Source organism: Leucoraja erinacea, unplaced genomic scaffold (assembly GCF_028641065.1).
Source record: "Leucoraja erinacea ecotype New England unplaced genomic scaffold, Leri_hhj_1 Leri_639S, whole genome shotgun sequence".
Classification (NCBI taxonomy): domain Eukaryota; kingdom Metazoa; phylum Chordata; class Chondrichthyes; order Rajiformes; family Rajidae; genus Leucoraja; species Leucoraja erinaceus.
Genome location: NW_026576552.1, coordinates 1 through 65,000, shown reverse-complemented (window position 1 = coordinate 65,000; position 65,000 = coordinate 1). Strand labels below are relative to the sequence as shown.

Here is a 65,000-nt window from a genome sequence, read left to right as displayed (position 1 = left end):
CAGCGCTGGAGCGCTATCGTGGAGCGGGCGATGCCTTGCCCAGGTCGCCGCGCTGGAGCTCCGGTGAGCTGAAGACCGCCGAGATAAATATCGCAAAGTTGCGGGTCTTTGGAGCGGCCAGCTGCGGGAGGCGGCGCTGACATTAACAATGGGAGCCTGGGATCTCTTGATGGGATCTCTCGATCTCTCAATGGGAGCCTGGGATCTCTCAGTGGTGGAGCTCTCACTGGCGCGGCCTTGTTGTCTCCGGAAGCCTCGGTCTCCTGTGAGGGAAGCGGCTGTTCCAGGTGTCCCATGCCGCCGAGAGGAATCTCCCGACGCTGGAGTACATCATCCAGCGAGAACAGCCTGGAACATTGGGCCCGACTATGGGTGGACATGGGATGGGGACTGGACACTGTGCCTTCCCTCATAATGGTAACCATTGTGAGGGGATGTTTTTATGTTTAAATTTCTTTATTATTGTTATGCCTGTATTCTTTCTTTATGTGCTGCATGGCAAGAAGCATTTCACTACACCTAGGTGTATGTGACCAATAAAATATCTATCTATCTATCTATCTATCTATCTATCTATCTATCTATCTATCTATCTATCTATCTATCTATCTATCTATCTATCTATCTATCTATCTATCTATCTATCTATCTATCTATCAATATTCTTACTTGCAGCAGCACAACAGAATATCATAGTCACTACTCCCACCCTGCCTGCGCCTGGTCCATATCCCTCCGAACTTATCCTATCCATATATTGTCCAACTGCTTCTTAAACATTGGGATAGTCCCAGACGCAACTACCTCCTCCGGCAGCTTGTTCCATACACCCACCACCTTTTGTGTGAAAAAGTTACCCCTCTGATTCCTACTAAACCTTTTCCCAATCTATGACTCTACCTGATCTATTCCTCTCATGATTTTCTACACCTCTATAAGATCTCACCTCATCCTCCTGTGCTCCAAGGAATAGTACCAGCATATGTAAACATAATACACTGTGCACAATATATTAAACAAGAAAAAAAGTTCAGCGTGCATATATACACGTACTCACACATAGTACACTGTAAACTATATATTGAACAAGAAAAAAGTTTGGTGTGTGTATATATACACGTACTCACACATTCATATACAAACACACACGTACACATATACATACACACCTACTGTATATGTGAGACCACATGAAAAGTTTTGGAACAGTACTTTATATTCTGCTTAGGTAGATTAAAACCAGCATTGAATTCTCCAATTTTAGGTAACAAACCGACAAACAATCCCCTCCCAGTCCCGCTGTGTTACTCGAGCGTTTTACATAGAAACATAGAAACATAGAAAATAGTTGCAGGAATAGGCCATTCGGCCCTTTGAACCTGCACCGCCATTCAATATGATCATGGCTGATCATCCAACTCAGTATCCTATTTTGTGTCTATCTTTGGTGTAAACCAGCATCTGTAGTTCCTTCCGACACAATCCCCTCCCCACCTTGTTTTTTTTACTTTCTTACCCATTCTGAAGTGGATTTGCACCCATTTCCCATCTCCCCCCTCCCCCCTCCCCCTCTTCCCTTCCACCTACATTCATTCTTTCCTCTGGCTTCACAATTTGTGCCTCTTTTATCCTTATCTCATACTTCAAGATTATTCAAGAAGTAATTCAAGAGAGTCAGGGGTTGGAAGTTAGTGGAGTGGCTATTACTAGGTAGAAGGTGCTGGGGAAGCTGAAAGGGCTGAAGGTGGATTAGTCACATGGACCGGATGGACTGCACCCTAGGGTTCTGAAAGAGGTGGCTTTAGAGAGTGTGGAGGCATTGAAGTGATATTTCAAGAATCACCAGAGATTGGGGATGTCCCAGATGGTTGGAAAGTTGCCAATATTACCCCGCTGCACAAGAAGGGAGCAAAGCAGAATAGTGGGAACTATCGTCTGACTTTGGTGGTTGATAAAATTTTAGATTACACCAACCACTCTCTCAGTGAAAAGATTACCCCTCAGGATTCTATTAATTCTTACCCTCACCCGAAACCTATGTCCTCTGGTTCTTATTTCTCCTACTCTGGGCAAGATATTCTACTCAATCACCCTATCTATTCCCTTCATGATTTTATACACCCCAATAAATCAAGTCTCCTGATAGGACAGTGGAGACAGCGACTCTTGTGAGCATAGTATGTAATTTTTAGTTTAGTTTCATTTAGTTTATTGTCACGTGTACTGAGGTACAGTGAAAAGCTTTTGCAGCATGCGAACTAGTCAACGGGAAGACAGTGCATGATTACAATCGAGCCATTCACTGTGTTATGTACACAGGAGCCCTGCTCCTGGTCTTAATGTTGGAGCCCCGGCGGGCGATGGCAAGTCCCGCGGCCGTTAAAGCCACGCCGGGCGTTTTCAGGCCCCGCTCCGGGTCGTTTTCAACCTCCCAACTCGGGCGGGAGATGCCGCCGCGGGAGCTCATAAAAGCGGTCTCCCACCAGGGACTCGCGAGCCAGAGGACTGAGGGATAGCTGGAAAGGGGAAACGACAGCAAGGGCTACCGGAAATTGGAGGTCAATGTTCAATATTATAAATAGTATAAATATTATAAAGCTTATAAAGCTCAGCAGGTGTGAATCAAAATATAGAATAGACCATTGTTAGCTGCTGGAAAGAGAGAAAGAGATTTGCCTGTGGTTTGGCTCATTTCCCTATCGATGGAATAGGTGGTAATATTGAATAAATGTGGAGAGATTAGATTATTTTGTTTTTCCATTCTTTTCAGGCAACTGAAGCATCCTATCACCAACAAGAGAGAACTCCTGACCTACCATCTACCTCATTGGAGAACCTGAAACTATCTTTAATTGAACTTGAATGGACTTTTATGTTGCACAAAACAATATTCCCTTCATCCTGTATTAGTAGACTGTGGACATAAGGGCCTAATTCATTCCATTGGGACTGGCATAGATGGGGAATATAGGTCAGCATGGATGGGTCGGGCCAAAAGGCCTCTTTCCATGCTGTATAACTTTATTATTTTAACATCATCATTTGCAGCACGGGTATTCTGAGCTGAAAGGCCTCTCCCTATGCTGTGCATTTCCATGTTTATGATCATGGCTGTAGCTTTTTCCTGATGGGAGAGGGGAGGAGGGAGTGGCCAGAAACACCTTGTTTTCAGTTTTCCTTTTGATTTCATAAGGTGCAGAATTCAACCAAGCTTCGTGAAGAGGAGGGAGCCAACATCACCTCAACCTTGCCGTTCTACATTCCTTACATTTGTCTGTTTAAAACCACTTAATTTCCAGCTACACCTTTATCCCAGCAAATAAATCAATTAAATCATCTCTGACATCTTCAAGTTGCCAATACATATCTCCATCCAGGGCTGAACAGTGGAGCAGCGGAAGAGTTGCTGCGTCACAGTACAGTGACTCGGGTTCCATCCTCACTATGGGTGCTGTCTATACATAGTTTGTACATTCTCCCCATGGCCTGCGTGGGTTTTCTCCGGAGAAAACGGCGTACAAACAGAATCCCTGGTCGGGATTGAACCCTGGTCTCTGGCGCTGTGAAAATTGTGAGCGCTGTGAGGTAGCAGCTCTACTGATGCTCCACCGTGCTGTGTGAAGGTAAATAGAACATAATAGTCAGGGTTTAAATTGGACAATGACACACCTCTTACAGCTAGATTTGGATCTGCAGGTCATGAGGTTTGGAGCAAACTGAAAATGCTCTGCTCTTACATTATGGGAATTAGAAACATAGATACATGGAAAATGGGTGCAGGTGTAGGCCCATCTGCCCTGTGAGCCAGCACCGCCATTCAATATGATCATGGCTGATTATTTAGAATCAGTACCCCATTCCTGCTTTCTCCCCATATCCCTTGATTACGTTAGCCCTCAGAGCTATATCCCACTCTCTGTTGAATACATCATGTGAATGGGCCTCCACTGCCTTCTGTGGCAGAGAATCCCACAGATTCACAAATCTCTGGGTGAAAAAGTTTTTCCTCATCTTTGTCCTGAATGGCTTATTTTTGTCCTAACCCTTATTCTTAAACTGTGACCCCTGGTTCTGGACTCCCTGGAATCGGGAACATTTTTCCTGCATCTAACCTGTCCAATCCCTTAATAACCTTACATGTTTCTATAAGATCCCCTTTCATCCTTCTAAATTCCAGTGAATGTTGTCGATCAATTCTTTCATCATATGTCAGACCCGCCATCCCAGGAATTTAACCTGGTGAACCTACTGAATAGCAAGAATGTTGTCCTTCCTCAAATTTGGAGAACAAAACTGCACACAATACACCAGGTGCAGTCTTGCCAGGGCCCTGCACAACTGTAGTAGGCATGAATACTTTCAGTAATTGAACACAGGCCTCATTGCACCTCCCCATTTCCTAATCTGACACCATTGAGATATTAATCTTCCTTATTGTTCTTGCCACCAAAGTGGATAACTTCACATTTATCCACATTATCTGCAGCTGTTATGCATCTGCCCACTCACCCAACCTATCCAATTCACCCTGGAGCTTCATAGCATCCTCCTCGCAGCTCACACTGCCATCCAGCATTGTGTCATCTGCAAATTTAGAGGTGTTTTCGAAACGTATACATAAAACTGTGGTGTTTGGTTGGACATAACCTTGTGGTTTCCAGCAAATGCTCGTTTGGTTAGGAAAGCGAGAGCAACAAAGGGGTGTACAGTTGCCAATAATGTATTTTGTGTATGTATATTCTTAGTGTCATAGAGGCAAGAGTCAACAGTGTTTTATTGTCATATGTCCCAGATAGAACAATAAAATTCTTACTTGCAGCAGCACAACAGAATATGTAAACATAATGCACTGTAAACAATATAATAAATGAGGAAAAAAAGTTCAGTGTGTGTATATTCACATACATTCACACACAATACTCTGTAAACAATATAATAAACAAGAATAAAGTTATGTGTGTGTATATATGCACATACTCATACATACACACACACATGCACACACCCACACACACACACACACACACACACACACACACACACACACACACACACACACACACACTCACACACACACGCACACACACTCACACACACGCACACACACACATGCACACACACATGCACTCACACACACATACACACACACACACACACACACACACACACACACACACACACACACACACACACACGCACACACACATGCAGTCACACACACACACACACACACACATGCACACACGCGCACACACACACACATATGCACAGACGCAGACACACACACATACACATGCACAGATGCACACGCACACATGCACGCATACACACACACACACACACACACACACACACATACACACACACACACACACACGCACGCACGCACACACACATACACACACACACACATATGCACACACACATACACACACGCATACACACACATACACACATACACACAGACACACACACACACACACACACACACACACACACACACACATGCAAATGCGGCCTGACCAGCACCTTATAACGCTTTAAGAAAGAACTGCAGATGCTGGAAAATCAAAGGTAGACAAGAATGCTGGAGAAACACAGCGGGTGAGGCTGAATCTATGGAGTGAAGGAAATAGGCAACGTTTAGGGCCAAAACCTTTCTTCAAACCTGCCAAATTTCCAATACATTCTACAATCCAGGGCTGAACAGTGGCGCAGCGGTAGAGTTGCTGCGTCACAGCGCCAGTGACTCAGGTTCCATCCTCACTATGAGTGCTGTCTACGGAATTTGTACATTCTCCCCATGACCTGCGTGGGTTATCTCAGGGAGAAAACGCCCTACAGACAGCGCCCCTGGTCGGGATCGAACCTGGGTCTCTGGCACTGTGAGCCTTGTGAGTGCTGTGAGGCAGCAGCTCTACCGCTGAACCACCGTGCCGTGTAAAGGTAATGAGAGTACGATAATCAGGTTTAAATTGGACACTGACATTCTTACAGCTCAAGTGAGATCTGCAGGTCATGAGGTTTTGAGGAGTATTGTGTGCTGTTTTGGTCTCCCAATTTGAGGAAGGACATTCTTGCTATTGAGGGAGTGTAGCATAGGTTCACCATGTTAATTCCCGGGATGGGAATTATGTTGATAGAATGGAGCAGCTGGGTTGTATATTCTGGAAATTAGACGATGAGAGGGGATCTTATTGAAACGTAATATTATTAAGGGTTTGAACACGCTAGTGGCAGGAAACATCTTTCTGACATTGGGGGAATCCAGATCCAGGGGCCACAGTTTAAGAATAAGGGGTAAGCTATTTAGAACGGAGATGAGGAAAAACATTTTCACAGAGTTGTGAGTCTCTGGAATTCTCTGCCTCAGATGGCGGTGGAGGCTGGCTCTCTGGATGCTTTCAAGAGAGAGCTCCCTTTGAAAGATAGCGAAGTCAAGGGACATGGGGAGAAGGCAGGAACGGGGTACTGATTGTGGATGATCAGCTATGATCACATTGAATGGTGGTGCTGGCTCGAAGTGCCGAATGGCCTATTGCACCTGTTGTCTATTGTCTATTGAAACTGAAAATGACCTGCTCGTAAGTCACGGCATTTACAAGAATATGAAACTGTGGCTTTTGCCCGAACATAACCTGGTGGTTTCCTGAAAATTCAGGTTTGGTTAGCAAAGCAAGAGCAACAAAGGCAAAGAGTTGTGTAGAATAGAAGAATAGAATAACCTTTAATAATCCTTTACAGGAAATTACAGTGCCACAACAGCTTCAAGACAGACATAACACCACACATTTCAACAGATATCTTCAATACTTAATAAGTTAAAATTTTTGTGCATTATAAAACCTTATAGCAGCTGGTATACAAGACTTCCTATGTCTCTCCGTTTTGCACATTGGTGCAATCAGTCTCTGACTGAAGATGCTGCACTTGATCACCTTCAGGGCGTGGAGTGGGTGAGTGGGGTTGGTCATTATTGTGCCTAGTTTTTTCAGAGTTCTGGCCTCTGCCACCTGCTGGACCGTTAGTTGCTCAGCCCCAACCACTGAGCCGGCCTTCCTGATCAGCTTGTCCAGTCTGTTTTTGTCCGCTATTCGGGCGCCTTCTCCCCAACAGGCCACAGCAAAAAACAGAGCACTGGCCATCACTGAATGGTAGACACTGCACAGTAGGGGTTGGCAGATATTAAATGACTTTAGCCTCCTTAAAAAATACAGTCTACTTTGTCCTATTTGTGTATATTTTGTATGTATTTTCTTTGTGTCCTAGATACAAGAGTCACAACTGTTTTATTGACACATGTTCCACATAGGACAATGAAAGGGGGATGGGGCACTGTCCTGTGCATTGCTGCCCAGCCAGCAGTTGTCCGTCTTTTCATCTCTTTTTCTTATTTTTAGTTAGTTAAAGTGTTTTTGTTCTGGAGGTCTAGACTTTTTTATGTGGGGGGGGGGGGGGGGGGGGGGATGGGGGAGGGGGGAAACTACCTTTCAGGGTCCCTACCTGGTCGGAGAGGCAGCTTTTCTCCGGGCTGCATCTTCGACCTGACCTCGCAGCCTACCAGCGGGCCTGGAGCGGCGTTTCCTGTCGGGAACCGCCCAGAACCTCGGCTTCAGTGGTGGCACAGCGCTGGAGCGCTATCGTGGAGCGGGCGATGCCTTGCCCAGGTCGCCGCGCTGGAGCTCCGGTGAGCTGAAGACCGCCGAGATAAACATCGCGAAGTTCAAGATCAAGATTCAAGATTCAATTTAATTGTCATTTGGACCCCTTGAGGTCCAAACGAAATGCCGTTTCTGCAGCCATACATTACAAACAAATAGACCCAAGACACAACATAATTTACATAAACATCCATCACATCGCTGTGATGGAAGGCCAAAAAAACTTATCTCTCCACTGCACTCTCCCCCCCCCCCCCCCCCGATGTCAGAGTCAAAGTCAAAGCCCCTGGCTGGCGATGGCGATTGTCCCGCGGCCATTAAAGCCATGCCGGGTGGTGCGAGGTCGCACACCGGGTCTTGGTGTTAGAGCCCCCGGCGTGTGCTCGCAGAGTCCCGCGGCCATTCCAAGCCGCGCGGGGCGGTGATGTCAGGCCCCGCTCCAGGAGCTCTTCGACCCCGCAACTCGGGCAGGAGAAGTCGCCGCTGCGAGAGCCCTGAAAAGCGGTCTCCCTCCAGGGACCCGCGGGCTCCCGGTGCCGTCGTCCGCCAGACCCGCAGTTGCAGCCTCCGAATCTCCGGAGGTCGGGCCGCAGCAGCAGCAGCGCTCCACCACCGCTCCACCCGCTGTGGACTCGGTCAGCTCCGCGACGGTGAGGTGAGTAGTCGGCACCAGAGAAGTTGCGGGTCTTTGGAGCGGCCAGCTGCGGGCGGCGGCGCTGACTTTAACAATGGGAGCCTGGGATCTCTCAATGAGGTCCCCAGTGGTGGAGCTCTCACTGGCGCGGCCTTGTTGTCTCCGGAAGCCGCGGTCTCCGGTGAGGGAAGCGGCTGTTCCAGGGTTCCCATGCCGCCGAGAGGAATCTCCCGACGCTGGAGTACAATCATCCGGCGAGAACAGCTTGGAACATTGGGCCTCCTTAAAGGCAACTGCGGAGGCCTCAATAGGCCCGACTATGGGTGGACATGGGATGGGGACTGGACACTGTGCCTTCCCTCATAATGGTAACCATTGTGAGGGGATGTTTTTATGTTTAAATTTCTTTATTATTGTTATGTCTGTATTCTTTCTTTATGTGCTGCATGGCAAGAAGCATTTAATTGATCGAAGGCATTTGTTGCTTCACCCATTGCCGCCACGCCATCAGCAGACGAAATCCAAACAAATGAGATTATCTCCCTTAACATTTCTCCTCTAAGATTTTAATGTAAATCTATCTATCTTTCTATCTATCTATCTATCTATCTATCTATCTATCTATCTATCTATCTATCTATCTATCTATCTATCTATCTATCTATCTATCTATCTATCTATCTATCTATCTTCCTTGCAGCAGCACAACAGAATATCATAGAGTCACTGCTCCCACCCTGCCTGCGCCTGGTCCATATCCTTCCGAACTTATCCTATCCATATATTGTCCAACTGCTTCTTAAACATTGGGATAGTCCCAGACACAACTACCTCCTCCGGCAGCTTGTTCCATACACCCACCCCACTTTGTGTGAAAAAGTTACCTCTCAGATTCCTACTAAACCTTTTCCCAATCTATGACTCTATCTGATCTATTCCTCTCATGATTTTGTACACCTCCATAAGATTTCACCTCATCCTCCTGTGCTCCAAGGAATAGTACCAGCATATGTAAACATAGTACACTGTGCACAATATATTAAACAAGAAAAAAAGTTCAGCATGTATATATACACGTACTCACACATAGTACACTGTAAACTGTATATTGAACAAGAAAAAAGTTTGGTGTGTGTATATATACACGTACTCACACATTCATATACAAACACACACGTACACATATACATACACACCTACTGTATATGTGAGACCACATGAAAAGTTTTGGAACAGTACTTTATATTCTGCTTAGGTAGATTAAAACCAGCATTGAATTCTCCAATTTTAGGTAACAAACCGACAAACAATCCCCTCCCAGTCCCGCTGTGTTACTCGAGCGTCTTACATAGAAACATAGAAACATAGAAAATAGGTGCAGGAGTAGGCCATTCGGCCCTTTGAACCTGCACCGCCATTCAATATGATCATGGCTGATCATCCAACTCAGTATCCTATTTTGTGTCTATCTTTGGTGTAAACCAGCATCTGTAGTTCCTTCCGACACAATCCCCTCCCCACCTTGTTTTTTTTACTTTCTTCCCCATTCTGAAGTGGATTTGCACCCATTTCCCATCTCCCCCCTCCCCCTCTTCCCTTCCACCTACATTCATTCTTTCCTCTGGCTTCACAATTTGTGCCTCTTTTATCCTTATCTCATACTTCAAGGTTATTCAAGAAGTAGTTCAAGAGCGTCAGGGGTTGGAAGTTAGTGGAGTGGCTATTACTAGGGAGAAGTTGCTTGAGAAGCTGAAAGGGCTGAAGGTGGATTAGTCACATGGACCGGATGGACTGCACCCTAGGGTTCTGAAAGAGGTGGCTTTAGAGATTGTGGAGGCATTGAAGTGATATTTCAAGAATCACCAGAGATTGGGGATGTCCCAGATGGTTGGAAAGTTGCCAATATTACCCCGCTGCACAAGAAGGGAGCAAAGCAGAATAGTGGGAACTATCGTCTGACTTTGGTGGTTGATAAAATTTTAGATTATACCAACCACTCTCTCAGTGAAAAGATTACCCCTCAGGATTCTATTAATTCTTACCCTCACCCGAAACCTATGTCCTCGGGTTCTTATTTCTCCTACTCTGGGCAAGATATTCTACTCAATCACCCTATCTATTCCCTTCATGATTTTATACACCCCAATAAATCAAGTCTCCTGATAGGGCAGTGGAGACAGCGACTCTTGAGAAATTTAAGAACCATTTGACTGAGCCTTTGAGTTAACAAGGCATAGTATGTAATTTTTAGTTTAGTTTCATTTAGTTTATTGTCACGTGTACTGAGGTACAGTGAAAAGCTTTTGCAGCATGCGAACTAGTCAACGGGAAGACAGTGCATGATTACAATCGAGCCATTCACTGTGTTATGTACACAGGAGCCCTACTCCTGGTCTTAATGTTGGAGCCCCGGCAGGCGATGACCGTTAAAGTGCCACGGCCGTTAAAGCCACGCCGGGCGATGTCAGGCCCCGCTCCGGGTCGTTTTCAACCTCCCAACTCGGGCGGGAGCTGCCGCCGCGGGAGCTCATAAAATCGGTCTCCCACCAGGGACCCGCGAGCCCGTGATGTCACTGTCCACAGGCCTGCTGGAGCCTCCAAAGCCCCGAAGTCTGGTCACAGCTGCGCCCCACCACAGCTCCCCACGCTCCGAGGCTGACCAGCCCCACTATGGTAAATCCGCCAGCTCCGCGACAGGAGCCCCCAGGTTGTTCCGGCTGGAGACCGCTCCACGGTGTTAGGCCCCAACAACAACGGAGACCCGACAGGGAAAAGGTCGGGTCTCCCGTGCAGGAAAGCGATTTAAAAGTTTCCCCCCACCGCCCCCCCCAAATATATACAGTTAAAAACAACACTAAAAACAATAATAAAACCTCAGCAAACGGGACAATTTTTTTTTTAAAGGACAGACGAGCTGCAGGGGCCGCGCCATTACAGCACCGCCATTTCCTTGTAAAGCTCAAGAAGGAACTGCAGATGCTGGAAAATCGAAGGTAGACAAAAGTGCTGGAGAAACTCAGCGGGTGCGGTAACATCTATGGAGCGAAGGAAATGGTCAAAGTTTCTGGCCGAAACCCTTCTTCAGACTGATGCAGGATGGGGGGGCGGGAAGAAGAAAGGAAAAGGAGGAGCCAGAGGACTGAGGGAGAGCTGGGAAGGGGAAGAGACAGCAAGGGCTACCGGAAATTGGAGGTCAATGTTCAATATTATAAATAGTATAAATATTATAAAGCTTATAAAGCTCAGCAGGTGTGAATCAAAATATAGAATAGACCATTGTTAGCTGCTGGAAAGAGAGAAAGAGATTTGCCTGTGGTTTGGCCCATTTCCCTATCGATGGGATATGGTGCAATATTGAATAAATGTGGAGAGATTAGATTATTTTGTTTTTCCATTCTTATCAGGCAACTGAAGCATCCTATCACCAACAAGAGAGAGCTCCTGACCTACCATCTACCCCATTGAAGAACCTGAATCTATCTTTAATTGAACTTTAATGGACTTTTATGTTGCACAAAACAATATTCCCTTCATCCTGTATTAGTAGACTGTGGACATAAGGGCCTAATTCATTCCATTGGGACTGGCATAAATGGGGAATATAGGTCAGCATGGATGGGTCGGGCCAAAAGGCCTCTAACCGTGCTGTATAACATTATTATTGTAACATCATCATTTACAGCACGGGTATTCTGAGCTGAAGGGCCTCTCCCTATGCTGTGCATTTCCATGTTTATCCTTTCCACATTCCCATCAACATCCCTAGACTGCAACTTTCCTGCACCCACAATTAAAATGGATAAACATGCTTTGAAATCACTGTTTACAGTTTAGTTTATTGTCACGTGTACCGAGATACAGTGAAAAGCTGTAGTTGTTGCAATCGAGCCATTTGCAATGTGCAGATAGATGAAAAGGGAATAACATTTAGTGTAATGTAAAGCCAGCAAAGTCCGATCAAGGATAGTTCGAGGGTCACAAATGAGGTGGATAGTAGTTTAGAATTGCTCTCTGGTGGTTGTAGGATGATTCAGTTGCCCGATAACAGCTGGAAAAACTGTTCCTGAATCTAGAACATTTTAGAAAAATAGAAACATAGAAAATAGGTGCAGGAGTAGGCCATTCGGCCCTTCGAGCCTGCACCGCCATTCAATATGATCATGACTGTACCTTTTTCCTGATGGGAGAGGGGAGGAGGGAGTGGCCAGAAACATCTTGTTTTCAGTTTTCCTTTTGATTTCATAAGGTGCAGAATTCAGCTAAGCATCGTGAAGAGGAGGGAGCCAACATCACCTCAACCTTGCCGTTCTACATTCCTTACATTTGTCTGTATTAAAACCACTTAATTTCCAGCTACACCTTTATCCCAGCAAATAAATCAATTAAATCATCTCTGACATCTTCAAGTTGCCAATACATACCTCCATCCAGGGCTGAACAGTGGAGCAGCGGAAGAGTTGCTGCGTCACAGCGCCAGCGACTCGGGTTCCATCCTCACTATGGGTGCTGTCTATACATAGTTTGTACATTCTCCCCATGACCTGCATGGGTTATCTTTGGGGCAAAACGCCCTACAGACAGCACCCCTGGTCGGGATTGAACCCTAGTCTCTGGCGCTGTGAGCATTGTGAATGTTGGGAGGCAGCAGCTCTACTGCTGCTCCACCGTGCTGTGTGAAGGTAAATAGAACATAATAGTCAGGGTTTAAATTGGACAATGACACACCTCTTACAGCTAGATCTGGATCTGCAGGTCATGAGGTTTGGAGCAAACTGAAAATGCTCTGCTCTTACATTATGGGAATTAGAAACATAGATACATGGAAAATGGGTGCAGGAGAAGGCCCATCTGCCCTGTGAGCCAGCACCGCCATTCAATATGATCATGGCTGATTATTTAGAATCAGTACCCCATTCCTGCTTTCTCCCCATATCCCTTGATTCCATTAGCCCTCAGAGCTATATCCTACTGTGTGAATGGGCCTCCACTGCCTTCTGCGGCAGAGAATTCCACAGATTCACAACTCTCTGGGTGAAAAAGTATTTCCTCATCTTTGTCCTAAATGGCCTACCCCTTAATCTTAAACAGTGACCCCTGGTTCTGGACCCCCCCGGAATTGGGAAAATTTTTCTGCATCTAGCCTGTCCAATCCCTTAATAATCTTACATGTTTCTATAAGATCACCTTTCATCCTTCTAAGTTCCAATGAATATAAGCCCAGTCCATCAATTATTTCATCATATGTTAGACACCCCATCCCAGGAATTAACCTGGTGAACCCACATTGCACTCCCTGAATAGCAAAAATGTCCTTCCTCAAATTTGGAGACTGAAATTGCACACAATACACCAGGTGCGGTCTTGCCAGGGCCCTGTACAACTGCAGTAGGACCTGCTTGCCCCTATACTCAAATCCTCTTGCAATGAAGGCCAACATGCCATTCTCTTTCTACACTGCCTGCTGTACCTGCATGCATACTTTCAGTAATTGAAATCAGGCATCATGGCACCTCCCCATTTCCTAATCTGACACCATTCAGATATTAATCTTCCTTATTGTTCTTGCCACCAAAGTGGATAACCTCACGTATCCACATCACCTGCAGCTGTTATGCATCAGCGCACTCACCCAACCTATCCAAATCACCCTGCAGCCTCATAGCATCCTCCTTGCAGCTCACACTGCCACCCAGCATTGTGTCATCTGCAAATTTAGAGATGTTTTCGAGACATACACATAAAACTGGGTCGTTTGGTAGGACATAACCTTGTGGTTTCCAGCAAATGCGGGCTTGATTAGTAAAGCGAGTGCAATAAAGGGGTGTACAGTTGACAATAATGTATATTGTGTATGTACATTCTTAGTATCATAGAGTCAAGACTAAAGAGTGTTTTATTGTCATATGTCCCAGATGGAACAATGAAATTCTTATTTGCAGCAGCACAACAGAATATGTAAACATAATGCACTATAAACAATATAATAAACCAGAAAAAAAGTTCAGTGTGTGTATATACACATACTCACACATAGTACTCTGTAAACAATATAATAAACAAGAATAAAATTGTTTGTGTGTATATATGCACATACTCATATGTACATATACACACACACACACATATATATACGTGTGTCTGTGTGTGCATGTATGTGTGAGTATGTGTATATACACAAATATATAGGAAAGAACTGCAGGTGTTGGTTTAATTCGAAGTTAGACACAAAATGCTGGAGTAACACAGCGGGACAGGCAACATCTCTGGAGAGAGGGAATGTATGAGGTTTTTGGTTGAGGCCCTTCTTCTGGAGAAACATCTAACTCCCTCTTAAATATAGCCAATGAACTGGGCTCAACTAACTACCTTCTGTGGCAGGGAATTCCACAGATTCACCAATCTCTGTGTGAAAAATGTTCTTCTCATCTCGGTCCTAAAAGATTTCTCCCTTATCATTAAACTGTGACCCCTTGTTCTGGACGTCCCCAACATTGGGAACAATCTTGCTGCATTTAGCCTGTCCAACCCCTTAAGAATTTTGTAAGTTTCTAAAAGATCCCCCCTCAATCTTCTAAATTCTAGCGAGTACAAGCCGAGTCTATCCAGTCTTTCTTCATATGAAAGTCCTGACATCCCAGGAATCAGTCTGGTGAACCTTCTCTGTACTCCCTCTATGGCAAGAATGTCTTTTCTCAGATTAGGAGACCAAAACTATACGCAATTCTCCAGGTGTGGTCTCACCACGACCCTATACAACTGCAGTAGAACCTCCCTGCTCCTATACTCAAATCCTTTTAACTTGAATGCTAACATACCATTCGCTTTCTTCACTGCCTGCTGCACCTGCATGCCTACTTTCAATGACTGGTGTACCATGACACTCAGGTCTCGTTGCACCTCTCCTTTTCCTAATCGGCCACCATTCAATTCCCTCGTCCAAATCATTAATATATATTGTAAATAGCTGGGGTCCCAGCACTGAGCCTTGCGCTACCCTACTAGTCAGTGCCTGCCATTGTGAAAAGGACTTGTTTATTCCTACTCTTTGCTTCCTGTCTGCCAGCCAGTTCTCTATCCACATCAATAATGAACCCCCAATACCGTGTGCTTTAAGTTTGTATACTAATCTCTTATGTGGGACCTTGTCCAAAGTCCACTTTACTAGTTACATCCTCGAAAAATTCTATAAGATTTGTCAGACATGATTTACCTTTCATAAATCCATGCTGACTTTGCCCAATGATTTCACCACTTTCCAAATGTGCTGCTATCCCATCTTAATAAATGACTCTAGCAGTTTCCCCACTACCGATGTTAGACTTACTGGTCTGTAATTCCCCGTTTTCTATCTCCCTCCCTTTTTAAAAAGTGGGGTTACATTAGCTACCCTCCATGTTTCTATGTTTCTATATTTCTATAGGTTCACCATGTTAATTCCTGGGATGGGAATTATGTTGATAGAATGGAGCGGCTGGGGTTGTATATTCTGGAAATTAGACGGGATGAGAGGGGATCTTATTGAAACATATAAGATCATTAAGTGTTTGTACACGCTAGTGGCAGGAAACATGTTTCCGATGTTGGGGAATCCAGATCCAGGTGCCACAGTTTAAGAATAAGGGGTAAGCCATTTAGAACGGAGTTGTGGAAAAACGTTTTCACACAGTTGTGAGTCTGTGGAATTCTCTGCCTCAGAGGGCGGTGGAGGCTGGTTCTCTGGATGTTTTCAAGAGAGAGCTCTCTCTTAAAGATAGCGGAGTCAAAGAATATGGGGAGAAAGCAGGAACAGGGAACTGATTGTGGATGATCAGCCATGATCACATTGAATGGTGGTGCTGGCTCGGTGCCGAATGGCCTACTGCACCTGTTGTCTATTGTCTGTTGAAACTGAAAATGACCTGCTCGTAAGTCACAGCGTTTCCAAGAATATGAAACTGTGGCTTTTGGCCAAATATAACCTGGTGGTTTCCTGAAAATTCAGGCTTGGTTAGCAAAGCAAGAGCAACAAAGGCAAAGAGTTATGTATATTTTGTGTGTATTTTCTTCGTGTCCTAGATACAAGAGTCACGAATGTTTTATTGTCACATGTACCAGACAGAACAATGATATTCTTACTTGCAGCAGCACAACAGAATATCATAGTCACTTGTCCCATCTGCCTGCGCCTGGTCCATATCCCTCCAAACCTGTCCTATCCATATATTGTCCAACTGCTTCTTAAACATTGGGATAGTCCCAGACTCAACTACCTCCTCTGGCAGCTTGTTGATTACACCAACCACTCTTTGTGTGAAAAAGCTACCCCTCAGATTCCTACTAAACCTTTCCCCCTTCTATGGCTCTGTGCATCTACCCGACCTATCTCATGGTTTTGTACACCTCTATAAGATCACAGCTCATCCTCCTGCACTCCAAGAAAAAGAGTCCCAGCCTATGTATACATAGTACACTGTGCACAATATATTAAACAAGAAAAAAAGTTCAGTATGTATATATACACGTACTCCCACATAGTACACTGTAAACTATATATTAAACATGAAAAAAGTTTGCTGTGTGTATATATACACATAATCACACATGCACACGTACACATATACATACACACAGAATCTGAAGAAGGGTTTCGGTCCGAAACGTTGCCTATTTCCTTCGCTCCATAGATGCTGCTGCACCCGCTGAGTTTCTCCAGCTTTTTTGTGTACATACACACATACTATATATGTGAGCCCACATGCAAAGTTTGGAACAGTACTTTATATTCTGCTTAGGTTGCTTAAAACCTAACACTGAATTCTCCAATTTTGGGTAACAATCCCCTCCCAGTCCCGCTATGTTACGAGCATTTTGTGTCTATCTTTGGTGTAAACCTGCATCTGTAGTTCCTTCCTACACAATCCCCTCCCCACCTTGTTTTTCTACTTTCTTCCCCATTCCGTTCTGGATTTGCACCTATTCCCTTCTTCCCCCTCCCCCTGTCCCCTTCCACCTACATTCTAGCTTCACAATTTGTGCCTCATTTATCATTATCTCATACTTCAAGGTTATTCAAGAAGTAGTTCAAGAGAGTCAGGGGTTGGAAGTTAGTGGAGTGGCTATTACTAGGGAGAAGGTGCTGGGGAAGCTGAAAGGGCTGAAGGTAAATAAGTCACCTGGACCGGATGGACTGCACCCTAGGGTTCTGAAAGAGGTGGCTTTAGAGATTGTGGAGGCATTGAAATGATATTTCAAGAATCACCAGATATTGGGGATGTCCCAGATGGTTGGAAAGTTGCTAATATTACCCCGCTGCACAAGAAGGGAGCAAAGCAGAATAGTGGGAACTATCGTCTGACTTCGGTGGTTGATATAATTTTAGATTATACCAAGTACTCTCTCACTGAAACGATTACCCCTCAGGATTCTATTAATTCTTACCCCTGAACTTAAACCGATGTCCTCTTGTTCCTATTTCTCCTACTCTGGGAAAATATTCTGCTCTTTCACCCTATCTATTCCCTTCATGATTTTGTACACCCCTATGAATCAAGTCTCCTGAGAGGGTAGTGGAGACAGAGACTCTTGTGAAATTTAAGAACCATTTGACTGAGCCTTTGAGTTACCTAGGCATAGGATGTAATTTTTAGTTTAGTTTCATTTAGTTTATTGTCACGTGTACTGAGGTACAGTGAAAAGTTTTTGTTGTGTGCTATCCAGTCAGTGGGAAGACAATGCATGATTACAATCGAGCCGTTCACTGTGTTATGTATAAAGTGCTGATGAATGGGATTAATTTAAATAGTTACTTGTTGGTTGCCAAGTTGGACCGCTGCACATTTGGACAATTGTTGGATTGCCAACATCTGATCAGGCACTTCATATATATTTTAGTTTAGATATACAGCGCAGAAATAGGCCCTTCAACCCACCAAGCCTGCGCTGACTAGCGATCCCCGCACAGTACCACTTCCTAATACACACGAGGGATGATTTACATTTATACCAAGCCAATTAGCCTACAAACCTGTACGTCTTTGGAGTGTGGAAGGAAACCAAAGATCTCAGCGAAAACACACGCGGTCATGGGGTAAATGTACAAACTCCATACGGACAGCACCCGTAGTCGGGATCGAACCTGGGTTTCTGGAGCTGTAAGCACGATCAGACAGCACCTCTACCGCTGTGCCACCGTGCTGACCTATATCATCTCATTGACAATTGTGGTCAGGCATCAAATGCTAGCCGTGCCAGTGAAACCCCCTTTCCAGCTGTTCTCAGGCAATTGAACCATACCAACACAACTAGAGAGCAGTCCTGCACTACTATCTACCTCATTGGAGATCCTCGGACTATCTTTTATCGGATCTTACTGGACTTTACCTTGCACTAAAGGTTATTCACGTTATTCCCTATATCATGTATCAGTGCACTGTAGATAGATTGACCATAATTATGTATTGTCTGCGCTGACTGGTTAGCATGCAACAAAAGATTTTCACTGCACCTCGGTACACGTGAAAATAAACAAAACTGAACTTAACATTATTACATTGACAAGGAAGGGATGAAGACTTTTATCTGGGAATGAAATATCATGTTTTCATGGACACCATAATAGTAAGATTAAACGAGAACTTACCAGTTTGAAGTTTGATCTTTATTTTATGAGGAGGAACGTTGAGGGAATACATGAAGAATCCCGCTACGGCGCATGCGTGTCATTCTTCAAAGCAGCGGTGTGAGGTCACAGATACACTATAATGACCTAAGATAGTAAGATTATTAAAGAGATACCAGTTTAAGATATGACCATATGAGGGTGGGAGCGGAGGGCACGTATTCCCTCAACGTTCCTCCTCATAAAATAAAGATCAAACTTCAAACTGGTAAGTTCTCGTTTAATCTTACTATTTTACTTCGGAGTCACGTGAGTGACTTCGTGAAGATTTCAAAGCTCTGTGACCTCATGCCGTGGAGCGAGTCCATGCTTCACAACTGCCTTGGTAGTTAGGGAGAAATTGTTAATTATATTCAAAACATTCATACCAATTATTTAATGGAAAAGATAAATAATATCTAATTAATTCAAATCATAACCCTGTATTCTTCAGGGATAAATTATCATACAGAACTTAAAATGTTCCCCGAAAACGTTCCCATACTGCTAACTGGTTTGTTATAACATTTCTGAAACGTTTTCTCCGACAACCATCCTGCAATCCTGAGGATTTGGTCCATGGATACATCAAGGCGTCTTGCTGCGGATGTAGCTGCAGCCCTGGTGGAGTGATATTTAAATATGTTATTGTGCACTCCCGCCTATCTTAACCCATATTTCAGCCACCCCGAAATGGTCTGAGTTACACTCTACAGTACAGTTTCTTATAGCTGATTAAACGCCATACCTTGCCTCTGATAGCCTTTGTACTTTCACTGTATAACAAAAACGTGCTTCACTATACAGAGGCGTTTGTCCTCCGGGTAGGCCATCAATTCTATGACCTGCCCCGCTGATCCTGGCCTATTTTGTTTAATAATACGGTCCTGGATCACAAACCCCAAACTTCCTGCCGCCATAGTGAAGCCATCCAGTCTTACTTTTAGCAATAACTGGAGCTTATGCGCTGTGACTAGCGCCATCAGCATTACCATTTCTAGTTAGTTATCCAGATTTAATGCTGTAGCCGGCGACCAATTCCTTAGCAAGGTCAAAGCCACACTTACATCCCAGATATAGTTGTATCTTATTTTTGGTGGCTTGGTGTTAACATTTCCTCTTAAAATTTTAACTACCAGAGGATGTGATCCCACAGACTGTCTTACTGTTCCTTGCCACCAATAACTTGACAATGCACTTTTGGCACTATTCACAGTGCTGAAACTCAGTCCTCCATAGTGCAGGCTGGTGAGAAACTCTAGCACCGCCGGAACATCCTTATTTCTGTGGTCCAGAAAGTTATTATGGCAGTAATTAGTCCATTTTTAATGTGACCTAAATACTGTTTTTGTGTAGACCTTCTTTGTGCTGCTGTGATCACGTCCACAGTTCTTTTGATAGCCCCATGTCCCGTAGCGGTGTTTTAGAGTCTACAACCTACTAAATCAATATTTTCTATGACATGGATAGCTATCCTCAGTTACTGGATGCACCAGCAACTTAGGACTATGTCTTACCGTTATACATGGTTCCAGCACCATGTCCTGTACCCCGGAAAACCATAGTTGGGTAAGCCAATCAGGTACTAAGACATCCCCGATGCCGATTCCTGTTGAATGTCCCTTAGTACCCCAAATTTATAAAGTAGAAAAGGAGGAAATACATAAATGAAAACCCTCCCCTAGTGCAGTGAAACAGCATCTGTAGCTTCTGCCTCAGGATCTGGTACCAATGATACATACCTCGGTAACTGGTGATTTAACCCTGGATGCAATTCTAATATCCGGCCTTACATACTTTACTGATTTCAGCAAATACCGTTTTATCCAACATCCATTCAGTACTTTCACTAAATTTTCGTGACCTGGTGTCTGCCACTGAATTAGTATCCCTGGTAGATACGTAGCCGATAACCAAATATTCCTTTGGACACACCATTGCCAAATTGAATTTGCCAATTCATCACAAGATGTTGATATCTTTCCACCCATATGACTTATATATGCCACCACCGAGGTATTATCTATCTACCATCTAACATGCTGCAGTTTCATTCCTGAGCAATAAGATTTTAGCCCATGAAATGCACTTAACATTTCTAACCCTTAGTGTTATGTAGGTTAGCTTCTTATATATTCCATCTCCCCCATAGCTCGAGATGGTATCTGTTTGTAATAGCACAGACGGGTTGAGAATAACTATTGGGTTTGGAGCAATACTTAACATTGTGTTCCCAACATTGTAATTCTTTTATAGCTTCTATCATTAGCTCCATTGGCCACAATAAATGGCCTCTATAATTATGAGCCCATTGAACTCTGTGGCTTTCCATATTAGTAAAGTCATTAACATATTAAATGTGTTAATGGTGTCAATTTTGACTTAAGTGGATGGACAATGAATCCCAGCTGTTCAAACAATTGTTTAGTGGCAACCACTGCCTAACATGCCGATTCATAAGTTATTCCCACAATAAGGATATCATCCAACTATGCCATTACTCTATGATTTTGGTGTTGCAGCAGTCCCAACGCTGGTTTAAAATGTTTCTCCCTGTTGGATATTGAATAGCAAGGATCTTAAAGATTAATACTTGCCATACAGTAGCTTGCTGAAAAACTTACTCTTTAGCACTGCTAAAAGTATCCATTTTTAAAATGAACATATTGCACCACATTGTGAAGCATTGATAATCCATAATAATACGGCAACCCCCATCTTTCTTATTTCTAATAAAGATGTTTGAGACAAATCCTGTTGTTCAGGTTTGGTTTATTCCATTACCAGCATGTATATCTGTCCGGTTTATGTTGTACTGGAGGGTTTTGTTTGTGTAGAAACTCTATCAGATATCCCTTAAAACTGCTAAGGATATATCTGTCCATAGATATATTACTCCAAGCTTCAAAATGAAATTGCAATGTCCCTCCAACTTCCGTGCTCCCTATTAATGCTGGAGCCCCAAATTCACCTACCTCCATGGTTATCAGTGGTAACCAAGTTATTTTCTTGGTTTCATACGCGGTTGTGGAGGGCCTAAAGGTTAATGTTAGGGTAGATGCTGACGTAGAAACTTTTGCATCTTCCACAGTGGTCGTCCCGGGCCAAACCCTAAACAGGACGCTGCTGCTGGGTACCTCTGCCCAACCTGTCTGCAAATGCACCTGTAACAATGGCTACATTAAGAGCACCACAATATCCCGGGGTATAAAAGCCTTGCCAACACTTCAGCAAAAATATTAGCTTGAAGTTGATGGGTGGACTCACAGCCCCTCAATACTCACAGCCATCCTTCTCGAGATCATTCTCAGTGTGTTTCTGCTGGCAGTACTGGCTCATCATGTTCAGCAGGTTATTTTATCCCCCCCTTCAATAGGGGAAAATGGCTCCATCACCTGCTCAGATTTTACCCCGTCAGACCTTCCATACCCTCCTCAGAGGCGTCTGACATTTCATGCAGCCCTTATGGGAAAACTGCTGTGGGACTTATATTTATTTGCCCACTGTGGCTATCCTCCAATCCCGGAGCCTGCCACTGTGGAGAAATTTCCTCCAGCCACCGCTCCAGCCGACTTACATGCTCTCGGGCACTAGTCGTCGCGGGTGCTTTAATATATGGGACCGCTCCTGCCGACCTTGGTGCTCTCTGGCACTAGTCGCACGCGGTATTTCCCGCAGCCGGTCCCCATGCCTACGGGCACTGGTCGCTCCCCATGGTCCTGGTACTCACGGGCACCTCTACCCATTTAGGGTGAAGTTTGGCACTCGCTCCCTTATGGGAGATGCTGGTGCCGACATTCATTGCTGCCTGCTGCTGGTCATTAAGCAGCAGCAAACTCTGTGTGGCAGCACTTCAGCTCTATACTGACATCAGTAGCTGGCTGCCTGCTGTTCAGATCACAGCAGTAACGACCTGTGGCTCTGCCCTGACGTCCTTAGCTGGCTACCTGCTGCTCTTCAGAATACAGCAGCAACGTCTGGAAAAAAACCAAAGGTAAGGGAAATTTGTTCTTACCTGTACTGGTTTTCAGCCTGCCGTTTGGGAGGAACGTCCTTCCTCCCGCAGCCCCACGGACCCCGTAGCGCAGGTCCTTGGGCTGCTGTCCCAGATGTCGGCTCTCTCTCTTCCGGGACCTGCAGCCGCTTCAATCGGCACCGGAGCCGCTAGCGACTGCCCCCCCCCCGGGACGTGTTGCTCCGCTTCCCGCCCGGCAGCAGTCAATCTTGCCGGTGCGGGGAGCGACGTCGGGCACAGCTGTGCTGCTACTAAAAATAGCCTTTTAGGAATCCTCTCCGGAGGATTCGCGTGCCGTCGGCTGCTGCTGGCTGCTGGCTGCCCGCTGTTTCCGTGGTTCTCCCCTCCAGCTTCCCGCAGCTTCTTGTATTTCCTACCTGCAAGGTAAGTGGGAAAAATTTTGCAGTCTCTTACCTGCTTCTTTGCATTTCCCTCTAGGGAGACGTCCTCTCCCATGTCTGACTCGCACCATGCGTCTAGCGATATGACACGCATGCGCCGCAGCGGGGTTCTTCACGAAGTCACTCACGTGACTCCGAAGTAAAATTGACAGTATCTTTGTAATCCAGAATGATATTTAACTAAGTTATCTGAATTGAAATGACCTCGTGTCCACTGCCTGAATAGTTCACTATATTTACGGGGCTGTGTGGCCTGTAATTTAAATGTACCACAGCATGAAAACAGGCTCTTCGGCCCAACTTTAACCTTTAAACCTACTCGACTGACAACTTTGGCTTTCAACTCCATCCCTTCAATAATTGTTCCTCAATTGTTCTCATAGTTGATCTTGTTGACTTTGTCAAAAATAGCATTAAGATGCTGTTCATTGGCAAGTATGGAAAGGTCAGTTTTCTTCTTCCTCTTGGGAGATGAGCCAAGGATAACAGGTTGCAATGGGATAGTTCAACCAGTTAATCTGGTATTTTCCAGGTCCCATTGCCTGCAATTGGCCCCTTGATATCATCTGATAGCATGTTCAGGCTATAAATTAAGACGTTCTGTCTGGACACCGCACATTGTGGAGACGGTGCATTGTTGACGGAGTGAAGACTTTGGTGAGTAAAAGGCTGATTTAATTTTCTCCTTAACTTTATTGTTGCCAATATGTGTGCTCATCCTTTACATTTTGATTTTCAGTGTTCATCAAGAACTGGTCTCTGTCTCAAGACTTCAGGTCTCTGAGGTAATTAGATAAGCACCTCGCGCTCCTTAACTGACTGAACAGACTCAGAACTTGTGGGTTTGAGGTGGTGACAGGGGAGGATGCTCTCAGCGGTAGACGGGGGAATGATCTATGATATGATACAATAGAACTTTATTTATCCCAGGAGGAAAATTGATCTGTCAACAGTCATAAAAGACAAGATATATAAACATTAAATTAAAGTGACAACTGGAAAGGATTGGGGATGTACAAATATGTGTGGGGAGGAGGGGGAGTCAGTTTAACCCATACAGAAGGGGGAGGAGTTGTACAGTTTGAAGGCCACAAAGAAGAAGGATCTCATGTGGCGTTCTGCGCTGCATCTTGGTGGAACCAGTCTGTTGCTGAAGGTGCTCCTCAGGTTGACCAGTGTATCATGTAGGGGGTGAGCTGTGTTGGCCAAGATGCTCCGCAGTTTAAGGAGCATCCTCCCCTCTAAGACCACCTCCCATGAATCCAACTCTGCCCCCAGGACAGAGCCAGTTTTCCTGATGTTTGTTAATCCTGTTGGTGTCCGTGGCCTTCGACCCACTGCCCCAGCACATGGCACCACTGATTGGAAGAACATCTGCAGCATTTTGCAGCATCTGTGATACCGGCTCAACTTATTTGCTGGTCAATTCCCCTTTTGGTTTCCTCTGGAAAGTGGAGAACATTCCCACCTTGACCTGTCAGACATGACTTGCATTCATAGATTCATGGAGCCATAGAGTATGGAAACAGGCTCTTTGGCCCAACTTGCTCACACTGATCAACTTGTCCCATCTTGTCCCACCCTGGCCTATATCCCTCTAAGAATATGAGAGGAATAGATTGGGTAAATGCATTGGGGAATTAGATAGACAGACAGATGCAGGAGTAGGCCATTCGGCCCTTCGAGCCAGCACCGCCATTCATTATGATCAAGGCTGATCAGCTATAATCAGTACCCCATTCCTGCTTTCTCCCCATACCACTCGATTCCATTAGCACTTAGAGCTAAATCTAACTCTCTAAATACCAGATGCCTGATAAGATATATCCGAGGACATTGTGCAAAACTAGAGAGGAAATTACGGGAGCCCTGGTTGAAATCTACGGAATCTCTTTAAATCAAGGAGAGGTGCTGGAAAACTTGATAAGGCAGACATTTTATACATGGATTTCAGTAAAGTACTTGACAATGTTATATGTGGTAGGTTGCTCTGGAAGTTTAGATCGCATGGGATCCAAGGAGAGATAGCTGAATGGATAGAAAATTGGCTTAATGGAAGGAAGAAGAGGGTGATGGTGGAATGTTGCATCTCGGAAAAGACGCCTGTGACTAGTGGTGTGCCTCAGGATTTGGTGCTAGGCCCATTGATGTTTGTCATCTATTATAATAATTTGAATAAGAACGTACATGGTACTTTTGCAAATTACACAAATTGGATAGTTATTGAATAAGAAAATTCAAGCTAACTAGGCAAGGTCAAATGGGCTTATGAAAGGAAACTCATATCAACCAATTGATAGTAATCCTGGTTGTCTACCCAATATATTCATCTCATGATTTTGTACACGCTGGAAAGGTTGCTGAGAAAATTCATGGGAGGGAGCTTCTTTACTCAGAGAGTGGTAGCTGTGTGGAATGAGCTTCCAGTGGAATTGGTGGAGGCAGGTTCGATTTTATCATTTAAAAATAAATTGGATAGGTATATGGTCGGGAAAGGAATGGAGGGTTATGGGCTGAGTGCTAATAGAAGGGACCAGGTGTGAGTTAGTGTTCAGCATGGACTAGAAGGGCCGAGATGGCCTGTTTCTATGCTGTAATTGTTATATGGTTATATATGGTTATAAGAATGTCCTTCCTCAAAATAGTGGACCAAAACTGCACACAATACTCCAGGTGTGGTCTCACTAGGTCTCTGTACAACTGCACAAGGACCTCTTTGCTCATATATTTGATTCCTTTTGTTATAAAGGCAAACATGCCATTCGCTTTCTTCACTGCCCGCTGTACCTACACGGTTACTTTCAAAGACTGATGTACAAGGACCCCCAGATCCCGTTGTACTTCCCTTTTTCCCAACTTGACAACATTTAGATAGTAATCTGCCTTCCTGTTTTTGCTACCAAAGTGGATAACCTCAAATTTATCCACATTAAATTTCATCTACCATGCATCGCCCACTCCCCCCAACCTGTCCAAGTCACCCTGCATTCTCATAGCATCTTCCTCACAGTTCACACTGCCACCCAGCTTTGTGTCATCTGCAAATTTGCTAATGTTACTTTGAATCCCTTCGTCCAAATCATTGATGTATATTGTAAACAGCTGTAGTCCCAGCACCGAGCCTTGTGGTACCCCACTAGTCACTGCCTGTCATTCTGAAAGGGAACCGTTAATCCCTACTCTTTGTTTCCTGTCTGCCAACCGCTTCTCTATCCATGTCAGCACTCTACTCCCAATACCATGTGCCCTAATTTTGCCCACTAATCTCCTATGTGGGACCTTATCAAATGCTTTCTGAAAGTCCATGTACACTACATCCACTGGCTCTCCCTTGTCCATTTTCCTAGTTACATCTTCAAAAAATTCCAGAAGATTAGTCATGCATGATTTCCCCTTCGTAAATCCATGCTTACTCGGACCGATCCTGTTACTGCTATCCAAATGTTCGGCTATCTCATCTTTTATAATTGACTCCAGCATCTTCCCCACCACCGATGTCAGGCTAACTGGTCTATAATTCCCCGTTTTCTCTCTCCCACCTTTCATAAAATGTGGGCTAGCATTAGCTACCCTCCAATCCCCAGGAACTGATCCTGGGTCTATAGAACATTGGAAAATTATCACCAATGCATCCACGATTTCTAGAGCCACTTCCTGAAGTACCCTGGGATGCAGACCAGCAGGCCTTGGGGATTTATCAGCCTTCAGTCCCATCAGTCTATCCAACACCATTTCCTGCCTAATGTGGATATCCTGCAGTTCCTCGATCACCCCAGATCCTCTGGTCACTACTATATCAGGAAGATTGTTTGTGTCCTCCTTAGTGAAGACGGATCCAAAGTACCTGTTCAACTGATCTGCCATTTCCTTGTTCCCCATAATAAGTTCACCTTTTTCGATCTTCAAGGGTCCAGCTTTGGTCTTAACTAATTGTTTCCTCTTCACATTCCTAAAGAAGCTTTTTACTAACCTGCTTTATATTCTTGGTTAACACCGGCTTTGTCTATTCTAAAATAGTAAGATTAAATGAGAACTTACCAGTTTGAAGTTTGATCTTTATTTTGTGAGGAGTTACGATGAGGGATTACGTGAAAAGCACGCCAGCCCGCTTGCGTGTCAATCTTCCATGCAGCGGTGTGAAATCACAGATAACAGTTGTTGTACTGAATATAGGAAGATTCGAGAAACTAGAACTTCCAGCTGACCTTTATGAGAGAGGGTTGGGAGCGGAGGGCACGTAATCCCTCATTGTAACTCCTCATAAAATAAAGATCAAACTTCAAACTGGTAGGTTCTCATTTAATCTTACTATTTTACTTCGGAGTCATGTGAGTGACTACGTGAAGATTTCAAAGCTCTGTAATTTCATGGGATTCCTGGGATGGCAGGTCTTTCATATGAAGAAAGACTGAATAGACTCGGCTTGTACATGCTAGAATGTAGAAGATTGATCTTCTTATAGAAACTTACAAAATTCTGAAGGGGTTGGACAGGCTAGATGCAGGAAGATTATTCCCCTTGTTGGGGAAGTCCAGAACTAAGGATCACAGATTAAGGATAAGAGGGAAGTATTTTAGGACCGAGGTGAGAAAATTATTTTTTACACAAAGAGTGGTGAATCTGTGGAATTCTCTGCCACAGAAGGTAGTTGAGGCCAGTTCATTGGCTATATTTAAGAGGGAGTTAGATGTGGCCCTTATGGCTAAAGGGATCAGGGGGTATGGAGAGAAGGCAGGGATGAGATACTGAGTTGGGTGATCAGCAATGATCATATCGAATGACAGTGCAGGCTCAAAGGGCCGAATGGCCTACTTCTGCACCTATTTTCTATGTTTCTATGTTTCTATGCCATGAACATGAGTCCATACATCACAACTGCATAAGTTGACCACAGATGAGTGAACATTAATAATGCATTCAGACATGACATAGATTTAAAACATGCTGATGCTAATAATAAGCAAATAATAAGCAAAACATGGACAGAGCTTTAAGTTGAGTTGGCTAACGAACCTGGCCTGGCAAATGGTTTATTCTAAAGGTTTGGAAAGTCTGCTCATTTGACCATCCTACTATCACTAGGGTGCGGTCCAGCAGAACCTCCATGAATCTTGCTGCTGATGTTATCGCAGCCCTGGTGGAGTGAGATTTAAAGTGTCAGAGCTCACTCCTGCATAAGCCAATACAATCTAAACCATATGGAGATGGTCTGCACTGAAACCCTCGTGTGCGCTTTTTGTGGCATTTCCAGATCAGTGCCTCTAAGGTTCTAGTAGCCTTAACATGTTGATGGATATGTATGACAATACACAATCTATGGTCCATAGGATATGCCAGAATTCCAGCTTTAGACCCAACACCCCCGATCTGCTTAGTTGAATAACTCATTTACATAGAACGTTATTTATTGGTAGATATAACCATTCTGTTCAGCCGTAGCTTATGTAATGACTGGACGCATTGAGTTGAACTGGCGCCATGAGCATAACTATCTTATATGAGAACCGTCCAAAGATAAGGATGTAGCTGGAACCCACCGGCGAAGTAGTGTTAACACAATGTTAATACCCCATACTTCCATGTACCTGGACCTGGGAGAGTTAATGTTAAAGATATCCTTCATAAATCTGGAAATCTAAGGGTGAGACCCGACATAGTGGGTCTCGCTCCCTACAGCAAATATGATGAGAAGGCAGATTTGGCACTGTTAATGGCACTATAGCTTAATTTATTGTCAGAGACCCATTTTAAATGAACTCCAAGACGTCAGTTATCCGTGCCGTTTATGTGTAATATTAGCATTTAAACAAAACACTTCCCATCTCCTAATGAGGAAATGTACTGCTTTTTTGGTGCTATCCCTGCAATCTGCAGTGAGAATGTCCATGGTTCGGTCTGAGAACCCGAGCCGCAGGAATGGTCTTCTCAGAGTCTGCAAGTCATTGAATTGATTTTATCATGCAGAGGATGGTTTCCGGAGTCACAGGCTGAACCAGCAATTTGTGTGTTTAGAAATAACCATAAGGTACTATTATCATTCCCAATATGAGCGGGAATCATGGCTGCATAGGCCAGTCAGGCACTACGAAAATGCCTGAAGTGGGATCTTGCTGAATTTTTTTTGCAAGACCCGACTGATGAGGCAAAAATGGAGGAAAGACATAAAAGAACATTCCTCCCCAGTGTAGTGAGAATCCATGAATCGCCACTGCCCCTGGATGTGGCTGTCATGTCACATATTTTTGCAACTGGTGATTCAGCCTGGATGCAAACATATCGATATTCGGTGTTCCATCGAGCCACAATGTCATTAAATACTTTGTGATCCAACATCCATTCTGTGTTGTCATTGATTTTACGTGATGCTACACCAGCGCCAAATGAGGTTAGGTAAATTATCACAGGATCCTTTGATTTGATTGCACCCATGTGATTAACATATGCCACTACCATAGTGTATCAACTTGCAGTTGAGCATGCAGATTATGAATATTCGCACAATAATATTTTAACCCATAGAATACACCTAGTGTCTATTGGTAGTTGATACCATATAACTGAAGAATTGGTAACTGATGCAAATCCCATCCGCCTCTGTAACTAGAGATGGTATTCATAATTTTCCATCTTTGAGCACTAGCATCAGTTTGTAATATAACTGAAGTTTTACTGACCAAAAAGTTACTGGAGCAATGCTGAGTACTGTTCGCCAACCATTGTGGCTTTGATAGCTTCAGCTGGTAATAGCATAGATCTGTTAATAATGACCTACATGGTGCTTGAGAGGTTATTCATTTGCACTTTGTAAGTTTTGATAATGCAAAGGCCCAAATTGCACAGCTGAAACACAGCCACTATATTGCCAATTACACTTGATGAATAGAAAGCTGTTTTATAACAACAAGCTTGTTACAGGCTTCTATTAATTCCAATCTCTTGCCCCTGAGTGGAGTCACAGACAAATTAATAGAGTTAAAGGTAAATCCCAATAATCAATAACTAGTTGTTGATAATTTTAAATTTAACTGAGTGGATGAGAAACCCCAATTTCTCAAATATAGTTTGCAGCTGAAACAGTAAAATTTCAGCAAAATACAGCATTTGGAATATCATCCAGATAGACCATAACAAGTGTTTTTGAGCTCTGAGCAGCCCAAGCACAGGTTTTAGTAATTTGGTAAATAAACTGGGAGCTGAAGTTAGCCCATTTTGCAACGCATTAACTATTATCATTGCCCCATCCAGCTAAATTTCAAATATCTCCGGTGATCCCTTTGAATGGGAACTGAATAGTATGTACCTTTGAGATCGATGCATGCCACAAAGATCCCATGGAAATCAGTTGTTAGACAGTAACGAAGTTTCCTATGCTGAAATGTTTATACTGCCCATGCGAGTTAAATCAAGGATGAACCGACATCCTCCATTTTTCACAATTATCGGGCCACGCCTGCCATATCTGCGAGCCTGCCTCGAAAGACAACTCTGGCCATATTTCCGAGCCTATCTCGAAAGGCAATCCTGGCCATAATTTTTGTTTTATGGGAAAGATGTAGAAGAGAAATGGAGGACATTTAAAGGGGAAATTTTAAGAGTACAGAATCTTTATGTTCCTGTTCGGTTGAAAGGAAACAGTAAAAATTGGAAAGAGCCCTGGTTTTCAAGGGAAATTGGACATCTTGTTCAGAAAAAGAGGGAGATCTACAATAATTATAGGCAGCATGAAGTAAATGAGGTGCTTGAGGAGTATAAGGAATGTAAAAAGGATCTTAAGAAAGAAATTAGAAAAGCTAAAAGAAGATATGAGGTTGCTTTGGCAAGTAAGGTGAAAGTCAATCCAAAGGGTTTCTACAGCTATATTAATAGCAAAAGGATAAGGAGGGATAAAATTGGTCCATTGGAGAGACCGAGTGGGCAGCTATCTGCAGAGCCAAAAGAGATGGGGGAGATATTGAACATTTTTTTTTCTTCGGTATTCACCAAGGAGAAGGATATTGAATTATGTGAGGTAAGGGAAACTAGTAGAGTAGCTATGGATACTATGAGGTTCAAAGTAAAAGAAGTACCGACACTTTTGAAAAATATAAAAGTGGATAAGTCTCCAGGTCTCGACAGGATATTCCCTAGGACACTGAGGGAAGTTAGTGTAGAAATAGCCGGGGCTATGACAGAAATATTTCAAATGTCATTAGAAACGGGAATAGTCCCCGAGGATTGGCGTACTCCGCATGTTGTTCCATTGTTTAAATAGGGTTCTAAGAGTAAACCTAGCAATTATAGACCTGTTAGTTTGACTTCAGTGGAGGGCAAATTAATGGAAAAGATACTTAGAGATAATATATATAAGCATCTAGATAAACAGGGTCTGATTAGGAACAGTCAACATGGATTTGTGCCTGGAAGGTCATGTTTGACTAATCTTCTTGAATTTTTTGAAGAGGTTACTAGGGAAATTGACGAGGGTAAAGCAGTGGATGTTGTCTATATGGACTTTAGTAAGGCCTTTGACAAGGTTCCTCATGGAAGGTTGGTTAAGAAGGTTCAACTGTTGGGTATAAATGCAGGAATAGCAAGATGGATTCAACAGTGGCTGAATGGGAGAAGCCAGAGGGTAATGGTGGATGGTTGTTTATCGGGTTGGAGGCAGGTGACTAGTGGGGTGCCTCAGGGATCTGTGTTGGGTCCTTTGTTGTTTGTCATGTACATCAATGATCTGGATGAAGGTGTGGTAAATTGGATTAGTAAGTATGCAGATGATACCAAGATAGGGGGTGTTGTGGATAATGAAGAGGATTTCCAAAGTCTACAGAGGGATTTAGGCCATTTGGAAAAATGGGCTGAAAGATGGCAGATGGAGTTTAATGCTGATAAATGTGAGGGGCTACACCTTGGCAGGACAAATCAAAATAGGACGTACATGGTAAATGGTAGGGAATTGAAGAATACAGTTGAACAGAGGGATCTGGGTATAACCATGCATAGTTCCTTGAAGGTGGAATCTCATATAGATAGGGTGGTAAAGAAAGCTTTTGGTATGCTAGCCTTTATAAATCAGCGCATTGAGTATAGAAGCTGGGATGTAATGTTAAAATTGTACAAGGCATTGGTGAGACCAAATCTGGAGTATGGTGTACAATTTTGGTCGCCAAATTATAGGAAGGATGTCAACAAAATAGAGAGAGTACAGAGGAGATTTACTAGAATGTTGCCTGGGTTTCAACAACTAAGTTACAGAGATAGGTTGAATAAGTTAGGTCTTTATTCTCTGGAGCGCAGAAGGTTAAGGGGGGACCAGATAGAGGTCTTTAAAATGATGAGAGGGATAGACAGAGTTGATGTGGACAAGCTTTTCCCTTTGAGAATAGGGAAGATTCAAACAAGAGGACATGACTTCAGAATTAAGGGACAGAAGTTTAGGGGTAATATGAGGGGGAACTTCTTTACGCAGAGAGTGGTGGCGGTGTGGAATGAGCTCCCAGTGGAAGTGGTGGAGGCAGGTTCATTGGTATCATTTAAAAATAAATTGGATAGGCATATGGATGAGAAGGGAATGGAGGGTTATGGTACGAGTGCAGGCAGGTGGGACTAAGGGGAAAAAAATTTGTTCGGCATGGACTTGTAGGGCCGAGATGGCCTGTTTCCGTGCTGTAATTGTTATATGGTTATATGGTTATAATACTGAGCCTGCCTCGAAAGCCAACTCCGGCCATAATTCTGAGCTTGCCTGGAAAGACAGCTCTGGCCATATTTCCAAGCATGTCTCGAAAGGCAATACTGGCCATAATACTGAGCCTGCCTTGAAAGACAACTCTGGTCACAATTCCAAGCCTGCATGGAACCCTTGTATACTGTGCAGTATAAACTAATCTCATGTTAGCATTTTAGTTTATAAACAGATGTGAATCTCATGTTATCATTGTCATTTGTACAAAAAACAAGTGTAAATATTACCAACTTGTAAATGGTCCATATGCCCCATGTTTCAGAAAGAACCAGACCCACCTACCTCCATGGTTACCATTGGTCTTATGGTAAGCCCAAAGGCCCCTGATGCGGGTTCTATTTCCGTCTTTGATTTGTAGAGTAGGACTGCTGGGGTGCATGGGTTCCATATTTTTCCTGAGGACCGGCTTGGGCCTTGGCCTGAAAGACCTTTGCCCAGTTTTCAAGCTGCCACCAGCTTCAGTAAACCGCTTACTGCCGATGGAGGCATGGGGTGTGTTGTCGCCGAAACGATGAAGCTTTGCTAAATTGTTATATGGTTATATGGTCGTCGGTACCTTGATTAGTCCGACAGATTTTGCTTCTTCATCCAGGTCTTACCTGTTGGATAGGTCTTCCCTGAAGAGAAGATTTGGTGACTGGACATTGCTGGCCTTACATGAGCCTGCACATTTGCATTGCACAACAACACCAGGCCAGCAATTTTTAAAATTTGTTGGGGTTTCATTTCCTGGGTTTTCATGCCCCCTCCAATGTCACCCCAGATAGCGCTGTTCACTGCCGGCACTTTCAGGAACAATTTACAGGTGCATGGCATCTTACAGCCATCACCTGTTCCTGTAATGAGGTGACGTGAGGTAGCTGATGCTTGCAAAGCCAGTAACGTGAGAGGAACTTGCAGAAGCTCCTTAGTTTGCGAGGATATCGCAACCCTTGATCCCATGACAGACAATACTTGATCCTCACGCATGTACTCCAGTATGTTCCACAGACATACTTCCGAGTTTGGAGTCAGTTACACACTGACCCCTCGCACTCCACTCCACAGAGAGGGAGCTTTGTAAGCAACCCTGAAACAGGTGTTGCCGCAGGCCCCCAAGGAGATCTGCGTTGATATGGCCCCGTTTCACGGACCATATCAGGATGGAGCATCACATTTGTGGGATAAACGCCCGAGGGTGTTATCCATGCTCCATCTGGGTTAAACTTCCGAAGACGTACCCATGTATGTCGGAGAGGAACCCTCCTGGCCTGACTCGTCCCAGTCCAGGCCTCTTCCCAACTCCGTTTGGCTGCACCCCTAGGTGCTGCCGAAGCCGGAAGTCGCTGACCACACTGTCAGCGACTCGGGTAGCGAACCCGACGGCCGCCCGATACCCGCAATTCCGCGGTCTCCGTAGCCGGTTCCCTGTGCACCGTAGCCAGTTTCCCTGCGGTCCGTGACCAGGATTCCCTGTGGTCCATAACCGGTTTTCCCGCGGCCGTCCGGACTTTGCCCCGTATATTATATCCAGCAGGAAACTCTGTAAAAGAGATTCTTGCAAGCAAAAACTAGGACCTGGAAATAAGTTCAAAAACTTACCTGCAGGGTTTGAAACTGGAGGAGCGACGTGCCTGCCAGCCGGTCGTGCGCCATGCGTTAGACGATAATGATGCACATGTGGGCTGGCGAGCTCTTCACGTAGTCACACATGACTGAAGTAAAATTTGCATTTTGAGGTCTAATGGAAACTTCCCTATATCTAGACCTTTGATTAATCTAAGCCATAAATCATCAATCTGTCTAACCACGTAAAACCCTGGAATGAAGGCCATCGGGACCCAAAGACCTGTCAGTCTTCATTTCCAACAACTTGCTCACTATGTCTACTCTGATGATTGAAATTCCTCTGTGTTTCTTTCTCCTTCCATTTGTAATGCACACTTATAGTGGTTTTGTTTTATTACCTTTACCTCATCACGAAAACTGATGCAAAAACATGTTTACTTCATCTCCTCAAGTTTTCCACCATTAATTCCCCAGATTCTTACAAGGGGGTCATCAATTCACACATAAACTATAGACACAAGGATCTTTGTCCTGCGCCCCTCTCTCTTTCAGCTTTCACCCCACTGCCCCACCACACTATCCCCACTACAAAGAGTCTGAAGGAGGGTCCCAACAGGAAACGTTGCCTATTCTTGTTCTCCAGAAATGTTGTCTGACCCACTGCATTACATCTGCATTTTGTCTTAATTTAACACATAAACCCTCTTGGTCATCTGCCCACTTCGGGTTTGATTATTTCCCATTTACTTCTAACTGGCATCAATTCACACTATCCAGTTCAACTCTAACATCCATATTTTACTCGGCATGTACCACTACTTTCACTGTTAACCTGGCATGATTCTGTGCTTTTTGATATCCAATTTAAAATGTTCACAATTGTATCAAATCCCTCAAGACTGTCCTCTTCCTTCCCAAAACTGGCCCAGTTCTGTAGCTGTTTCAGAACTTTCTCTTCCACCCATTGAACAAGTAAACAACTGTTGTTAGCATTAACACTGACATTATTGAACTTTTTCAGATATCTTTGCTAATTGGAGTATTTACTAATCGTAAATTGTTGCATAATGCAACCTTTAACATTTTTTAACATTATTTTTTTTGCCTCAGATTAGAAGAAAACTGAATTTGTCCAAATTGCAGCTTGGTTTTCTTTCTTGAAACAAAATGGTATTGGGTTCAACCACAAGTAAGTATTTTTGTACATTCTTTAAAAATTGATGATAACACAATATTGCCACCTTGAAACATTATAGGTTTAGTTCAGTTTAGAGGTACAGTGAGTACTTCACCCTACTGAGTCCTTGCCAATCATCAATTAACTGTGCACACTAATACCTGTTCTCTACTCAGCTTGCTTTTGTACATGCGAGATAGTTTCTTACAAATCTGAATGAGGTTTTTAGAAAAAGTAACCAAAAGGATTTTCGAGGGCAAATTCATCTATATGGACTTTAGCAAGGCACTTGATAAGGTCCTGCATTGGAGGCTGCTCTGGAAGGTTAGCCGACTGGATAGAGAATTGGCTCAATGGAAGGAAGCAGAGGCTGATGATGGAAGGTTGTTTTTCGGACTGGAGGCCTGTGACTAGTGGTGTGCCTCAGTTTGGGCCGCATTTGCTCTTTGTGGTTTATATCAACAGTTTGGATGAGAATGTGCAAAGCAGGATTAATAAGTTTGCAGAGGGTACTAATGTGGGTGGTATCGTAGAAATGAATATGGCTCTCAAAGATTACAGCTGGATCTAGATCAGCTGGGCAGGTGGACTGAGGAATGGCTAATGGAGTTTACTATAGATGAGCGAGTGATGTTGAATTTTGAAATGTCAAATATAATGAATCACAGGGCCCTGGGAGTGCTGTGGAGCAGAGGGATCTAGGAATTCAAAAAAAGTGGAGTTGAGTATAGGAACAAAGTTGTACAGTTCTGCAGTTATACAGGGCCCTAGTGAGAACACACTTAGAGTATTGTGTGCACTTTTGGTCCCCTAATTTGAGGAAGGACATTCTTGCTATTGATGGAGTGCAGCGTAGGTTCACAAAGTTAATTCCCGGGATGGCGGGACAGTCATATGCTGAGAAAGTGGAATGGCTGGGCTTGTATATTCCAGATTTAGAAGGATGAGAGGGCATCTTATTGAAACATATACGATTATTAGGGGTTTGGACATGCTCTAGGCAGGAAACAAGTTCCATGTTGTGGGAGTCCAGAACCAATAGACAATAGACAATAGGTGCAGGAGTAGGCCATTTGGCCCTTCGAGCCCACACTGCCATTCAATGTGATCATGGCTGATCATCCCCAATCAGTACCCCGTTCCTGCCTTATCCCCATATCCCCTGACTCCACTATATATAAGAGCCCTATCTAGCTCTCTCTTGAAAGCATCCAGAGAACCTGCCTCCACCGCCCTCTGAGGGAGAGAATTCACAGGCTCACCACTCTCTGTGAGAAAAAGTGTTTCTTCGTCACCGTTCTAAATGCTTACACCTTATTCTTAAACTGTGGCCCCTGGTTCTGGACTCCCCCAACATCGGGAACATGTTTCCTGCCTCTAGCGTGTCCAAGCCCTTAACAATCTTATATGTTTCAATGAGATACCCTCTCATCCTTCTAAACTCCAAGTGTACAAGCCCAGCTGCTCCATTCTCTCAGCATATGACAGTCCCGCCATCCCAAGAATTAACCTTGTAAACCTACGCTGCACTCCCTCAATAGCAAGAATATCCTTCCTCAAATTAGGGGACCAAAACTGCACACAATACTCCAGGTGTGGTCTCACTAGGGCTCTGTACAACTGCAGAAGGACCTCTTTGCTCCGATATTCGATTTCTCTTGTTATAAAGGCCAACCTGCCATTCGTTTCCTTCACTTCCTGCTGTACCTGCACGCTTACTTTCATAGACTGATGAACAAGGACCCCCAGATCCCGTTGTACTTCCCCTTTTCCCAACTAGACGCCATTTAGATAGTAATCTGCCTTCCTGTTTTTGCTACCAAAGTGGACAACCTCACATTTATCCGCATTAAATTTAATCTGCCATGTATCTGCCCAATCCCCCAACCTGTCCACCCTGCATTCTCATAGCATCCTCCTCACAGTTCAAACTGCTTTGTGCCATCTGCAAATTTGCTAATGTTACTTTGAATCCCTTCCTCCAACTCATTGATGTATATTGTAAATAGCTGCGGTCCCAGCACTGAGCCTTGCGGTACCCCACTAGTCACTGCCTGCCATTCTGAAAGGGAACCGTTAATCTCTACTCTTTGTTTTCTGTCTGCCAAACAATTTTCTATCCATGTCAGCACTCTACCCACAATACCATGTGCCCTAATTTTGCCCACTAATCTCCCATGTGAGACCTTATCAAATGCTTTCTGAAAGTCCAGTTACACTACATCCACTGGCTCTCCCTTGTTAATTTTACTAATTACATCTTCAAAAAATTTCAGAAGATTAGTCAAGCATGATTTCCCCTTCGTAAATCCATGCTGACTCAGAGCGATCCTGTTACTGCTATGCAAATGTTCGGCTATCTCATCTTTTATAATTGACTCCAGCATCTTCCCCACCACCGATGTCAGGCTAACTGGTCTATGATTCCGTTTTCTCTCTCCCATCTTTCTTAAAAAGTGGGATAACATTAGCTACCCTCCAATTCACAGGAACGTAGAAACATAGAAACATAGAAAATAGGTGCAGGAGTAGGCCATTTGGTCCTTCAAGCCTGCACCGCCATTCAATATGATCATGGCTGATCATCCAACTCAGTATCATGTACCTGCCTTTTCTCCATACCCACTGATCCCTTTAGCCACAAGGGCCACATCTAACTCCCTCTTAAATATAGTCAATGAACTGGCCTCAACTACCTTCTGTGGCAAAGAATTCCAGAGATTCACCATTCTCTGTGTGACATTTTTTCTCTCATCTCGGTCCTAAATGATTTCCCCCTTATCCTTGATCCCCTTATCCTTGAATTGATCCTGAATCTATAGAACATTGAGAAATGATCAGCAATGTGTCCACAATTTCTTGAGCCACTTCCTTAAATACCCTGGGATGCAGACCATCAGGCCCTGGGGATTTATCAGCCTTCGGTCCCATTGGTCCCAACACCAATTCCTGCCTAATGTGGATTTCCTTCAGTTCCTCCATCACCCCAGATATGAAGAAAGACTGGATAGACTCGGCTTGTACTCACTAGAGTTTATAAGATTGATGGGGAATCTTATAGAATCTTACAACATTCTTAAGGGGTTGGATAGGCTAGATGCAGGAAGATTGTTCCCGATGTTGGGGAAGTCCAGAACAAGGGATCTCAGTTTAAGAATAAGGGGGAGATCTTTTAGGACCGAGACGGGAAATATATTTTTCACACAGAGAGTGGTGAATCTCTGGAATTCTCTGCCACAGAAGGTAGTTGAAGCCAGTTCATTGGCTATATTTAAGAGGGAGTTAGATGTGGCCCTTGTGGCCAAAGGGATCAGGGGGTATGGAGAGAAGGCAGGTACAGGATACTGAGTTGGATGATCATCCATGATCATATTGAATGGCGGTGCAGGCTCGAAGGGCCGAATGGCCTACTCTGCACCTATTTTCTATGTTTCTATGTTTCTATGATTGAATGGTGGAGTAGATGGAATGGGCTGAATGGCCTATTTCTGCTCTTATGCTTTATGGTCTTACAATCTTCTGGTGATGGAGCTGGAAAGAGTGCAGATAAGATTTTTGAAGATTTTGTCAGAAACGAAGGGCCTGGATAGGACTTTATTCCTTGGAGTGCAAGAGACTAAGGGGTAATCTTACAGAGGGGGATTGATAGGGTAAAGAGAGCATATAACCCAGGATAGGGGAAGCAAATGCAAAGAACATAGGTTAAAGTGAGAGGGACAAGGTTTGATAGGAATTTCTTTACACAATTTTTTCACACAAAGGCTGGTGGGTATCTGGAACAAGCTTTCAGAGGAGGTAGTTGAAGCTTGTACTACAACAACAATTAATGGACAGATACATGGATAGGAACGTTTTAGAGGGATGGGAGGCAGTTGTGGGCAGGTGGAAATCGTGTAGTTGGGACATCTTGGGTGGCTTGGGCAAGTTGGGCGAAAGGGGACTCTTTCCATGTTATATGACTCTATGATGCTAAGAAGCTGTCTTTGCAATCTTTCAGGAAAGATCTGGGATGAATTACATGTGGATTTTCCGGAGTGGATAATGCAATCAACAGAATGCATTGTGGAACTGCGCTTAATTGCTGATTCCATTGATGATTATCATCAAAGTGCCAGCAAGGCAAACTGGATGGGAACTTTCACAGGAGCCGTGGGAGGAATCGTAAGCATTGCAGGGATAATCGCAGTTCCTTTCTCAATGGGAACCTCCCTCGTGCTCACTGGGGTGGGAATGACTGCGGGTGCAGTCAGTGGGGTCACTAACGCTGTGGCCAACATTAAGGATCATTCCAACCAAGACAACAAACAGAAAAGGGTGAATGAAATTGTAAAACAATACCTAAAATTAACCCAAAAACTGACAGACAAAGTAACTCAGCTCACTAAAGCAATTAAAGGCATGATTAAAATTAAGTCAGGGAATTTACCTAATGCTTCATTTGTTGCTACATATCAGGGTCTCGTGAACAGTGTGTGTTTTCTGACCACAGTTAAATGTGCAGTGACCCAAAGTGCCGTAAAAACATTGAAAAGTGTTTCAGGAGTCTTGTCAGGGCTCACCATAGTATGGGATATTTATTCTCTAAACAAAATTGAAAATGAAATGAAAGAAAAAGAGACTGAGATTTCCAAGATGATCCGAATGATAGCTGCAAATATGGAGGAAGGAAGGAACCATTTTAAGAAAGAATTGTCAGAGATGTTGGATTGTAAAGCGCTAAAGGAAGAGGTTGTAAAGATAAACCAAAAGTTCTATGATTAAACAGAGATTATACTATTTTTTCTGAATTCTCTCTCCCAGATCAGTAAAAATGTCTTATTACTTGCAAAATATAATTCCTTAAAATATAGCTATAATTTTTTGTTTTCAATTGATAACATGTTCAAAATCCCTAATTTCCCTCAATTACTGCATACCCATTATTGTGTGTTCACTAATTTAGCTCATGATCAACAACGTCAGTTTTAACACTCTCAGGTCTGTGTTTAGGTGATGTTTATCATCAGGATGTGGGCCTCTCTCTTAACCTCCAGTTTTGCAATTATCCTCAATCTTATGCTCATAAAAAACAAAACGCTGGAGGAAGTCAGACAGCATTCAGAGACGCTGAATTACTCCAGCACTTGGTGTTTTTCTTTTGTAAACCAATATCTGCACCCATTGATTTGAGCATCTGTCCCAATGTTCTGTTTATTGATTGCAGGCATTTGATGCTTCACACATTGGCTCCACGCCTTTAGCAGTCTAGATCCAAGCGAATGATATTATCTCTCCTGATATTTCTCCTCTAAGATGTTAATGTAAAACCATCCTCTTTAAACCTAAAGTTTGTTGAACCTCCTGGTTTTGCCTCACTGAGTTCATTGCTAATACTTGGCGACTGAGAACATAGGTTTAAGGTGAAGGGAATAGGTTTAATAGGAATCTGAGGGGCAACCAAGGGTGGTTCACACAAAGGGTGGTTTATGCATGAAACTAGCTGCCAGAGGAGGTACTGAGGCAGGGACTATCCCAAAATTTAAGAAACAGTTCAACAGGTATATGGATAGGACAGCTTTGCAGGGATATGGGCCAAACACAGGCAGCTGGGACAGGTGTAGCTGGGGCCTGTTTGCCGGTGTGGGCAAATTGGGCTGAAGGGCCTGTTTCACTTTACGACTCTACTGCTTTTGGCCCACTAATCACCACCATTCTATTATCTCCTTGATGCCTTCATTTTTATCAGAACTGTACATTTTAGATCATTCTAAGCTACCCAATTTATTATGTTACACTGTATTTTTGCAAGGTGAATTTAAATAATTGTAATGCTTTGTGTGATTAAGAATTAAATGATTAAACTCTGCTGTACAAGATTAATTCCTGAAATAAAATAATCACTTGGTTGTGCAAAATGGTTTTTAAAGACTTGGGTTTTTTGCATAGAATGGTGATCAGGGTTCTTCATGTAGATGTCAACAATTTCCCCCCCTTGGGAAAATGATCTGCTGGATTAACAAGAACAATTGGCAATTATGTGGTGACATTGAAAAACAACCCAACGGTCTCTACAAAACATTAGACTTTCGAGATACAGCGCAGAAACAGGCTCTTCGGCCCACTGAGTCCACGTCTAATTTGAGGAAGGACATCCTTGCTATTGTGTCAGTGCAGTGTAGGTTCATGAGGTTAAACCCCGGGATGGCGGGTCTGTCATATGAGGAAAGATGAAAAAGACTGGACTTGTATTCACTGGAGTTTAGAAGGATGAGAGGATATCTTCTAGAAACATATACATTTTATAAAAGGAATGGACAAGCTCGATGCAGGAAATATGTTCCCAATGTTGGGGAAGTCCAGAACCAGGGACCACAGTCTAGGAATAAAGGGGAGGCCATTTTAAACTGAAATGAGAATGAACTTTTTCACCCAGTGAATTGTAAATTTGTGGAACTCTCTGCTACAGAAGGCAGTGGGGTTAGATAGAGCTCTTGGGATTATGGATTTATGAAAGAGAAATCATGCTTGACTAATCTTCTGGATTTTTTTGAGGATGTGACAAGTAAAATGGATGAAGGGGAGCCAGTGTATGTAGTGTATCTAGACTTTCAGAAAGCCTTTGATCAGGTCCTGCACGGGAGACTGGTGACTAAAATTAGAGCACATGATATTGGGGGGTAGGGTATTGACATGGATAGAAAATTGGTTGGCAGGCAGGAAGCAAAGAGTAGGAGTGAAGGGATCATTTTCAGAATGGCAAGCAGCGACGAGTGGAGTGCCGCAAGGCTCAGTGTTGGAGCACAACTGTTTACCATATATATTAATGATTTGGAAGAGGGAATTAGGAGCAACACTAGCAAGTTTGCAGATGTCACAAAGCTGGGTGGCAGTGTGAACTGTGAAGAGGATGTTAGGAGGTTGCAGGGTGACCTGGACAGGTTGAGTGAGTGGGCAGATGCGTGGCAGATATAGTATAATATAGATACACCTCCCTGCTCCTATACTCAAATCCTTTTGCTATGAATGCTAACATACCATTCGCTTTCTTCACTGCCTGCAGCACCTGCAGGTCTACTTTCAATGACTGGTGTACCATGACACCCAGGTCTCATTACATCTCCCCTTTTCCTAATCGACCACCATTTAGATAATAGTCTGCTTTCCTGTTTTTGCCACCAAAGTGGATAACCTCACATTTATCCACATTATACTGCATCTGCCATGCATTTGCCCACTCACCCAGCCAATCCAAGTCACCTTGCAGCCTCCTAGCATCCTCCTCACTGCTAACACTGCCCCCCAGTTTAGTGTCATCCGCTAACTTGGAGATGTTGCATTCAATTCCCTCGTCCAAATCATTAATATATATTGTAAATAGCAGGGGTCCCAGTACTGAGCCTTGCGGTACGCCACTAATCACTGCCTGCCATTGTGAAAAGGACCCGTTTACTCCTACTCTTTGCTTCCTGTTTGCCAGCCAGTTCTCTATCCACATAAATACTGAACCCCTAATACCGTGTGCTTTAAGTTTGTATACTAATCTCTGGATGGATTTAAGAGAGAGATAGATAGAGCTCTAGGGGTTAGTGGAATCAAGGGATATGGGGAGAAGGCAGGCACGGACTATTGATTGAGGATGATCAGCCATGGTCACAATGAATGGCGGTGCTGGCTCGAAGGGCCGAATAGCCTCCTCCTGCACCTATTTTCTATGCTTCTATATTTCTATGTTTCCATGTTTCTATGACTAGCGGAATCAAGGGATATGGGGAGAAGGCAGGCACGGGTTACTGATTGTGGATGATCAGCCATGATCACAATGAATGGCGGTGCTGGCTAGAAGGGCCGAGTGGTCTGCTCCTGCACCTATTTTCTATGTTTCTATGATGTTTCTTTGACCAGCGATCACCCCGTAAACTAAAACTATATTGCACATGAGGGGAAATTTACCAAATTTTTACCAAAGTCAATTAACTTCGCAACCTGTATGTCTTTGGAATGTGGAAGGAAACCGAAACACCCAGAGAAAACCTACATTGTCACAAGCTCATAACTTCATAAATTTAAGGAGTGGAATTAGGCCGTTTGGCCCATCAAGTCTACTCTGCATTCATTCATGGTTGATTTATCTTTCCCTCTCATCCCCATTTTTCTGCCTTTTCCCCACAACCCCTCACACCTGTACTAATCAAGAATCTATCAATCTCTACCTTAAAAATATCCATTGATTTGGCCTCCGCAGCTGTCAGTGGCAATGAATTCCACAGATTCACCACCATCTGAAGAAGGGAGACTGAAAAAGACTGAAGAAATTCCTCCTCATCTCCTTCCTAAAGGTACGTCCTTTTATACTGAGGCTAAAGCCTCTGGTCCTAGACTCTCCCATTAACATAGAAACATAGAAACATAGAAAATATGTGCAGGAGTAGGCTATTCGGCCCTTCGAGCCTGCACCGCCATTCAATATGATCATGGCTGATCATCCAACTCAGTATCCCATACCTGCCTTCTCTCCATACTCCCTGATCCCTTTAGCCACAAGGGCCACATCTAACTCCCTCTTAAATATAGCCAATGAACTGGCCTCAACTACCTTCTGTGGCAGAGAGTTCCAGAGATTCACCACTCCCTGTGTGAAAATATTTTTTCTCATCTTGGTCCTAAAGGATTTCCCCTTAACCTGTGACCCCTTGTCCTGGACTTCCCCAACATCAGGAACAATCTTCCTGCATCTAGCCTGTCCAACCCCTTAAGAATTTTGTAAGTTTCTATAAGATCCCCCCTCAATCTCCTAAATTCTAGTGAGTACAAACCAAGTCTATCCAGTCTTTCTTCATATGAAAGACCTGACATCCCAGGAATCAGTCTGGTGAACCTTCTCTGCACTCCCTCTATGGCAATAATGTCATTCCTCAGATTTGGAGACCAAAACTGTACGCAATACTCCAGGTCTAGTCTCACCAAGACCCTGTACAACTGCAGTACCTGTAGTACCTTCCTGCCCTTATACTCAAATCAGTGGAAACATCCCCTCCACATTCACCCTATCCAGGTCTTTCACTATTAAGTAAGTTTCAGTAAAGTCTCCTGCTCATCCTTCCGAACCCCAGCAACTACAGGCCCAGTGCTATCAAACGCTCATCATATATTCACCCACTCATTCGTTCTTCCCCACTTTGTCAAACACGGGTCTAAAGTTCCCACGAGGGATGTTGCAGAGATCTCTTCAGAGAGGTTTCAATCATTCAGAGTCTTGGTACATTCAATGGTTCTATCCTTCACATGAGATATTCAGCCAAGGTATGTACCCCTCTCAGATAGAAACATAGATTCATACAGCAGGGAAACAGGCCCTTCGGCCCAACTTATCTATGCAAACCACAAAGTTGAGTTCCTATGACTGCTTGTTCCATATCGCTCTAAGCTGTTTCTATCCATGAACTAGTCCAAATGTATTTTAATGCTGTTATTGACCCTGCCTAGACTATTTTGTCTTGTTTCGTATACCAAACATTCTATTTGCGTTTATGGTTCCAATTAAACCTTCCACCACTCACCTTAAACTTATGCCCTCTATGTGAATGCCAGTCTGAAAAATGGTCCTGATCTGAAACATCACCTATGTCCACATTCTCTGGAGATACTCACCAGAGTACCTATCCAAATGTCTATTAAATGCCATTATCATACCTGACTCAAATACCTCCTCTGGTCGCTTGTTCCATATATCCACTACATCTGTGAAAATATTTGCCCCTTATGGGCCTGTCCCACTTAGACAATTTTTCAGGCAACTGTGAAGTTGCCGGCAGTCGCCTGAAAAAATGGCGATTGGCAGAGTGGAATACACACACACACATCGCTTCCTTCACCTGCCCGTTATGCAGGCGGGGGACAGGGCAAGCGGGCGGAGCGCTGTCTGAGTGAAATTCACACGGTGCAAAGCCAATGTGATACAGACGATGAACAGGAAGGTTGACGCTGTAATTAAGACGGTGAAAGCACAGGGTCACATAAGCCCTTTAATAAAGGAGGGGGGGAGAGGGGGGAGAAGGAGTGGAGACATTTTTTAAGAAGCCAGAGATACACGGCTGTGAACCTCGGCGGACATTGACATTACTGGTCGGTTATCCTTCATTCTGAAAACTACTGGTTACGTTTTATTTTCCCATTGAGCCAATAAATTTCACCGGTCAGCACTGGCTACAACCTACGAGAACCTCCGACCTCATGGCAACCCACTAGGACCTCCTGGCGACCCGTCTACGGCACGAGAATTCTCGCTACTCTCCATGGCGGCTGCATTCTGGTCGTCGCTAATTTTTTAACTTGTTGAAATATTTGCGGCATCCATAATGAGGCCGTGACTAGTTCCCAGACTGCGGGAACTCCTCACGACCATGAAGGCGACTCCCTGGCAACCACCGCAAACATGTGGTGACCATGTGGCGACCGCAGAGTCTCCTGCAGTCTCCTAAAAAGTCGCCTAATGTGACAGGCGCGTAACGCCCCTATTAAATCTCCCCCCTTTGAACTTAAACCTTTGTCCTCTGGTTTTTGATTCTGCGACCCTGGGAACAAGAATCTGTGCATTCACCCTATCAATTGCCGTCATGATATTACACACTTCTCTGTAATAGGAGAACAGGCAAGAAAGCTTGGGTATAAATTATTGATTGGTTTGCGAGGAAATAGGACTGATAAGAGGAATAATTTCAAGGAAGAGAGAGAGAGAGAGAGAGAGAGGAGACAGAGAGAGAGACAGACAGAGAGACAGGCAGAGACAAAGAGAGAGAGCAAGGGAGAGAGAGGGGGAGAGAGAGAGAGAGAGAGAGAGGGAGAGGGAGAGAGAGAGAGAGAGGGAGAGGGAGAGGAGAGAGAGGCTGTGTCTTTCTCAGTTCCAGTGGCTGAGAAGTAAGCAGCCTTTGAAAGATTCTGTCGATGGGAAAGGAACAGAGGCAGAGGGGCTTCATAGTTTAACTTATTGGTGGACTGTTGAAACTTTCCACTCCGTTAAAAATTCCACCATTTACTTTGAAAATTCCTGGAGAAGTCTCTACATTGTCGAGGGAGCAGGGTGCGGCTGTTATTGGCGGACTGCCAAGAGTGCCTGGACATCGACGGTTTGAAGTGTTTTGGTTCCTTTGTCGTGTTTTTGGCACTGATTATGTGCCCTAAAGTCATTTTGCACAGTGCGGCTGTCTGGCTTAATGTGAAGGAGGTGCTTTTGCGTTCGGCAAGACAGGGCGAGCTGTTTCTGATGTGGACGAGTTTGGGAATTTTCTTTCTTCAGCTGGAGGACTTTGGTTTATTGAGGATTGCTTTGGACTGTGACTGTCCCTGGGAATTAATTTGCTGAGCTGCTGGGGTGCCGGGAGCTGGTTTGTGCCTCTGTCCGGATGGTGATGGCGAGGGCGGCGGAGCTACGCAGATGGCGATGGCAGAAGGCGAGGAGCTATGCAGCAGTGACATCAGCAGCGGAAGCGAGGACATCTGAATATGAGCCTCATGTTGACTTGGACTGGGACAGTTTTGATATCTCGGTTCAAACTAGACCCCATGTCCAGGGGAACAATTACGAAGGCTATGAATGCTCTTCTTGGTAGGGGGGCTATTGTCTCTTCCTTCTCGAGAAGGAGGTGCGGTCTAAGTGCTTTAGGCTCACGCACCCTGGGGGGGACCCGGAGGAAAAAGGGATTCTTAGTTTCAAAAGGAGGGTGTTCGTGAAGGTGGGGGAGGGGGAAGGTGATGAGGGGAGTTTCGAGGTGGAGTGTAGGGGTCTCCCCAGAACCGTGCGTTGGAGTTGGGGAAAGGAACGGTGTCATGCGTGCGGTGGTTATGGACATCTCCGTAGGGAATGTCCTAATAGAAACATAGAAACATAGAAATTAGGTGCAGGAGTAGGCCATTCGGCCCTACGAGCCTGCACCGCCATTCAATATGATCATGGCTGATCATCCAACTCAGTATCCCGTACCTGCCTTCTCTCCATACCCCCTGATCCCCTTAGCCACAAGGGCCACATCTAACTCCCTCTTAAATATAGCCAATGAACTGGCCTCAACTACCCTCTGCGGCAGAGAATTCCAGAGATTCACCACTCTCTGTGAAAAAAGTTCACGGTTTCTCGGTTTTAAAGGATTTCCCCCTTATCCTTAAGCTGTGACCCCTTGTTCTGGACTTCCCCAACATCGGGAACAAACTTCCTGCATCTAGCCTGTCCAACCCCTTAAAAATTTTGTAAGTTTCTATAAGATCCCCTCTCAATCTCCTAAATTCTAGAGAGTATAAACCAAGTCTATCCAGTCTTTCTTCATAATCAAGGGGTCGCTGCTAGAACCTCTAGCGCAGCGGCCCAGGAATGCGCTGCTGGCCCATCAGGGGTTGCTCGTCATGTCTCGGAGGGACGGGGTGGAATCGCTGACCTGGCTGGGGCTGCCGGCTCTGCCTCGGTGATCCGGAGCAGCGGGGATAGCCCTTCTGGGCCTGCAATCTCAATTGGGGACCTGGGGCAGCAAGGGCCCCCCCCTCCTACATCCTGAACCTGAGGGGGTGGCTGAAGGTGAGGTACAGGGTGAGGGGGGAGAGAAATGGGAGCTGAAGAAGAAGTAGAAGAATAAGCAGATAAACACCACCCAAGCGAATCAAAAGCAAGCGGGTGTGCTACTGCTGAGTGCGGAGATCACCCAAGGGGCGCCTGTCAGCTCCAGGGGGGTCCAGAGTGAAACTGCCGTGGCCCAGCAAGGAGCTGAGGTGGCTCTGAAGGGGGTAGGGAAGGTAAAACGCGCGGGTGGTAAGGAGGCTGGGGGTAGTGTGGAGGAGGAAGGCCCTCTCCTTATGGAGGTTACCACACCGCCACATGCTAGTGGGACAAAAAGGAGGATTGGGCCTGGTGAGGAAGAGCAGGGACGTGAGTCCAAAGTTAGGGTGGTGCATTTTTCCAGATCTTCCACCACCGATGTGGTTGGAGGTCAGGAAATGACGTTGTCTGGGTTGGAGGTTGAGCCTCCACTTCAGGGATCTCTCGAGGGTACCACAGGGTCAGGTGATGGGGTAGACCCCTCTGGAGTTGTGTCCTCTGGGCGGGGGGATGTCCTTTTGTCTCAGGGGCCCTCCGAGGGGGGTATCTCATCGTGTGTTGATCTTGGCTCCCCTGGGGGTGTGTCTTCTGGGTCGGAGGAGGTCTCCTCGTTTCAGAGGCCTACTGAGGGTGTTAGCACACAGGAGGGTGGGGTAAGCTCCCCTGGTAGTGCGGACCCTGAGACGGGTAATGAGCAGACAGCCCGAGGGGGGGGGGTCGGGGGGAATGGTGTTCCAATCAGTGCTCAATTTTAGAGCCAATGGAGGTTCTGAGGTGTGTATTGTATTGCCGGCTGATTTGGCAGGGGAGGGGGAAAAAACTAGTGGAGAGCCTCTGGGTGTTGCCAGTGGAGGGGGTGCTTTCGGTGCTGTGGAGGTCGGAGTTATTTCAGGCAGCGATCTTCTTTCAGATTCTGGGGGTGCCAGTTTACCACAGACCCTGGGGGTGCCTCTTGTTTTCTCTTCCCCAGGCCCAGGTATAGAGGGTGAGGACAGAGCGCAGGAGCCCAGCCAGTCAGTGGGCTGCGTGATGCGGATAGGAGTTTCGGGACCCTTCCCCGGCATTGATCCTGGGGGTGGTGTCATGCCGGAGGAGAGGGAGAGTGATGGGGCCAGTTTGTGTGGAGGGGTTGGTGAAATTCCAGAGAGCTCTGGTTTTTCGACTTCTGAAAATGACCTTGGTGATGCTGAGCGTGTTGTGTCAGGTGCGAGTAACTTGGACGATAGCCCAGGAACCAAGGACGAGTCTCATGCAATTGTTATCTGTGAGGTGCGGGAATTTTTAAAAACAAGCCGCACTAACAGGACAAAGATCGAGGCTGCTAAGAGACAGTGGGCTGATCTGTCGTCCTTAGTTAAAACTCTCGAGGCTATCCTTGCCACCAAGGATAGTGATCTTCCTGGCTCTGAGCAGTGCCAGTTTAGGGACTTTTTGGAGTTCCTAAAAAGAGAGAGGGCTACAGAGCCCAGGAGGAGAAGTGTGAGGATTTCAATTTAATGTGTCAGTGCATTCACGCTAGTCACACTAAACTTAAACGGGAGTAGAGCGAGTTTTCGCAGATTCCAGCTTTCCCAGCCCTTAGGGAGGGGTAATTTGCAGTGTGTTTTTTGCAGGAGACGCATACTGTTGTGAGTGATGAACCCACCTGGAGGTTGGAGTGGGAAGGAGAGGTCTATATGAGTCATCTTAGCTCAAATTCGAGTGGGGTGGCCATTCTGTTGGCTCAGAATTTCCTGCCCAATATTATAAAAGGGCAAGAAGTTGTGCCAGGACGTTTGCTCCATCTGGCCGTGAGCCTGGACGGCATGCCGTTGCATTTCATTAACGTGTATGCCCCCAGCTCCGGCACCATGCAGGCCGGCCTACTTCAGGAGGTGAATGCTCTGTTGAGCACTATTGATCGGGGAGAGTGTGTCTTCCTTGGGGGGGACTTTAACTGCACACTTGAGGTGCGAGATCGTTCTGGTACTCAGTGTGCTCCTGCTGTAGCAAAGAAGCTGAGAGGGTTGATTGATTCTTTTGAGTTGGTTGATGCGTGGCGGGACCTCAACCCAGACTCCACTGCTTTTTCGCGGAGGTCTGAGGGCGGTGGTTCCCGCATTGATCGAATATATATCTCCCGAGCGTTTGTTTCCCGTGCCTCAGCGGCCTCAATGCAGCTGGTGCCATGCTCCGACCACGCATGTCTGGTGCATGTGGATTTTAATCCAGCACGCGTTCGGGCTGGGTCTGCGTACTGGCACTTTAATAACCGGCTGCTGGAGGATCGGTGTTTCCGGGAGTCATTCAGTTGGTTTTGGGTGAGGTAGAGAGAGAGGCAGAGATGCTTCTCTTCCCTAAGGCAGTGGCGGGATGTGGGGAAAGCTCACATCCGTATTTTTTGTAAGGAATACACGTGGGTTCGACCGGGCGGCGGGACTCAGCGGTTGAGAAGCTTGAGAGGGAGCTGATGGACGCAGAGTCTCGCCTGGGTCAGGCTGGAGGTGACTCTTGCGAATGGGGTGTGTTTCATGAGAAGAAGGAAGCCTTGAGGAACCTGCAACTTGAGCGGTCCCGAGGCGCTTACGTGAGGGCGTGGGTCCAGATGCTGCACGATCTGGATCGAGCTTCGCCTTTCTTTTTCTCTCTGGAGAAAGGGCGGGGAGCCCGCAAGCAGCTCGTGGAGCTGCTCGCAGATGATGGCTCCTCTGTCACGGATCCGGAGAGGATTAGTGCCTTGGTCAGGTCCTTTTATGGTTCCCTGTTCTCCGCAGGTGGAGTCAGCGGGGAAGCTCAGCAGGACCTGTGGGAGAGTCTACCGATTATAGATAGGGAGGTGGCCGATCTTCTTGATGGCCCTTTATCTTTGGAGGAGTTGACTTGTGCACTGCATCAGCTCAGGAGGGGTAAGTCCCCCAGGCTGGATGGGCTGACGGTAGAGTTTGTAAGAGCCTTCTGGGGTATCCTGGGGGGTGATTACATGTTGGTTCTGGGGGAGAGCCTGGCGACAGGGGAGATGCCCCTCTCGTGGCGTCGAGCAGTGGTTGTCCTGCTGCCCAAGAAGGGGGAACTCCGCCTGCTGAAAAACTGGCGCCCGGTCTCTCTCCTATGCACAGAGTATAAAGTATTTGCACGGGCGATGGCAAATCGCCTGGGCTCTGTGCTGTCTCAGCTGATTCACCATGACCAGTCTTACACAGTCCCTGGCCGGTCCATTCAGGATAACATCCACCTGGTTAGGGACCTGATTCATCTAGCACAGGGAACTGGTCAGTCAGCTGCGTTTCTGTCTCTTGATCAGGAGAAGGCTTTTGATAGGGTAGAGCATGAATACCTGTTCGGAACGTTGCAAGCGTTTGGATTTGGACCGCATTTTGTGGCCCGGGTCCGCCTCTTGTATGCTGCAGCGGAGTGCCTTGTGAAGGTTAATGGTGCGTTGTTGGTTCCTTTTCGTTTTGGGAGGGGGGTCCGTCAGGGGTGCCCCATGTCAGGTCAGTTGTACTCGGTCTGTGTGGAGCCATTCCTGTGTCTTCTTCGGAGGAGGTTGACAGGCCTGGCCCTACCGGGCCCAGGGGTGGAGTTGGTTCTTTCGGCCTATGCCGATGATGTACTACTTATGTTCACCGATCCTGGTGACCTGCGGAGGATGCGTGATTGCCAGAAGATTTTCTCGGATGCATCTTCTGCCAGGATTAATTGGAGCAAGTGCTCCGGACTTTTAGTGGGTCAGTGGCAGGTGGACTCCCTGCCAGAGGAGATGGCAATGTTTGCGTGGAGCACCACGCACCTCCTCTATCTGGGGGTGTACCTGAGTCCCACTGAGGATGCTTGCCGGCAAATTGGCAGGAGTTGGAGATGAAAGTGGTTGCCAGGCTGGGGCGTTGATCAGGCCTGCTTGGAGTTCTTTCTTTTCAGGGGAGAGTGTTGGTCATAAACCAGCTGGTGGCCTCCATGTTATGGTACTGGCTGGCTACTCTTGTCCCGCCTTCCACTTTTGTAAATGCTTTACAGAAGAAGCTGGTGGACTTCTTTTGGCGAAATAGGAAGCACTGGGTTTCCGCAGCTGTCCTGAGCCTCCCGTTAGAGGAGGGCGGCCAGTCCTTGGTATGCGTGCGTACCCAGGTGGCAGCTCTCCGCCTCAGGACTCTGAGGAGGTATATGTATATAGAGAACCCCCCCAGATGGCACATTTTGGCCATGTATTTTTTCCAACGGGGTCGTTGTCTAAGGGGGGGTCTCGCGGCTCCCGGTGGCGGGCATCAGTCGACCCGCCCTAAGGGGCTTGCCTGTTTTCTACCGGGATGTGTTAAGAGTGAGGAATCTGGTTGTTTTCAGCCAGCGTGTTGCTCCACGAGGGGAGGGGGATGTTGCGGCTGCGGGAGTGGCCGGTCCTCAACAAATCATGGCGGGTGTCGAGGAGAGGCGTGCGCCTAGAGTGGTTTTGAATGAGCTCTTACCCGCTCCGTCAGATCTGCTCATCAGGCCTCGGTTCCAGGATATATCTCGGGCACCGGTTCCACACAACCTGAGCTGCCTTTCGGAGATGATTAGCGTGCCGTTTTGTGACGCGAAGAGACGCTCACTGTATAGAATGTTCCTGCGCATTCTGCGCCTCCTTGCCTTCGTCTCCCGTCCCGACACACCATGGCGGACGGTGTTACCACCTGAAGGCGGGGAAGGTCCCCAGTGGGGGTCCCTCTACAAGGGAGTTGTCCCCCTATACGTGGGGGACCTGGGGTGGAGAGTGCTGCACAGAGCGGTGGCGTGTAACAAACTTTTGAGTCGGTTCATGGACTCGTCCGCTGCCTGTATTTTCTGTGGCGAGGAAGAGACCGTGTTCCACATTTATATGGAGTGTGAGAGGCTACTGCCCCTGTATCAATATCGGAAGGGGTTGTTCCCAAAGTTCTGGTTACATTTTAGTCCTACGATTATTGTGTTTGGACACAAGGCAGGGTGTGGGGAGAGCCAAGTGGGAGGGTGGAACCTACCTGTCGGTCTACTCCTGGGCCTGGCCAAGATGGCTATACGCGGGTCCAGGCAGCAGGCGATGGATGGTCAGGCAAGAGTCGGATGCTTGCCCCTCTTTCGGGCCTACGTCCGTGCACGTGTGGCCCTGATGAGGGAACATGCGGTGTTCATGGGGACTTTGGAGGTATTCCGTGGGCGCTGGTCACCGCGTGGGGTTGAGAGTATTGTGAATAATGATTGTAATGTTGTACTATAATGACACGATATAATGTAAGTTCGTTTTGTGTATGACTTGATCTGTTGTATTATTTGATGTGTTGAATAAAGTCTTTGAAAAAGAAAAGAAAAAAAAAGAGAGAGCAAAAAAACTAATAAATAAAAAGTAGAAATCTTCAAAGATTTCAGACTGCCAGGCAATGTGTGGTGGTGACATGAAGAATCTCTGTGGTATTTCACTGAGAAAATGTACGTCTTATATATACACAAAACGGTTCTCTGTGGATATGTTTTTAATTTAGCTTATTCTCTTTCCACAGCGTGGAAACAGGCCTTTCGGCCCACAAAGCCCACCAAGGATAGCAAATTTGGACCCTTGAAAACGGAAACAGGTGAATTTATTATGGGGAACAATGAAATGGCAGATGAGTTGAACAGGTATTTTAGATTCGTCTTCACTAAGGAGGGCACAAAAAATCTCCAAGTTATACTAGTAGTCAGGGGATCTGGGGTGACGGAGGAACTGAAGTAAATTCACATTAGGCAGGAAATGGTGTTGGATAGACTGATGGGACTGAAGGCTGATACATCCCCAGGGCCTGATGGTCTGCATCCCAGGGTACTTAAAGAGGTGGCTCAAGAAATCGTGGACGCAATGGTGATCATTTTCCAATGTTCTATAGATTCAGGATCAGTTCCTGTGGATTGGAGGGTAGCTAATGTTATCCCATTTTGTAAGAAAGGCAGGAGAGAGAAAACAGGGAATTATAGACCAGTTAGCCTGACATCGGTGGTGGGGAAGATGCTGGAGTCAATTATAAAAGATGAAATAGCGGCACATTTGGTTAGCAGTAACAGGAGTCAGCATGAATTTACGAAGGGGAATTTTTTGAGGATGTAACTGGGAAAATGAACAAGGGCGAGCCAGTGGACGTAGTGTACCTGGACTTTCAGAAAGCAGTTGATAAGGTCTCACATGTGAGATTAGTGGGCAAAGTTAGAGCACATGGTATTGGGGTAGAGTGCTGAAATGGATAGAAACTTGGTTGGCAGACAGGAAACAAAGAGTAGGGATTAACGGGTCCCTTTCAAAATGGCAGGCAGCGACCAGTGGGGTACCACAAGGCTCGTTGCTGGGACCGCAGCTATTTACAATATACATCAATGATTTAGAGGAAGGGATTCAAAGTAACATTAGCAAATTTTAAGATGACACAAAGCTGGGAGGCAGTGTGAACTGTGAGTAGGAAGCTATGAGAACATAGGGTGACTTGGACAGGTTGGGGGAGTGGGCAGATGCATGGCAGATGCAGTTTAATGTGGATAAATGTGAGGTTATCCACTTTGGTAGCAAAAACAGGAAGGCAGATTACTATCTAACTGGTGTCGTTGGGAAAAGGGGAAGTACAACGGGATCTGGGGGTCCTTGTTCATCAGTCAATGAAAGTGAGCATACAGGTACAGCAGGCAGTGAAGAAAGCTAATGGCATGTTTATAACAAGAGGAGCTGAGTATACTGTAGGTGCAAAGAGGTCCTTCTGCAGTTGTATAGGGCCCTAGTGAGACCACACCTGGAGTAATGTGTGCAGTTTTGGGCCCCTACTTTGAGGAAGGGCATTCTTGCTATTGTGGGAGTGCAGTGTAGGTTTACAAGGTTAATCCCGGGATGGCAGATTATGAAACAGCAAAAGACCCAGTGCTTTGAGGCACACCACTATCCCCAGACCTCCATTCCTAAAAGTAACCTTCCATCATCACCCTCTTTGTTCTTCCATGAAGCCAACTTCCTGCTGTACCTGCATGCCTACTTTCATTGACTGATGAACAAGGACCCCTAGATCCTGTTGTACTTTCCCTCCTCCCAGCTCAACACCATTTAGATAGTAATCTGCCTTCCTGTTTTTCCAACCAAAGTGGACAACGTCACATTTATCCGCATTAAACTGCATCTGCCCCTCACCCAACCTGTCCAAGTCACCCTACATTCTCACAGCATCCTCCTCATAGTTCACACTGCGACCCAGCTTTGTGTCATCTGTAAATTTGCTAATTTTACAGTAATCCCTTCATGTAAATCATTAATATATATTGTAAATAGCTGCAGTCCCAGCAACCAGCCTTGTGGTACCCCACTAGTCATTGCCTGCCATTCTGAAAGGGACCCGTTAATCCCCACTCCTTGTTTTCTTTTTGCCAACCAATCCTCAATCCATGTCAGAATCCCACCCCCAACACCATGCGCCCCAATTTTGCCCTTAATAAATGACTACAGGCCGGTCGCACTGACCTCTGTTGTCATGAGGACCCTTGAATGGCTTGTGCTGGCCAAGCAGAAAAACAAACCCCTTGATGGAACCTCTGCAGTTTGCATATCAGGCCAATAGATTTGTGGATGACGCAGTCAACCTGGGTCTGCACTTTATCCTCCAGCATCTAGACTGCCTGGAGACCTATACGAGGATTTTGTTTGTTGATTTTAGCTCTGCATTCGACACCATTGTGCAGAGCTATTACACTCCAAACTTTTTGAGTTGACTGTGCCTGAAACCCTCTTTTGGTGGGTCACCAACCTCCTGACAGACAGGAAGCAGGATGTGAGGCTGTGAGAAAATGATTAATCTATCCTGTAAATTGCTGAAATAAATAAGCATTTAAGACAGTTGAATTGATAGTAAACGATGGAATTGATAGTAAACTGCTCTTAAGTCATTAGAATAGTAAGATTAAACGAGAACTTACCAGTTTGAAGTTTGATCTTTATTTTATGAGGAGTTACGATGAGCGATTACGTGAAGAAGGGCCGTCCGTCTGCGTGCGTGTCAATCTTCAAAGCAGCGGTGTTAAATCACAGATAAAAAGAAGACCTGAGAATAGTAAGATGGTGAAGAAACTAGAACTTCCATATGACCTTGATAATATGAGGGTGGGAGCGGTGGGCACGTAATCGCTCATCGTAATTCCTCATAAAATCAAGATCAAACTTCAAACTGGTAAGTTCTCGTTTAATCTTACTATTTTACTTCGGAGTCACGTGACTACGTGAAGATTTCAAAGCTCTGTGATTTTACGCCGGTTATGAATCCAGGCGTCACACACTGAATGGATTGACCATGGATGCGTGTAACCATTAAAGCCTTCAGACATAACGTAGTTAAGTAAAGAAACTGATGAAAGAAAAGTTAAATGAAAGAAAAGTTTATTTTAAAGTTACCCCTCCCAACCTTGGGGGGGGGAGGGGGGGGAAACTAAGGGACAGAACTTAAAATGGTACGTGTAAACACCCCCAGTCCGGTTATGGGTTTGTTATAAAACTGGTGGACCGTTATTTCATTCGTCCATCCTGCAGCCACTAGGATGTCGTCAAGGGGCACATCCATAGCTCTTGCTGCCGTAGATACAGCCATGGTGGAGTGAGATTTAACCATATAAATGTTTACTCCAGCTACTGCCATTACCTCGTTTGACCATCTGGAGATGGTTTGAGTTGACACCTTTGTGTGTTTTTTTTTTTAATGGCTGATGAGGACCGATTGTTCTGAGCCTCTGAGGTTCTCCATAACTCTCAGATAGTGGTGTTAGTATGTTACCACCCACACAACCATTGGTCCTCTGGATATGCCAAGGACTGGATATCCATCCCTGGCATTCCTGGCCTGCTCTGTTTTATCAGGTTCCTGATTAGGAATGTTATGTTGTTCATATTGGTGGTCATGTAGTCCAACCGTAGCTTTTGCAGTGTCTGGACTCTTTGGCAGCATACCATCTTCAGGGTTAGTAATAGGCGGTCCCCACTGTCAGAGTAGGGTTTGTACCATGCTCTCATCCCATGTGTCAGTGTACCTTGGCCCTGGAGGTCTTAAATTGTAAATTCCCTTCATGAATTTTGTTGTAATCGAACTGTGCCCTGCTTCCGGCATCAGATTGGAGGAGAGTGCGCCTCTGGCACTATAGATGCACTATAACTTAGTTTATGGTTATAGTACAGTTGATAGGAACACCAAGACATCCGTTATCCGAACTGTGTTGTATTTGTTCGGATAGTCCTATGCCTTGAAATGGCCTCCTCAGAATCTGCAGACCAACAAGTTATACGTTCATGTAGTGGATGATTGCTCCCTGTATCTGGGTTCACTAGGAGGTCCCTGCTCTTGGGTACAGCCATTACTGGCTGGACTATAATTCCCAAAATCTTTGGGGACCAGGCTTGAGTAGCCCAATCTGGCACTACCAATATGCCTGTGGCTTAGTCTTGCTTGAGTATAGAAGCTGGGATGTAATGTTAAAATTGTACAAGGCATTGGTGAGACCAAATCTGGAGTATGGTGTACAATTTTGGTTGCCCAATTATAGGAAGGATGTCAACAAAATAGAGAGAGTACAGAGGAGATTTACTAGAATGTTGCCTGGGTTTCAACAACTAAGTTACAGAGATAGGTTGAATAAGTTAGGTCTTTATTCTCTGGAGCGCAGAAGGTTAAGGGGGGACCTGATAGAGGTCTTTAAAATGATGAGAGGGATAGACAGAGTTGATGTGGACAAGCTTTTCCCTTTGAGAATAGGGAAGATTCAAACAAGAAGACATGACTTCAGAATTAAGGGACAGAAGTTTAGGGGTAATATGAGGAGGAACTTCTTTACGCAGAGAGTGGTAGCGATGTGGAATGAGCTCCCAGTGGAAGTGGTGGAGGCAGGTTAATTGGTATCATTTAAAAATAAATTGGATAGGCATATGGATGAGAAGGGAATGGAGGGTTATGGTATGAGTGCAGGCAGGTGGAACTAAGGGGAAAAAAAAATTGTTCGGCACGGACTTGTAGGGCCGAAATGGCCTGTTTCCGTGCTGTAATTGTTATATGGTTATATGGTTATATGGTTATATACTCAATGGCATTAGTGGATACAAATACAATTCATACTAGAAAAATTGCCACCAGTTCAACATTCACCCCAGAGGGTATTTTCCCATCTGCGTTAAAGAAACGAGAGGGACAAGCTGAACTGGTGAGACTAATTACAAAGGGTATCATGGGAAAACATGAACCCTTGGAATTCGTATCAAATATATTCACTAAACCCAAAAAAGATGGTGGATGTCGCATCATCATTGACTTAACTTCACTAAATATGTTTGTTAAGTATATACATTTCAAAATGGAAACGGTTGTTACTGCCAAACAACTAATTTCCAAAGGATACTTCATGGCAAGCATTGATCTTAGAGATGTTTACTATTTAGTACCATTCACAAGGATCATTGCAGATACCTGAAATTTACCTGGATGGGGCAGCTATGGCAGTTTAAAGCGTTACCCGATGGATTCACATCAGCCCAAGATTATTCACCAAGATACTAAAACCTGCTCTGGCAATATTCAGAAGACAAAAACATATTGTCATGGCATATCTTGATGATATCTTAAATAGTAGACAAGACCATGGAATTGACTATGTTAGCTGTATCAGCAACCAAACAGTTATGCGAAACCCTGGGATTGTCTTACAAAAAAAGGGCTTCACAATTAATTCAGTCTACATGACTGTAACATTGCCAAGAGACAAATGAAGGGTATTTACAACTAACCCCCTAGACCAAGGTACACCCATATATGGGATGTCAGTGTGGTCCTGACATACCTCAGGGGATGACCACCAGCCAGATCCCTCAACCTGGAACAATCTATGCTCAAAACACTCATGTTGATGGCACTTGTATCTGCACAGAGGGTCCAGTCACTACACCTATTGCGACTGGACAGCATGCTCACAGCTCCAGACCAGAACTCTGTCGTTATCCAGGGACTGATCAAACAGAGCAGACCAGGAAACCTAATCCAGTCGTGGAATTCCGGGTTTACCCGCCAGAATCATGGTCATGTGTCATGACCCATCTACTATCCTACATAGACACAACCAAAAATATTCGAGGGAGATGAAAAGCTTTGTGGGTCAGTCATAAAAAACCTTATGGTCGGGTGATGAGCCAAACCATTGCGAGATGGCTCAAGCAGGTGCTAAAAGCTGCTGGGATAAACACTAACTTGTACAAATCTCATTCCATCAGGGCAGCATCCACGTCGACGGCTAAAAGAATGGACATGCCTATAGACCACATCCTGGCTACAGCAGGATGGTCGGGGTAAAGACCGTTCAGAAATTTTATAATAAGCCGTTGGCAAAACCTGTTTTATTTGCAGAAAAGATTTTACAGACTGCAAATATTTAATTTAAGCCCAGGGAAGCAGTTGTTGTTATTGTTAACAAATACCTTTGTGTTTTTCTACAAACAGATTCATTGGTTGATTACGATAACACACTTCCTCCCTCAAGGACTTCGGCAGTGAGTGAAGTAATAACTGTTGCACGGTTTGAAATCACAAAGCTTTGAAGTCTTCACGTAGTCACTTACGTGACTCCGAAGTAAAATAGTAAGATTAAACGAGAACTTACCAGTTTGAAGTTTGATCTGTATTTTATGAGGAGTTACGATGAGGGATTACGTGCCCTCCGCTCCCACCCTCAATAATATGGGTCAAACTGATAAACTAATGTCTCATTTACTTTACTATGTTTACTTCAATAACTGTGTCTATCTGTGATTCCACACCGCTGCTTTAAAGTATGCCGCACATGCGTGCTGAGCGGGCTCCTCACGTAATCCCTCATCGTAACTCCTCATAAAATACAGATCAAACTTCAAACTGGTAAGTTCTCGTTTAATCTTACTATTTTTGATAGTAAATTCTAGGTAATCAATTACCCTTGTAGGTGTCAATTTTGATTTAACTGGATGGATGAGGTAACCAATTCTTTCAAACAGGGTTTTGGTTTGCTTGACTGATGCTTCTGCCAATTCTTGGTGACTTCAAAATGAAAATGTCCTCCAAATTTGCCATTACTATGTGGTTTTGAGACCTATGTAGTCCCAGAATTGGTTTCCGTAGTTTAGTCAATAGTCTAGGAGCTGATGTCAACCCATTTGGCAGAGCCATGCCACCAAGTTAAATTTCAAATATCTCCTGTTCTTAATGAATAGACACTGAATAGTATGCATCTTTGAGGTCGATGCATGCCATGTGACCATTTTATAGGAAGCTCCTATAAAACAGTAGTTAGACCGTAACAAAAAATTGCTGTTTCTATAAATCTGTACTGCACAAATGAGTTAAACCTGGATGAAGTGACATCCTCCATCTGTCACCTGTCCTGGAAGGCAATCCTGCTCAAAATACTGGGCCTGCCTTGAAGACAATTCCGGTTTGAGTTCCAAGTCTGCTTGGAACCTTTTGTATGTTGAGCAGTAAAAAGTAATCAAATGTTGTTATCTGTTTTTTAAAACCAGATCTGAAATTCATGTTATTGGCATTTTGAATAAAAACACAAGAAGTAAAATTACTAACATGTAACTGGTCCACAATCCCTTGTTTCAATAAACCCAGGCCGACCTACCTCCATGGCAACCAGTGGTCTTGTGGTAAGCCCAAAGGCCCCTGATACGGGTTCCTTTTCTCTCCTTGATTGGGAGTTGGACTGGTAGGAAGTGTGGATTCCATGTTTCTCCTGACCTCTGCTTGGGTCTTGGTCTGAAAACCTCATCATACTGAGCCTGCCTTGTCGGACAATTCTGGCCATAATTCTGAGTCTGCCTTGAAAGACGACTGATCATATTTCCGTGCCCAGCTTTCAAGCTACCACCAGCTTCAGTGAACTGCTTACCCCCTATGGAGGTGTGGGATGTGTTGTCGCCTACTGATGAAGTTTTGCTTGTCGTTGGTACCTTGATTGGTCCGACAGCTTTTGCTTCCTTCTTCTGGTCTTATCTGAAGAGAGGATTCATAGAAACATAGAAATTAGGTGCAGGAGTAGGCCATCCGTCCCTTCGAGCCTGCACCGTCATTCAATATGATCATGGCTGATCATCCAACTCAGTATCCCGTACCTGCCTTCTCTCCATACCCCCTGATCCCCTTAGCCACAAGGGCCACATCTAACTCCCTCTTAAATATAGCCAATGAACTGGCCTCAACTACCCTCTGTGGCAGAGAGTTCCACAGATTCACCACTCTCTGTGTGAAAAAATGTCTTCTCATCTCGGTTTTAAAGGATTTCCCCCTTATCCTTGAGCTGTGACCCCTTGTCCTGGACTTCCCTAACATCGGGAACAATCTTCCTGCATCTAGCCTGTCCAACCCCTTAAGAATTTTGTAAGTTTCTATAAGATCCCCTCTCAATCTCCTAAATTCTAGAGAGTATAAAGCAAGTCTATCCAGTCTTTCGTCGGCTGGTTTCTCCAAAGGCACCCTGATAGCGCTGTTCCCTTGCCGGCATTTGTACGGATATTCTGCCACCTGTTGTCTCTTGAGGCCATATGCATGTGCTTCAGTATGTTCATACTTTAATTCGAGATCAGTTACCTACTGATCTCGTAACCAAATTTTGTTTGAACGTCATGTGAGCTTCAAATGTCAAATAAATGGTATTGTATAGTATTGTAATTTGAGATCAGTTACCTACTGATCACTCACACTCCCCTCCATTGAGAGTGAGATTTGTAGGTAGCCCTGAAAACAGGTGCTGCTGCAGGCTGCGCTGACATGGCCCCTCCAGCGGGCCTAAATGAGATTCTTGCTTTGGGTCAGACTGAAACTGACCGTGAATGCTCCTCTCCTCAGAGCAGGAGACATTTTCTAGATCTCTATCCAGGGAAGCACCCAGTGGAACCTGGATGATTGCAGAAGTATTTATTTTCTTATTATTTATTTTATGTAAAGTTCTTTGGTGCAAGTTAACTTAAACAGTGCTATATAAGTAAAAGATACTTACTTACTTCCTTTCTTCTGCTTGTCCCTGGGAAGGTTTCGCCCCCACTGCTTTTGTACTCTGATTCAGAGTGGTTTCTTCCATATGTTCTTCCCCCTCCAATGGGGACGACATTGGGTTGCCCCATTATGCGAGGCTCCCGGTACTGCCTGCTGCTGTAGGCCCGGACTGACACAGCTCTCTCCTTAGAGCAGGTCCTTGTTGGAGCAACTTCTCCAAAAAGTTGCTCCTAAGTGGGAGAGTCGTCCTCAGACGCTCTCCATTGAGGGAGGGTATCCCTTTCCCTCCCCGGACTCTTCTGAATCAACGGGTTGTTTGACTTGCGGGTGGATTTTCCCGTACTGCAGGACGACCAACGGAGATCTCCTCCTGCAACAAGTCTCCTGCTGGTTCAGCTGCCGGTGATAAATGTCAGGAAACACTGTTGCCCGCTACTGGGAATGCTGCGGTCTTCGGCAGCCGACTTCCCCGCGGATCGTACCCTCGACATCTGGGGCCTGAAACTACAAAAAGTTTCAAGCCCGAAAGAATGCAGGTAAGTTTCACCTTGTTTTGGCAAGTAAGGTGAAAGTAAATCCAAAGGGTTTCTACAGCTATATTAATAGCAAAAGGATAACGAGGGATAAAATTGGTCCAGTGGAGAGACAGAGTGGACAGCTATCTGCAGAGCCAAAAGAGATGGGGGAGATATTGAACAATTTATTTTTGTCGGTATTCACCAAGGAGAAGGATATTGAATTATGTGAGGTAATGGAAACTAGTAGAGTAGCTATGGATACTATGAGTTTCAAAGTAAAAGAAGTACTGACACTTTTGAAAAATATAAAAGTGGATAAGTCTCCAGGTCCTGACAGGATATTCCCAAGGACATTGAGGGAAGTTAGTGTAGAAATAGCCGGGGCTATGACAGAAATATTTCAAACGTTATTAGAAATGGGAATAGTCCCCAAGGATTGGCGTACTGCGCATGTTGTTCCATTGTTTAAAAAGGGTTCTAAGAGTAAACCTAGCAATTATAGACCTGTTAGTTTGACTTCAGTGATGGGCAATTAAATGGAAAAGATACTTAGAGATAATATACATAAGCATCTGGATAAACAGGGTCTGATTAGGAACAGTCAACATGGATTTGTGCCTGGAAGGTCATTTTTGACTAATCTTCTTGAATTTTTTGAAGCGGTGAAATTGACGAGGGTAAAGCAGTGGATGTTGTCTATATGGACTTTAGTAAGGCCTTTGACAAGGTTCCTCATGGAAGGTTGGTTAAGAAGGTTCAACTGTTGGGTATAAATGCAGGATTAGCAAGATGGATTCAACAGTGGCTGAATGGGAGAAGCCAGAGGGTAATGGTGGATGGTTGTTTGGCGGGTTGGAGGCAGGTGACTAGTGGGGTGCCTCAGGGATAGGTGTTGGGTCCTTTGTTGTTTGTCATGTACATCAATGATCTGGATGAAGGTGTGATAAATTGGATTAGTAAGTATGCAGATGATACCAAGATAGGGGGTGTTGTGGATAATGAAGAGGATTTCCAAAGTCTACAGATTGATTTAGGCCATTTGGAAGAATGGGCTGAAAGATGGCAGATGGAGTTTAATGCTGATAAATGTGAGATGCTACACCTTGGCAGGACAAATCAAAATAGGACGTACATGGTAAAAGGGAGGGAATTGAAGAATACAGTTGAACAGAGGCATCTGGGATAAACCGTGCATAGTTCCTTGAAGGTGGAATCTCATATAGATAGGGTGGTAAAGAAAGCTTTTGGTATGCTAGCCTTTATAAATCAGAGCATTGAGTATAGAAGCTGGGATGTAATGTTAAAATTGTACAAAGCATTGGTGAGACCAAATCTGGAGTATGGTGTACAATTTTGGTTGCCCAATTATAGGAAGGATGTCAACAAAATAGAGAGAGTACAGAGGAGATTTACTAGAATGTTGCCTGGGTTTCAACAATTAAGTTATAGAGAAAGGTTGAATAAGTTAGGTCTTTATTCTCTGGAGCGCAGAAGGTTAAGGGGGGACTTGATAGAGGTCTTTAAAATGATGAGAGGGATAGACAGAGTTGATGTGGATCAGCTTTTCCCTTTGAGAATAGGGAAGATTCAAACAAGAGGACATGACTTCAGAATTAAGGGACAGAAGTTTAGGGGTAACATGAGGGGGAACTTCTTTACTCAGAGAGTGGTAGCGGTGTGGAATGAGCTTCCAGTGGAAGTGGTGGAGGCAGGTTCGTTGATATCATTTAAAAATAAATTGGATAGGCATATGGATGAGAAGGGAATGGAGGGTTATGATATGAGTGCAGGCACGTGGGACTAAGGGAAAAAAGTTGTTCGGCACGGACTTGTAGGGCCTAGATGGCCTGTTTCCATGCTGTAATTGTTATATGGTTATATGGTTAAGTGATTCAACTTTCCTTACCTGCCATCCTAATGGCATGGGAGGACGCAGTGCCTCTGCCAGTCCGTCGCGCGTTGCGTTGAGACATAATGACGCGCACGCAGACGGAGTACTTTCTGCGGCAGCTGTAAGGAGCACAATCGCACAGGCAATGATGGTCCAATTCTAGACGGCAATCGTAGAGCTGTTCTCCACATTCCATCATGGTCTGGTTGGCTCATACCCAGCACGGACACCTGGAGCGCCACAGCGAAATCGTC

At 44.9% G+C, this 65,000-nt stretch overlaps 1 long non-coding RNA gene across 1 annotated transcript; it reads left to right on the top strand.

Annotated features, from left to right (window-relative positions):
• Window positions 1–23,926: 23,926 nt before the first annotated feature.
• On the top strand, window positions 23,927–39,913 carry LOC129694370 (uncharacterized). Its single transcript, XR_008723000.1, has 4 exons — window positions 23,927–24,004; window positions 24,087–24,132; window positions 35,730–35,808; window positions 39,794–39,913. It is a non-coding gene; the product is annotated as an uncharacterized LOC129694370 (long non-coding RNA).
• The last annotated feature ends 25,087 nt before the right edge of the window (window positions 39,914–65,000 follow it).